Raw genomic sequence first — 72089 nt, forward strand, 5'->3', positions numbered from 1 at the left:
GATGGTAAAAGTCATAAGGAAAATCTCAGAGGCTCAAATTCAATCTTTAAAGTTTCACAGCTGGAGAAATCATCTTGGATGCTTCATCCTTATAGACTTGAACTTCAAAGTCAATTGAGCCCTACCAAGATAGAATTCACATGTAAACATCCACTTCAGACCAAACAATAGAGGAGATAAACATACATTATCTCATTTTATCCTCATGACTGTTAATGAGGAAAGACATCACTAATGCCAAAAAAAAAAAATGTTCATACAAAGTTTACTTGTTTCTCATTGTTTCAATTGTTCTTCTCATACCAAAGCCTTAAGGATATATAAAAAGTTTCAAGAAGTTTGAATTTATATTTTTCCCGTTTATCTTTCTAGTCTGAAATAAACTGACATAATGAATGTTAATGAAGGAAATTTTATAAAATTATTAATGTGACTGAGTTTGGTTGGTAGCTATATGGAACTTATGAATCTCAACAGAGGCAAGAGGGTTATAAAAATCTATAGAGGTAAACAAAGCAAATGATGTCCTGGAGTTCTGGGGGCTAGGAAGGTTGCACGTGGTTTGGAAGGCTGGAGGTTGGGCCCTCAGTGAACAGGGGTTATCTTGCTATGCAGGTAGCAGCCACCTATGGGTACTCTCTGGGCAGATGTCATACTCCTAGCATCTTGTTCCTGTGAGACCACCTTTCCCGTGTCCAAAGGGTAACATCCAATAAGAAACCTCTACCTGTGTCCTCACTTTTCTAACAGAGAAATAAATTACTCAGTCTCTGCAAAGCCTGCAAGTTCTTCCAACAACCAAGTTAAAATTTAACAAATAAATAGGTTTGGATGAGGTATTTTCATCTCTTCTCTGTAACTTGGGGATCTTGGACTCAAACCTACTCTGACTGGCTGGCACTAAAACATTGCTCCCTAGAACATAAACACAGCCAAAAAATAAGCTTGTATTAGTAAGACGCTATTTCAGACCCTTTATGCCCTCTGTTGCTCATGCTATTTTACTGAAAAAGTTGTTTAATAACACAACATTAACTTGAATAAGACAGCTCAGATATGTACATACTAATTTTTTATTCAATCATCACACATTAATTCAATATCCATATATTTAATGTGTTATGTTTGGAACTGAAGATATAAACAGGAGCATTAAAGAACCACCCCCAAAGGGGAGGAGAATTAGAAGGCTGTCCTTTGGGAGGTGCTCTGCTCTGAGGATAAAATCCAGCTCTTTCTCCAAGTCAGCAGCTAAATCTGAGCTGCAGCTGGCAGTCAGCAGCCCACCAGCTGTGGGGAAGACACCTGATCATCATACATTTCTCTCTGGAGCAGGCAAGCTGAAGATGAGCAATCGGCCATCAGGAGACAAGTAGGTGAAGTAGAAGGTGGGAAATGGGGTAGACAAATAACTACAGCCACAACCAAGAAACAAAATAGAAACAGAAACCACCGGTTGCTGGGAACAGTTGAAACACATAAAGATTATAAAATGCTAAAATTGCAAACATGAATTAAGCTATTCCAAAAAAGTAGTTAAACTGTGGGAGAAGGAGGACATAATCTAAACAGAAAATAAACAAATTAGATAATTTATTTTATTGACTCAAAATAAACCAAGATATTGGGAGATTTTATTTAAAAGAAGTGTGTCAGATATTAGCAGAGTAGTGTTGCAACAGGGACCCAAACATCAAATCAACAAGTATCTTAAGTGAAACAGAAGGGAAATTCTTTGAATTCTGTTCACAGGATGATAAGGCTGGGAAGTCAGCAATATGAAAGAGTTTAATGTTTGGTGCAGTTGATGAATACTTTGTAATTGAGTAGAAAGGAAGAATATTTCAGCTAACACTTTATGAGGCAAGAATGGGAAATGTTTAGTGTCTCAGACCATCTAGCTAGTCAGATAAGTTAAAAGAGACTTAGATTTCACCCAAGTCTTATGAAAAAGATTGCTTCTTTGTTCTGTGTTTTATACTGGGGCATGTGGTGAGTGTGTGTGTGTGTGTGTGCATGCGTGGGCATGTGTGTGAAAGAAAGAAAGGCAGAGAGACAGAGAAAGAGAAAGAAAAAGAGAGAGTCCTAGGGCTTAAACTCAGGGCCTAGGCACCGCCCCTGGGCTTACCTACTGTCCAAAGTCTAGAGCTCTGCCATTGAACCACAGCTACATTTTCAGCCCTGCTTCTGCTGCCTTGGAGGTGGGGGAAAGAGGGTGGGGGAAAGTGAGGCAGTGGGGGAAGGGAGGAAATGGCTCCACACCCCTCTTCTTGCTAATTTGCACACATTGGGGGCTCCAGACACATGCACTGCTGGGCCAGCCCTTTCTTATCCCTGCTCCCTGGCCCCGCCCTGCAAGGGGGTTGGCATGGACCCAGACTGTGGGAACAGAAGGTTCTGGGCCTTCTCCTCCCTCCTTCTGGACCCTTGCTTCCTCAGGCTGGACCTGGGGTTGCCCTTCCTGTAATGCATTCCTGCCTTGGCGCCCCTCCCCCACCACCCACCCTCTCACCAGCCTTGTTCTGAGCCCACTAAGGGGCCTCATCTCTCTTTACAGAAGTAGTTTTGTTCTGGAAATAAAGATTCTAGGACTTAAATTTAAAAAAATAAAAAATTTATGTGATGTAATATTCTAAGTCCAAAAATCAGCACCTCAAGAGGTAAGGTTGATGGCACTATCTGGTATCTAAATGTAGGAAATGAGATACATGCTTAGGAAAAGGTAAAAATGTAGTTACAAAAAATGAGTTTTTAAATAATTGCACTTGGAAATGATTAAACATCACTGTAAACATTTACACAGTGAGGACAAAGGTTATTCTTAGGAAAGGATCACAAGGGCTCAATAGCTATATATATATATATATATATATATATATATATATACATATATATATATATGTATATGTATATATATATATATATGCATATAAAATGATGCTTATCGAAATGAACTCCAAGAAATGGAAACAAGAGGGTCTGGGAAGGTGGCTCAGTGGTAGAGCGCTTGCCTTGCATGCATGAGACCCTGGGTTCGATTCCTCAGCACCACATAAGCAGAAAAAGCCAGAAGTGGAGCTGTGGCTTAAATGGTAGAGCATTAGCCTTGAGCTGAAGAGCTGAGTAACAGCACTCAGGCCCAGAATAAAGGCCCCACGACTGACACACACACACAAAAAAATATATATATAAAATTATTTATTTATATATATGTGTATATATATATAAAAAGAAATGGAAATAAGAGATTTTCTTTTTTTCTTTGGTTTATTCTCATTTGTTGCTGCTTTGTATTTCTTACCTTTGTCTTGTATTTAATTTTATCTGATTTGAGGCAGGGAAAGATAAGCAAAGGTGAGACAAAGAGGAAGCAATCTAGCAGTGATACTCACCAGACGCTATGTTGAAAGTGAACTATATAACTTGTAGGGTAGGAGATTCAGATGGGGAAAGACCAGAAAAAAATGAGGGACATATACCACTGTTCAAAAGGAAATGTACTTACCTATCTTATGTAATCCATGTGAACACCACTTTTACCCCCCCCCCCCAAAAAAATCGCATTTTTTAAATGATTGTTTTGAGAGGTCTTGAATGCCATATCAAAATTAATCATAAAAAAATCTATTAAATGGGAAATCAAGTTATTTAAATTTTATTTTCAGGATGTAAAGTGATAAATGAGCCACAAAAGGGAGAGGGAATGGATTTAAGAGCTACTTTTGCAATTCATATCTACTAATACAAAGTATTTGTCAGAAAAAGGAAAAGAGCTACAAGTCAATAGGGTAAAATAGAGTAGATATCCAACAGGAAGCAGTTATACTGAAAGAATGTGGAAAACTGATTCTTAGCAATCATTTCACCATTTCTCCAATTTAAAAATTAGATGGAATCTCCCATCAAAACTTTTCCTAGCCAGGTGCCCTAGGCCCACGCCTGTAATCCTAGCTGTTCAGGAGGCTGAGATATGAGGATCATGGTTCAAAGCCAGCCCAGGCAGGAAAAGTCCGGGAGATTCTTAGCTCCAATTAACCACTCAGAGAACCAGAAGTGGTGCTGTGGCTCAAGTGGTAGAGTGCTAGCGTTGAGCTGAAGAGCTGAGGGACAGCACCCCGGCCCAGAGTTCAAGCCCCATGACCAACAGCAACAACAAGAAAAGAATAAAAAGATACAATCTCAGAGGATTATTGTATCCAAGATCCCACAACTGGTAAAAAGTGAACATCAAATTTAGTCTAGCTTTCCTCCTATGACACTGTGTGTTCTCAGAGAAAAGAGATGACAAATAATTGTTGCATTTGTCTATTCAAACCAAAACTCTCACTTTCCTTGTCCCTGACAGGCAAAGAAATCTGGAAAATTATCTTCTTCTCTGTCCTTCATTTGAAATTAACAGTCATTCATAATTCTTTAAATTTCATTATTTCTAAATTTTATTTAAAAAAAACAAGCAACAGACAGCATCAGAAACAGAGGTAATCAGCATCTTATAGGCAATAGATGAGACAATCATTAACACCCCACTTATTCCTATCCCGCTAGAAAGGAAGATCCGACCTAAGATAACATGCAATCTGTGGGTGTACTTTTGAAAAATATATATAAAATAATTATGTCTTTTTAAAATTTATATCATATTCCTTTCCACAGCTATAAAAACTCTAGTTCCATGTAGTTCAATCCTTCCCTTTTTATTTTTTATACTTTTTTTTACTGTAAAGATACTGTACAAAAGGTTACAGTTACATGAGCAAGGTAATGAGGACATATCCTATCAAGCATTGTTACCTCCTCCTTTGTTTTTCCCCTACCATCCCTTCCCATTTTTATGTGTATTTTCAAAAGTATAACTTTACATATATTATGCCAGTTAGCATAGATTTAAAACTAATATATATACATATAAGTTATGTATAGTTATGTATAAGTTATGTATATATAAATATATATTATTATTCTGTTACATTAATATATGACATATATTACATTCATATATTGGAATATATTATATTTACTTATTTAAATATATTTTATATAATGTATAATATACAATAAATATATTTATATAAGTATATACTTATATTAATTATTTTAATTATTTATTATTTTAATTATTAATTATATTATTATATATTATTATAATATATTATATATACTATATATTATATACTATATATTATTATAATATTATATGTTATATATTATCATATATTAAATACATTATATATTTTGTATTTTATTTACATATTTATATATTATATAATTTATATATTAAATATATATTCATATATGTTTATATATTATATATTTTATTTTATATTTATTATGCATTTATATATTGAATGTTATATCATATATTATGTTATATTTATATTATATATTTTATATTTATGTTGTATAATATGTTATATATAAATATAAAATATTTTTACATATTATACAATATATTATATATTTATATATTATATAATATATCTTATTTAATTTTCAGTCTGTCATGGGGCTTGAACTCAGGGCCTGGGCCCTGTCCCTGAGCTTTTTTGCTCAAGGCTAGTGCTCTACCACTTTGAGCCACAGCTCCACTTTTAGTTTTTTTCTTTTTTATTGAAAAGATGATGAGCAAGGGAGTTATGGTGACATCAGTATGGTAATGAATACATTTGTTTTTAACCATTGTTTACCCCATCCCTCATTTTCTCCTGCTTATCTCTACCTATTCCCCCTCTCCCCAAGTTGTAAGGTTCATATCCAATGTAGTGTCAAGTATCAATTTTGCATTGGTTCACCCTTTGTCCTGCTGTTTCTGTGATTCCCTTTCCTTTCCACATATTAATTAATCTTATATACAAGACCAAATGTACAGAAAACTAAAAGAAATGAAAATTAAAAACTACATACAGGACAAAATAAGAACCTCTTGTTTCCATATCTTGGAGTTCATGTTGATACACTTTATTGTATATAGTCCTATGCACTAAGCAATTGAGTTATTGAGATCTCCTGTTAAGAATATCATAGACATATTTTAGTTCTTACAAATGAATGAAATCATGCAACCTACTTTTCTCTGGTCTTACTTCACTTAATATAATTTTTCCACGTTTTTTCATTTCTTTACGAATGGGGCAATGTCATTTTTTCTGGTAGAAGCATAGAACTCCATTGTGTATACATACCACAGCTTTATCCATTCATCTACTAAGGGGCATCTGGATTGTTCCATATCTTAACTATGGTAAATAATGCTGCAATGAACATGGTTGTAGTTGTAGCTTTAGTATAGCCTTGTTTGTGGTCATTTGGGTAAATGCCCTGGAATGATATTGCTGGATCATAGGAAACTCTATGTGTAGTCTTTTGAGGAACCTCCCACCAACAGTGTAGTAGCGTTCCCCTTTGGCCACATCACCACCACAATTTGTTGTAATTAGTTTTCTTGAGAGTGGCCATTCTAACTGGTATAAGATGGAATCTCAGTGTTGTTTTGATTTGCATTTCTTTTATAGCCAAAGATGTTGAGCACTTGTTCATGTGTCTCTTTGTCATTCATATTTCCCTCTTCGGAGAAGTCTCTCTTAAAGTCTTTAGCTCACTTTTTTAATGGGGTGGTTATTTCTTTGGGGATTTGTTTTGGGGAAATTTAATTTCTTGAGGTGTAGGTATATTTTAAAGATGAGGCCCTTGTCTGTTGTATGGCTAGTGAAGGTCTTCTTCCAGTCTATGGACTTGCTAGCTATGTCCTTTGCCATGAAAAAGTTCTGCAGTTCAATGCAATCCCACTTATCCAACCTTTCTTTGATTTGTGGTGTTTCTGAATCTTTATTAAGAAAGTTTCAAACTGTGCCAAGTAGGCCTAGTGTTTCTCTTTTTTTCTTTTTCTTTTTGCTGTCTTTCTTTCTTTCTTTCTTTCTTTCTCTTTTTTTTTTCTGTCGGTCATGGGCTTGAACTTTGGGCCTGGGCACTGTCCCTCAGCTCTTCAGTTCAGCTCAAGGCTAGTACTCTACACTTGAGCCACAGTGCCACTTCTGGTTTTCTGAGTGGTTTATTGGAGGGAGATAAATATATCGGGGACTTTACTAACCAGCCTGGTTTTGAACAATGATCCTCAGATCTCAGCCTCCTGAGTAGCTAGGATTATAGGCACTGGTGCCCAGGTCCTAGTGTTTCTCTTATTCCTTCCTGTTTTATTTTCAGGATATCTGCTTTTACCTTGAGGGCTTGGATCCATTTGGAATTGATTCTGGTGCAAGGCGATATATAAAGATCTAACTGTAGTTTTCTAAACAGGTTTAGCCAATTCTACCAGCACCATTTGTTGAAGAGGCTGTCTTTCTTCAGTCCTATTTTTTGACTCTATTGTCAAATATTAGGTGACCATATGTCTGCAGGTTCATTTCTGGGTCCTGAGTCCTATTCCATTGGTCCTCAGGCCTGTTCCTGTGCCAGTACCAACCTGTTTTTATTACTACAGCCTTGTAATAGAGTTTGAAGTTTGGTATTGATATTCCTCCAGCACTGTTCTTCCTGCTAAGGATTGTTTTTGCTATTTGGGGTCTTTTAATATTCCATTTGGATTTTTGGATTGTTTCTTCTATTTCATTAAAGAAGGAATACAATAACTGTATTGTCAAAGCTCATAGAACTCATTAACTTTATAGACCATGATAAAAACAATTTACCCCATGAAGTTTAGAATGTGTTTGTGACTTTAACTAAGTATCACTATCCCACAATACTGTGAAATCTATGTAATCACTTAATCACGATACAAAATTGCTGCAAAAAAGAAGGAAGTTGGGATATTGACAGGTATTGCATTGACTTTGGATATAGCCTTTGATAATGTTGCCATTTTCACAATGGTAATCCTCCCAATTCAGGAGCATGGAAAGTTTTTCTACTTCCTTAAATCGGCTTTAGTTTCCTTTTTCAGATTTTTGAAGTTTTCAATATAGATGCCCTTCACTTCTTTGGTTAAGTTGATTCCTAGGTATTTTATTTTTTAAGGCTATTGCAAAAGAAGTTGCTTTCCTAATTTCAGCCTCTCCCTTCTCGTTGTTGGCATAGAGAAAAGCTACTGATTTTTGTGTATTACTTCTACACTCTGCTACTTTGCCAAAGTTTCAGATCAGCTCAAGTACCTTGGGAGTGGACTCTATGGGATTCACTAAATACAGGAACATGTCATCTGCAAAAAGGGAGTTTTGCTTCTTCTTTCCCTATTTGGATCCCATTTATGTTTGCCTTTTGCCTTACTGCTCTACCAAGGAATTCTAATACTCTATTGAAGAGGTCCACTTCTATTTTTTGAATGGGCAATTGGAGATAAGAGTCTCTCTCATAGTGACAATTCTGCCAGGGCTGGCCTTGAACTGTGATCCTCAGCTCTCAGCATTCTGAGTAGCTAGGATTACAGGTATGAATCAATGGCACCCACCTAAAAACTTTTATCTTTTGCATTTGTCTTTCCAGAATATTTGTAAGTGAAAGGTCTATAATCCAGAAGTCTAACACCATGTTTTAGGATTTCTTAAATATTCACTTTTACACATACTGTTCTTTCTTCAAAAGACTTTGCTTTGATAAACTGCTTATATTCTCCTGATAGACTCACCTTAGTGTTTCTTGGTGGGTAGGTAGACTAATTACATACTAATGACAGTGATGGATTATTCATGAAGGTGTTCAATTCCCTTTTGTTTATCAAAGTTTGTCTTCCCAGATATTATTGTTGATGATCATTTTTCATTGTTTTAAATATGACCCCACTACCTTCAAGCCTGCATGGTTTTCTGCTGAGCTGAGAAATTACCTGTTATTGAGATTTCTCTGCACAAGTCACATCTCTCTACCGTTTTCCAGAATTCTCTCAATACTTGTCCTTTGAGAGTATGATTAAAATGTACATCAGATGGTTCTTAAGGATGCAGAGTATCCTGGTGGTCTTTCCTTGGATGATCTCTGAGATTTATACTTCTGGACCTCTGGCTTCCTTTACCTCAAAGATGACTGAAATGAAGGCTTGGAAGGTGGCTCAGTGGTAGAGCGCTTGCCTTGTATGCCTGAGGCCCTGGGTTAGATTCCTCAGCACCACATAAGCAAAAAGAAAAAACCCGGAAGTGGCACTGTGGCTCAAGTGGTAGAGCGCTAGCCTTGAGCTGAAGAGCTGAGGGACAGCGCCCAGGCCCAGAGTTCAGGCCCCACAACCAGACCCCCCCAAAAAAATATGTCTGAAGTGTCTTCATCATATACTGTCTAATGTCTTCATGCGAAATCAGCTTCTTTTTCTAACCATAGCAATCTCCACACCACTAAACTCTGGTCACAATCACCACACACCATTTCCCTAGCTAGGCAGTGGATTTTCCAAATATTTTACTTTGCTTTTTATAGACCCCAAATATCACTCTAAAGAAGGCTAAAAGCTGATAGACATATCCATGAAACAGTTTGAATGTATCTTTGTTTTGAAATCCCCTCTAGTGAATAAACAATGGCCATTATTTTTAACTTCTGCCTTCCACAAATCCTCAGGGTACAGACATGAGACAAACAGGTTGTTTGTCATGGTATAATAATGGAGATTTTGTGTACAATTTACACTAAAATCTTCAATTCCACAAAATTCATTTATTAGCTTCCTTGATTCTAAGTCTTTCCAAGAACTGCCAGGGGTTTTTCACTTATAGCTTTCTTTAGCTTGCTCCCCAAATTCAATTTCTGCTTATAAATGATCCTTACAGTTTCTGCATATCTTTAAGTAGATTTTAAGTTATAACCTCACTGTTCAATATCAATTTTCTCTTTTTGTCTGCTTTACATTACCCTGATAAAATGCTTCACTCAGCAACCTTCATAAAGAAGAGAGGTTGGTTTAGTTCACAGTATTTTGTAAGTTGAAATCTAAGCCATATATCATAGATGAAAGACCCCAGACTCCTGGGATACTTTCGTCACCGGGAGGGCGCCCCAGAAACCAAGACTCCAAACCAGTAGATGCAACAAGAAAGAGGAGTTTATTCAGCGTTTGTGCAAACGGTCTGTCTGCCTCGGCAAGGGAGAGAGCCTGGAACAGCGGTTAGCAATCATTTTGCTACGCAGGAAACTTTGTAACATTCTTCATAAAATGGTTGGCTCGGGGCAAGTCTAGGGGGAGCGGGAGTTCACATAGTTACAGGCTTGTGATTGGTTGACATTTGGCCTAGTTACCTGGACTCACCAGATGGTCCTTATCTTGGGTCCCATTTGGGGAATTTTCAAACAGGAACTTAGAAGAACATACTCGTTTGTTCTTTATCTATGACCACAGACCTTGTCCCGGGCCGCCGGCATCTGGACTCTGAAACTTTTTACCCAATTTCTTATTTTCAGGGAGGGGAGGGGGTGCTAGCACAAGCAAGTTTACAGAAGTAAAATCAGCAGTTAGCAATTGTAAAATGTAACTCTAATTTTTAATCTTTCAATAGATACTCTGAAGGCAGAAAATGAGAGGCTTGCAAGATTAAGCAGTCTTATCTCCATCCAAGAGAAAGGGAAGGGTCAGCTTGCTCCTTTTCCAACAGGTTCAAGAGACTTATTCAGGATCCCATGAGACAATACTTTGATCTGTTTTGAGGGTATGCTTCTAAAAATATAAGGGCATCCTTCTGTATAACACCATTTAAAGATCTCATACCACTTCCTAATACCACCACCCTAATAATCAAACTGTCAATCATACAGACCCATAGGGTCATACTCAAAATGCTATGAGAGCCCTAGCTATGTGTCTGAATGAAAACCCATATTAAGGGGAAATCACTACCCATGTGTGTGTGCTTCTGTGTGTGTATGTGTGAGTGTGTGTGAATTTATTTGTCCTAAAATAGAAAAAGAGAAATTCTGCATCTGTATCTTTCCCATAAAATTGTTTGTTATAGAAAAGCCAAAAGATATACACATGTAAGCTTCGTTATAGGCTCACTTACAAGAACTGGGAGATAATTTTTTCTCCTAGTACAAAGGTTTGAGGATGGCCCATTCTTGGAAATTTAAAAAAACAGATCTGTCTTTGTTGTTATTGTTTTCAATGTACTATGCTATTTTTGTTTGTTTGTTTCCTTTGTATGTTCTTCTCCCTATGGTATATTCCCTGTTGTCACTGTACTTGATTTTGGTACCCTACATCTTGTATATACATTTGTCTAAGCTAGGGAGGGAAAGGGAAATAACAAAACACTGAAACAAGGACACAGGATGGCCCATTACAACAAGAATACCCACAGGACAGTATATTGGAAACAAACTTTACAATTTTGGGTGGGGGGAGGGAGGATGAGGTGGGGGGGGTAGACGAGTGTGTGAGGCGGGGGAGGGAAGGTATAGTGGGAGAACACAAGGGAAGGAGTACAATGATTGACAAGTAATGTACTCACTGCTTTATTCATGTAACTGTAACCCTTCTGTACAACATCTTTATAATAAAATAAAAAAAATTAATAAAACATCCGAATTCCTAGGGCTTCATTACAATTGCTAACTTTTCATGTTTATTCTTCAATCTTGAGGGACTTAAAACACTGTATCAACTCCTTAGCTGACTATTACTGGATTGTTATGTGGATTCCAATCAGGAGCATCTGAAGCAATTTGTTGTTTTGGGTTGTTGTTTTGTTTTGTACATATATTTGTTTTTATGTTCTTAAAAAGTCACGTGGACTGGAGGTAGAAAGTGAAGGAAGGGGTGACATTGTCCAAAAAGAATTCTACTCATTAGCCAGTTTATAAAATGTATAATAACAATTAAGTTATATATATTTTGGATTATAAACATTCATTTCACAACTAGATTGTACGGCTGTGATGAGATTCACTGCACTATTTTTTTCACTGGTGAACTTACTTGTCACATCCAATGGGCACATGTGAAAAGAGCATTGTTGTTGGTGTTAATGGGGGAATGTGCTCCTTCATTGTACTTGAGCTTTTTGTAATACATTCTTGATATTAAACTAAATGTGCCTGCATGTAAAAATAAATAAATAAATAAATAATGATTGTTAAAGGCCACATGCCTGTGCCTGAAATACCATAAGCAGAATACAAATAGGCACCAAAAGGAAATAACTTATAGCTATACCTAGTATAAGGATAGATAACATGCATAAGATCATATACATGTGTGTATGTATATACATATATATGTATGTATATGTATATTTTTATGTAGATATACATGTGTATATGTGTATATACATATATTTGTATATACACACATGTATCTGTATATATATGATTGTATGCATGTTTGTTATCTATATATAAATGTGCATATATACATAAGTATATATGTATGTATATATATATATAACCTTTAAATAATTGTAAAAAATAATTGCTATTCAACAAAACAATTTATGAATACAATACATCATGATCAGTGTCACCCCTTTCAATATTCTTTGTGGTATAGTTGTTACTGTTTGTTGGCACTTTGATCTTGACCATTTTCCCCCTTGACCCTAAAAGAATTTGTAATATGAAGACACTTCTGATTAACCATTCAGTATTTAGATCACTTTGGGGAAGAATGGGGGTTTATATCTTTTTTTCCTTGCAATTTATGGATTATGTTTACAACCCATCATAAATATAATGTCTTATCATCTCTCAGGGATAGTGACTAACCTTTTAGGAAGTATATAGGACCCAGAATAGGCTTCAGAAAAACTTTGTGACTAGATGAACTATGCCCCTTTTGTCAGGAACTATCACAAGGAAGCTGGGCTCTGGTGGCTCACACCTGTAATGCTAGTGATTCAAGAGGCTGTGATCTGAGGATCATAGTTTGAAAACAGCCATGGCAGAAAAGTCCATGAGATTCTTATCTCCAGTTAACAGCCAGAAAGTTGGAAGTGGCACTGTAGTTCAAAAGGTAGAGAAAAAGAAGCTCAGGGACAGTACCCAGGCCCTGAGTTCAAGCCCTGTGACTGGAAAAGAAGAGAGAAGAGGGAAAAGAAGGAGAAGGAGAAGAAAGAGGAAGAGGATGAGGAGGAGGAGGAGGAGGAGATGGAGAAAGAAGAGGAAGAGGAGGAAGAGAGCGAGGATGAGGAGGAGAAGGAGGAGGAGAATTATGATCACAAGGAGACTCTTAATTAAGGAGTTAATGAATGAGAGTACTGAAGATTTATGAAGAGAAAAAGAATTGTTGGTAATACCTTTAGTGCAATCACTAAGACTAAGAAGCCTGAAGCCAGACTGTAAAGTTAGTCACTTGAATAATTGGTGGCACAATTTTCTCAACTACAAAACTGGAATAGTAATATAACTCACTACATAGGTGTGGTCTAAAAACAAAACGAGTTAAGTATGTAAGGAACTTAGGACAGTGTGATCTGGTGTAACAAGCACATACTGCTCTCTCAGGAGAGGATGTCCCAAATGCACACTGGTTTACAAACAGAAAAAGTACTTAGTGGCAAAAGTATACAAATCATTCCCAAGGAAAAACCACTCACCCAAAAGGTCCTGAGAGGAATTAGACATGAGTTTTTCCCAGTCATTAGGCTCTTAGCTGGAAGTGCCCTGGTCAGTTTGCTCCACAAGGAAAAATGTTATTAAAAGAATGCAAAGCTTTAGCCAAGTTTTGGCAACGAGAGGTTTAGAGTGGATGCTGGTGGCTAACACCTATAATCCTAGCTACTCAGGAATGGTTCAGAGCCATAGTGGACAAGCAAATCTGTGAGAATCTTATCTCCAATTAACCATCAAAAAGCAGAGCTGTGGCTCAAATGTTAGAGCATCAACTGTGAGTAAAACTGCCAAGCTCTAAGTGTAAAAGGTCCTGAGATCAAGTGCCAGTATTAGTGCAAAAAGAAAAGAGGTTTGGAAAGAATGATCATTGAGCTACATGTGCCTGGCATCTTCTGTTAAAATGGTAGCTAACATACTAGAACAGAAGTTGCAGTCATGCATAATTTTTAATTGGCAATCTTTACAAAGTAATAATTTATATGTAAAACAAACTTAATTCTATTAGAAGATTACATAAACATTTGAGAATGAAACAAACATTCTACATTTATCAAACTGCAAAAACAAGTACAAAATAAAGTTAATGATGCCAGACACCAGTGGCTCAGTATGAGCCTAATAATCCAAGCTTCTCTAGAAGCTGGGATTTGAAGATGGTAAATTGAACCTAGATTGGGCAGGAAAAATCCATGAGGCACTAATCTCCAGTGAACCGCCAAAGCGCTGGAAGTAGGGCTGTGGATTAACCGATACAGTGATAGTGTTGGGAAAAAGAGGTAAGGGACAACATATACACCCTGTGTTCAAGGCTCAGGGAAAAAAGAACGTATGTTAAAGAAATCATCCATAAAATGCCAAGTTAATTCTTCTAATTTAATTTCTCTAAGATTTCATTAGATAGAATATCAAAGATTATATTTTAATAATTTAAATGCATTTGTCTCTTTCATTTAGAGTGACAACATACTTAGAACTGTAAAAACTGCATACAGACTAGAAGAAATATTTATTTTCCAAATAAACATGCATATTTACAGTATCACATCTTAAATAACTACACTTATTCACATTCCCATCAATTGTTATTAAGATAATTTTTTTAATTTAATTTTATTTTATTTGTGAACATACTGTACAGAGGGGTTACAATTACATGGGCAGGATAATGCGTACATTTCTTACCAAGCATTGCAGCCTCCTCCTTTGTTTACCCTTCACCTCCCTTCCCAGCCTCCCCCCTCCCCCCCAAATCCCAATCTTTCTCCTTTCCCCCCTTCCCCCCCACCCCCCGCCTCACCGACTTTGTAAAGCTCGTTTTGGACATGACAACTTGTACTTCTCATTGTTGCAACAGGTCCACCTGTATCCTTAAACAACTGGTTTTTCCCCATCTCCTCCACAAGTTATACTGACATCAAATATAGTGAAAGCAGGGGTTATACTGTGGGGGAGGGACATACAAAGCAACAAAGAGATAATCTTATAAATGCGTTAGAAACACATGCATGAAAAAAAACCTTAAAATACATATCTAAGGGTTCATTTTCCTGACATCAAATTATCAGACCTTTTCCGCTTGACTCATACATATACTAGATATTGCAAATAAGGGAAACCATGGGACCTATGCTTCTTTGCTTCTGGCTTACTTCACTTAATAGAATTTTTTCCAAGTTTTTCCATTTCCTAACAAATGGGGCACTGTCATTCTTTCTGATGGAGGCATAGAATTCCATTGTGTATATATACCACATTTTCTTGATCCATTCATCTACTGAGGGGCATCTGGGTTGGTTCCATATCTTAGCTATGGTAAATAATGCTGCAATAAACATAGTTGTGCTGGTAGCTTTAGTGTGGTCTTGTTTGTATACATTTGGGTAAATGCCCAAAAGTGGGATTGCTGGGTCATAGGGGAGTTCTATGTGAAGTCTTTTGAGGAACCTCCATACTGCTTTCCAAAGTGGTTGAACAAGTTTACATTCCCACCAACAATGTCCACATCCCCTCCAGCATCTGTTGTTGTTAGAGTTCTTGATTTTTGCTGTTCTAACTGGAGTGAGGTGATATCTCAATGTTGTTTTGATTTGCATTTCTTTTATGGCTAGAGATGTTGAACATTTCTTCATGTGTCTATTGGCCATCCTTCTTTCTTCTTCAGAGAAGCTTCTCTTTAAGTCTTTCGCCCACTTACTTATTGGGCAGTTGTTTCTTTGAGGATTTGTTGTTGGGTGATTTAATTTTTTGAGTTCCAAGTATATTTTAGATATGAGACCCTTGTCCGTTTTATGGCTAGTAAAGATCTTCTCCCAATCCGTGGGCTTTCTATTGATCTTGCTAGCTATGTCATTTGTCCTGCAGAAGCTCTGCAACCTTATGCAATCCCATTTGTCCAACCTTTCTTTGATTTGTTGTGTTTCCGGGTCTCTATTCAAAAGATTCCGGCCTGAGCCAAGGAGACCTAGGGTTTCTCCTATTCCATCCTGTAATGTTTTCAGAGTGTCTGCTTTGACTTCAAGGTCTTTGAACCTTGAACCTTATATTTCACCCTGGTGCAGGGTGAAATATAAGGATCTAGCTTTAGTTTTCTACATGTAGTTAACCAATTTTGCCAGCACCATTTACTGAAGAGGCTGTCTTTGTTCCATTCTATTGTTTTAGCTCCCTTATCAAAGATTAGATGGCTATAGGTCTGTAGGTTCATTTCTGGGTTTTCAATTCTATTCCATTAGTCCTGAGGTCTGTTCTTATGCCAATACCAAGCTGTTTTGATTACTATGGCTTTATAGTAGAGTTTGAAATTTGGTATTGATATTCCTCCAGCAGTGTTCTTTCCGTTGAGGAGCGTTTTTGCTATTCGGTGTCTTTTATTGTTCCATATGAATTTTTGGATTGCCTCTTCTATTTCCTTGAAGAATGAGCTTGGAATTTTGATAGGTATTCCGTTGAATTTGTAGATAGCCTTGGGAAGTATTGCCATTTTCACGATGTTAATCTTTCCAATCCAGGACCATGGGAGGTTTTGTCATTTTTTAAGTTCTGTGTTGATTTTCTTTTTCAAGATTTTAAAGTTTTCATCATAGAGGTCCTTCACTTCTTTGGTTACATTAATTCCTAGGCATTTTATTTTTTGTGGGGCTATTACAAATGGAGTTGCTTTCCTAATTTCAGCCACACTTTTCTCATTGTTGGCATACAGAAAAGCCATTGATTTTTGGGGGTTAATTTTATAACCTGCTACTTTGTCAAAGTTTTGAATCAGCTTGAGTAGTTTGGGAGTGGAGTCTATGGGATTCTTTAAATACAAGATCATGTCATCTGCAAAGAGGGAGAGTTTTATTTCTCCTTTCCCTATTTGGATCCTCTTTATGTCTGCATCTTGTCTTATTGCTGTAGCTAGGCATTCTAATACTAGATTGAATAGAAGTGGAGAGAGTGGACATCCTTGTCTTGTTCCTGAGTTAAGAGGAAATGGCTTTAGTTTTTCACCATTGAGTATAATGCTGGCTGTAGGGTTGTCATATACTGCCTTTATTGTATTGAGGAATGCTCCATGGATTCCTAATTTTTCCAAAACCTTCATCATAAAGGGGTGTTGGATCTTGTCGAATGCATTTTCTGCATCTATTGAGATAACCATGTGATTCTTATTCTTGCTCCTGTTGATGTGATGAATAATACTAATTGATTTGCGTATATTGAACCAGCTTTGCATCCCTGAAATGAATCCTGTTTGATCATGGTGTATGATTTTTTGGATGAATTGTTGAAGTCGATTGGCCAAAATTTTGTTGAGAAGTTTTGCATCAATGTTCATCAAAGAAATGGGTCTATAGTTCTCTTTCTTTGATGAGTCCCTGCCTGGTTTTGGGATGAGGGTTATGATGGCTTCATAGAATGTGTTCAGTAGTGAGCTTTCTCTTTCAATTTCATTGAGAGTTGGAGGAGTATTGGTGTGAGCTCTGCTTTGAAGGCCTTGTAAAATTCTGCTGTAAAACCATCTGGTCCTGGACTTTTCTTAGCTGGGAGGTCTCTTATTGCTGTTTCTATTTCAATGCTTGATATGTGCCTGTTAAGCTGGTTTAACTCATCTTGGTTTAGTTTTGGCATGTCAATATTTGCTAGGAAAAGGTCCATTTCTGTCAGGTTCTCAAACTTAATAGCATAAAGTTTTGAGAAGTATTCCCTTATAATGTTCTGAATCTTGGTTGTTTCCGTGGTGATGTTTCCATTCTCATCTCTGAGTTTATTAATTTGGGCGTGTTCTCTTCTTTTTCTGATAAGATTTGCTAAGGGTCTGTCAATTTTGTTAAGTTTTTCGAAGAACCAACTCTTTGTTTTGTTGATTCTTTCTATAGTTTTTTTGGATTCTAATTCATTTAATTCTGATTTAATTTTGATTATTTCTTTCCGTCTACTGGATTGGGGTTTATCTTGCTGGTCTTTTTCAAGGAGGTTTAGATGTGTCATTAAATTGTTAGTCTCAGATCTCTCCAATTTCTTGATGTAGGAGCTCAGAGCTATAAACTTGCCTCTGAGTACTGCCTTTGCTGTGTCCCAGAGGAGCTGGTAATTTGTGTGTTCATTTTTGTTGAATAGCATGAACATTTGAATTTCCTTTCTAATCTCTTCCATGACCCACTCATGATTCAGCAGTGTGTTGTTCAGCCTCTATGTGATACCGGACTTTCTTTGGTGGCTTTTGGTGTTGAGTTCTAATTTTATTCCCTTGTGGTCAGAGAGAATGCAAGGTATAACTTCAATGTTTCTGAATTTAGACAAGTTTGCTTTGTGGCCTAGAATGTGGTCTATTTTAGAAAACATTCCATGTGCTGCTGAGAAAAACGTGTATTCTGATGCTGCTGGGTGAAATGTTCGGTAGATGTCTGTTAAGTCTAGTTTATCTATGCAGCTGTTTAGATCTGTGGTTTCTCTGTCGAGTTTTTGCCGAGTTGATCTATCTAGTGGGGAGAGTGGTGTGTTAAAATCCCCAACAATTAATGTCTTTGGATCTATATGGGATTTGAGGGAAAGTAGTGTTTCTTTGATAAATTTGGGTGCTCCATTGTTTGGCGAATAGATATTTAGAATTGTAATATCCTCCTGAAGGAGAGATCCTTTAATTAGTATGTAGCGACCTTCTTTATCTCTTCTCACGAATTTTAATTTGAAGTCTATTTTATCTGATATTAGGATTGCCTGTTTATGGGAGGCGTTTGCTTGGTAGATTTTGTTCCAGCCTTTAACATTGAAAATGTGTTTGTTTTTACAGGCAAGATGTGACGCCTGCAGGCAGCAGAAAGAAGGGTCTTGTTTTTTAATCCAACTAGACAGTCTATGGTTGCTTAATTGGAGAGGTCAGTCCGTTAACGTTAAGAGATAGGACTGAGAGGTATTTGGGAGTTCCTGCCATGTTATCCACCTTCTTGGGGGCTGTGAAAACTGGGTTCTTCCTATGGTTCTTGGATTCTCAGTTTGGGTGCAGTTTCTTGGCCTTTATTGTGGTCTTGTTGGTTTTCTATGTGTAGGACATCTTTAAGAATCTTTTGTAGGGCTGGTTTGGTGGAGATGTATTGTTTCAATTTTTCTTTGCTATGGAAGGTTTTTATTTGGCCTTCAGTTATGAAGGAGAGTTTAGCTGGGTACAGTATTCTTGGTTGATAGTTGTTTGTTTTTAGGGCATGGCATACATCATTTCAGGCTCTTCTTGCTTTGATTGTCTCTCCTGAGAAATCTGAGATGATTCTAATTGGTTTCCCTTTATAGGTGATTAACCTTTTCTCCTTGACAGCTTTAAGGATCTTTTCCTTTGTCTGAGTTGATCCGGTGTGGATTATAATGTGAAGGTGGGATGTGCTATTCTGGTCTGGTCAATTTGGGGTTCTAAAAGCTTCTTGTATCTGAATAGGCCTATCTTTTTGTATGTTTGGGAAGTTCTCTGCTAGGATCCTGTTAAACAAATTTCCTAGACCATTAACTTCTGTTTCTAGGTGCTCCTCTACACCCATTATCCTTAGATTAGGCCTTCTGATGGTGTCTTCCAGGTGTTGGATAGATCTATCATATTTCTTGGACTTGTCTTGGATGGTTGTATGTTCTTTCTCTATAATATCTAGGCTGTCTTCAATCCCTGAGATTCGATCTTCTGCATGGTCTAACCTGCTGTCAAGACTCTCTACTTTGTTTTATATCTCTTTTCCTTCCATTTGGTCGGCTTTGATGGCTTCAAATTCTTTGTTGAAGCTCTGTTTTAGGTCTTCTATGAATTTCTTTACTTCCTTAATTTGGTGTTCAGTGTTTGTTCTCAAATCACTTAGTTGATTGGTTATGGTTTCTTTGGACTCCCATTCCTTCTGTTGGGTTCCATTCAGCATTCCCTTTGTGGTCTCCCTGACTTCCTTCAGCTCTTTGTTAATGGATTCCATGAATGCCTTTAGTGATCTTTGTGTATTCTCTATCTGCTCTCTCAATTCCTGTATTACTCTTTGATCAGCTTCTTCCCGTTAGTGGGATTCCTGCAGTTCTCTTTGAGTGTTCTCAGCCTGCTCACGCCATTCCTCCCTTTCTCTTTGAGTATTCTCAAGTTGCTCCCACAAATCCTGTATCAGTTTTTCAGTAGCTTCCTCACGCTTATGATATTCCTGTATAAACTTTTGGGATGCCTCCTCTCTCTCCCTATCACGCTCATACAGACTCCTTTGTAAGTTGTCAAACTTTTCATTTATCATGTTTGCCAGCAGTGTTTGTAGAGCTATTTGGGAACTCTCCTCTGGATTATTCATTATCTGTTCTGTCCCCTGGTTATCAAGATTGGGAATTGAGATACCTGGATTTGCCATTTTTCTTGTGTTTTTCCGGCTTACTCTGCCCATTTGAGATGAAAATAGCACCAGTTTTGTGCTAGAACACTATCTTAAGGCAACTATCAACCAACGTTTGCATTTGTACAGTCAATAGTCTACAGATACAATCTAGTTCAACAGATACATCTATTCAGCATCAAATAACTATATGTTAAAGGGCTTCAAACCGCAGAGAAGAATTTGGAAAACCAGAAATTATTAGGGTTAGGGAGAGTTGTGGGTAAAAAATAGGAATAGATTGGTGTGGGGAGGCACAGGGAGAGTTAACTATGTCCTAATCTCAATGCAGGAAATAGGTTGGGTAGGATGCAAGTAGAGAGAGAGAGAAAAAGAAGAAAGGGAAAAGGAAAGGGAAAGAGACCAGAAAAAAATAGAAACGTAAAAATTAATATTATTATGGAGATTAAAAGACAATCTATTTAGAGAGGAATGTGAATATATTGGGAGAAGGGGAGGGACATAGAGGAGATGTGAAAAACTTAAAAAAAATGCTTAAAATATTATATAGGTATAAAGAGGTAGTACTGCTATTAAGGAATTTAAGTCTCAGAGGTTTTGAATTGAGTAATAAATTTGTGGATTAAGTGTGTACACAATGGGGGATAGGGTCTACTAGTTAACTACGGGTTTATCTGAGGATGTGCAGGACAAGAGTTAGGTCACATACAGAAGAACAAAAGAGAGGAAAAGGTGAAAAGGATAAGAAAGGGAGAAAAAAAAGATCAGAAGTTCAGTAGAGCTAAACAAAAAACAAAAAGATAATTAAAAAAGAAAGAAAAAGAGAAAGAAGACAAGAAAAGAAAGGAAAACGCACATTCACGTATTCCTAAAATAAACATCATAAGAGGGGAAAAAAAAGTTACTGGAAAATAATTTTTTTTCAAAAAAGGCAAAAATTAAAGATTAATAAAAGTTTTAGAAAAGAAAAAAAATTTATATATATAAGGTACCAAAAAAAAAAAAGAAGAAGAAGAAGAAAAAAAAGTTCTTTGATTTTTTTTTTTTTTTTTTTTGGGAGGGGTGGGAAGAATCCTGTATCTCCCTTGTGTCTGTAACCAGCCTCTTGTTGGAGTCTCTGGTGTGCTTGAGGTCCTGTGGCTTGATTGGTTTCTTAAGTCAGTTTGTTCAAACAGGCAGAAAAATGCTCTGCTTTACCCAAGATTTTGAGATCCCCCTCCCAGGTTAGTTTAATGGGAAGCAGATCTGCTTTGAGAATCACAAAGGAGGGGGATGCAGTGATGAGGCTTGGTCTGGGTAGAGTTGAGGCCTTTCAACAAACAGTAGCTTTTCCCTGGGGCTATTTTGTGAAAAACTCACAGAGCCCAGCCTGGAGCCATTCTCAGGGTTTCTGTTTTTCAATTGATTGTGGAGGCTGCTAGAGGGAGGGGCAGCCTCTGGCTCTGGTTACCCAGTGGGGAAAGCCACTCCTATGGCTGGCGCCTGAGCTGGGTGACTTTTCCCTGGATGGAGCTGAGTCTGGCAGGTCACTTCGCAGTTAAGTTCTTGTGACATGCTAAATGACTCGTTTTATTCCAAGGCCTGAGTTGGAGCTAGCAGCTCCTCCGAGCTTTGAAGGTATCCAAGATGGAGATCTCCGGTACTGGGGAGGGAGGGGTGGCCTTCCCTCCTCTGCTCCCTGAGAAGGAGTGAGGACATCAGGCTTCTACTCACGCCGAGTCTTGGTTCCTGGGTCTTCTCTGGTCTGAGAACTGCAGGATGAAGATGTCTGCTTCTTGTCGGTTCTTGCTGGTGTTGAGTAGAATCCGCTCGCCCGCTGGGTCTGGCTCCTTCGTCCCGGACTCTCTGTGGCTCAGGTATGGCCGTGGCCGCCACCGCCGCAGCCACCGCTGCCGTCGCTGTGGCGGCTGCTGGCAAGAGCTCAGATGTGTCTCCTTGCCTTGGCTTCTCCTCTCTTGCCTAACTCTCTGTCCTGTGATAGCACACTTGGTGTGATTCTCTGGCTTAGGACTGTTCACTGGAACTCTAAAACTGCTTTCTATGCGAGAGCTTGTTCAGATTCCAGCTTCTCCTCCGCCATCTTCCCGGAATTCAAGATTATTTTTGTCCTATTAACCACCACCGGTAATTTTTTGTTTTCATGGTGGTAGTTATTCTGACAGAGATTAGATCAAATCTCAGTTTTTTGTTTTCATGGTGGTAGTTATTCTGACAGAGATTAGATCAAATCTCAGTATATGTTACTTTTCTGTGTGTATGTGTGTGTGTGTGTGTATGTGTGTGTGTGTGTGTTTGCGCGTGCACGCACCAGTCCTGAGGCTTGAACTCAGGACCTGGGTACTGTCCTGGAGCTAATTTGCTCAAGGTTAGTGCCCTACCAGTTGAGCAACAGCTCACTTTCAGCTTTCTGGCATTTGAGTAGAGATAAAAGCTTCACAGACTTTCTTGTCCAGGCTGGCTTTGAACTACAATCCTCAGTTCTCAACCTCCTGAGTAGCTAGAATTACAGGCATGAGCTTCCAGCGCCCAGCTGGATATATCCTTCTAAATGTGTCATCCCACACAGAAAACAAAAGGACAAATGTACTAAGGTCCACTGAAATAGTCTCTGTTGAAGTTTTCTCCTGATAATGATTTCATGAGCCAGAATGCTTCATTAGTCAAGTTTGTTGTTGTGTTGTTGTTGTTTTTGTCAGTCATAGGGCTTGAACTCTGGGTCTGAGCACTGTCCCTAGCTCAAGGTTAGCACTCTACCACTTGAGCCATAGTGCCACTTCTGGCTTTTTCTGCTTATGTGGTGCTGAGGAATCAAACCCAGGGCCTCATGCATGCAAGGCAAGCACTCTACCACTGAGCCACATTCCCAGCCCCCATTATTCAAGTTTAAAACTGAAACTTTTTCTTTTTCTTTGTGTCTCCTTTCTTCACATAGGGGTGGGTTTCAAAACTAATATTCTTTTTAAAAAAAATTTATTGTAAAAGTGATGTACAGATGGGTTATAGTTACATAAGTAAGTTATTGAGTACCATTCTTGTCTAATTTGTTACCCCCTCCCTCATTTTTCTATTTCTTTCCCCCGCAAGCCCCATATGTTGTAATGATCATTTCCAACATATTGTCTTGTGAGTATCACTACTGCATAGGTTCCCCCTTTGTCCTTTGTCTCACCATTTTGTTATTCCCCTTCCCTTCCCTAATTCAGATAAATGTAAATACAATACCCATGGTGCCAAAATCAAATACAGTGACAACAGGGGTTAAACCATAGTGGGGAAAACACAAAAGAAAACAGAAATCACCTAGTATATTAAGAACAACAATAAAGAAGAACCCCTTGTGTCCATGTCATGGAATCATTTCATATATGGTCATATGTACATAGCTAGCAGACCTGAGAAATTACTCTTCTGCTGTCCTTATTTGCTTAGCAAATCAATAAGGCTTATTTACCTTTTCTTTAAAACTATGTTCTCATTACTTAGGAATGGGCCCTGACTTCAGGGATAGAAATTTCAGTAGCACAAAAAGATAGAAGATATTTGAATTCATTTTTAATAGAATTAATTCCATCTATCCAGATTAGGAATGATCAGAAGGAAGATGGGGCTACCAAGAAGAATTTAAGGAAAAACAAAACTAACAAAACAAAATCCATAAGTTTCTACTTACAAATTATACAATATTGAGGCATGGAATAGTAACCATCAAGGTGTGTGTTGGATGATAAGATAAACAACTCAATTTGTAGATATCATAATCTACTAACCCATATCCTGACATAACAAAGAAATGAATATTCCTTGTCAAATAGCCCCAGTTAAAAATAACATAAAGTGAGAAACCTATACTCCTCTCGTGGCAGCTACTCTTACTTTGTATCATTTTTATCTGATAGTGACAAAAACATACACTGGGTAGAGATCTCTCTTTCCTTGACCTTTCCAGCCCTCACCATAGCCATTACATGATATTGTCATTCCAATGGTGTAATCACCTCCCCCAAGGTCCTCCCCCTTAATATCTTTAAGTGACAATGAATATCAACATGAATACTAGAAGGGACAAATATTCAAACCAGATCAAATAAAGCATGCCAAATTACAATGACTATCCAATAAAAAAATGTGAAGCCATAATTTAAGAAACAATGGAGTGAGAATTTAGACATTAAGATGAAAAGTATGCTGTACTAAGTATATATTGAGAGGAAGATGAGTAAATGAACTACCCATTAGATAAGCATAGTAGTGTCATTGAATGGAGCAGGAATTTTGAAAGGGTAAACTGGATACTATATGACACTGAAATATGTGAAATCTCATCTCATCTGCCACCCAGGTATATACCTTGAAGACAACAGAAGCAGAGGAGATTCGGGAACAATAGCAACATCTGGATCAGGTACTCTTGTCTCTATGGTCTGGAAAAGTAAGGGAAGGGACACAGCAGGAGAAGTAAAACACCAAAAGTTTATTAAAAAAAAAAAAAAAAAAGCAGAACTCTTGCCAAACAGGAGCAGTCTCAAGGGAGGGTACAGCCTGGAGTGAGTAATGTGGAGACTAATAAATTATCTCTAGGAGAGAGCTACATGACTCTCAAGGTCACTGGACAGCTTCTGGAACATATTAATTCCTAGACCTATACAGAAACAGTGTGCACAAGCTCTCCATATATCCTTTAGCTTCTGTGACTGAATATCCATTTTGATATAAACGTCTAGGGTCTAATAAGTCACAGTATATGTGGAAGTCTTCCAGGAATAATGGACTTCTTGAAGAGTAAAAAGTGCCGAGCATAAGCCTGAACAGAAGTATGTTTAAAATGACAAATGGACAGAAAAACAAAAAAAAATGAGTTAAGATATAGCACAAAAATAAGTATGAACTAATCTTCAATGTATAATGCCCTGGGTTCAATTCCTCAGTACCACATAAACAGAAAAAGGCAGAAGTGGTGCTGTGGCTCAAATGGTAGAGTGCTAGCATTAAGCAAAAGCTCAGGGACAATGCCCAGGACTGAGAAAAGAAGGAGGGGGGAGAAAGGAGGGAGAAAGGGGGGAAGGAGGGAGGGAGAGAGGAAAAGGGAGAGAGAGGGAGAGGGAGAGGAGAAAGGGAGAAAGGGAGAAGGGGAGAAAAGGAGAAAGGGAGAAAGAAAAGAACTATAAGTTTAACATAAGCTAATTAAGGAAAGACATAGAAATGACTTGCTTTTAAATACACACAAACTTGTCAGGCATAAATATTTTAAAACTCTATCCCTAAGAGATTTTCCAAACTGTGGGAAAAATAAAACTAATTACAAATGCCAAAATCAAGTAATTATATTGCATCTGAAAATACCTACTTTAAAAATCAGTATTTTGAGAAGTAGGAGATGGGATCTAACCCACATGAAAATGTTTTGAATGAAAACAGAAAGTATGTTGAAGACATACTTAGTGGATACAATGAGGTCACAGAGACACCTATAAATTGCAAGTTCATATATTTGACTGTGTTCCAACACTATAAAAGGTCAGCACACAATCAGAATAACTGAGTGTCTGTTTTTCACACAGCCATGGACTCAGAAGAGTCCAACACAGACTCTCTGCTCAAAGGAAAAAGGAGGCAAGACCTCCAAGAGATGCTGACAGAAGTAGGACTGTCTGCTGAATATTGGTTGCCTAAGCTACAGCAACATCTCGGTGTGAGCTGTGCCCAAGCCTTACAATACTTAGAAGAAAAGGACCTCCAGAAACTGAAGTCCCAGGTACAGCATTCATGGGAGAAAAAGGCCCTGGAGAAGTTGATTGACTTGGCACAATCAAATAGTATGTCAGCCTTGGACAAGTCACCAGTGCAGATGATAAGGAAAAGGCAAAAGCAGGCAGAGCAGACACTGGAGGAGCTGAAGGATTTGCTGTTAGAAGGAAGGTGCAGACAAGAAGAGGCAGTGAGGAGAAAAGAATCAGAGCTGAGGGAAGTAATGGAGATCCCTGAACAATACTGGCCACTACCTGAACAGCCACTAAGCAAGGTTGTGGAAAGCATCCAGACACAACTCAGTCTCACTGTGCAGACACTGTCCCACAGACAAAACCTCCCAGATAGAGATGTGGTAAGAAGGGCATCTGGAGGACTGGCCCTGCAGGGAATATATAAAACCAGTCACCAAATAGATCTGATCCAGAAGAGAGAAGAACTACTCAGTGTCCCCAAGGAATTCTTGCTTCATGGCCCAGAGCAAGGCACACGGATGGAAACTAGAGAATTTACATCTTCTCATACAGAATCCATGTTTACCAGGATTATAGAGACCCTGGGTTTCCGTGTAGCTGCCTCAAGCAAAGGTGAAGGTTGGGGTTTTAATTTAGAAGCTGGTGTGGATGGAAGCACACATTCAGAATCCAAGGAGACTCAACAATCATCGTCTAAGAAAACTTACTTCTGCTCAAGCAAGTTCAGCTACATCCCCTTGGCCTCCTGCCACTTTCCCATGGATCAACTCCAGCTCTCCAAGGCTGCTTTCCAGGAACTGAAAACCATTGAAAAACTTCTGAGTGAGACTTCAGACTCAGACAAACTGCAATTACTGAAGCAGAGAACTGAAAACTTCTTCCTCAGATTTGGTTCCCATGCTAACCAAGGACCCCTGCACCTGGGAGGAATCTACTGGTGGAAGGCCACTGCAGAGGGTTTCCAGAGTCACCAGATGGCTGAGGTGAAGCACCAGGCAGCAGAGGCCCTGGATATTTATATACGAGGCAGCTACAATGGCTTTGGAGTGAAAGTTGCTGCAGAAATAGATAGGTCACATTCACATTCAGAATGTTTCACTGAGAGGAAAAGTCTACAAAACCTCCAAACCACACTCCAGTTATCAGTGACCCAGACTGGAGGCCCAACAGAAGCAGATGGACTTGTCCAGTGGAAAGCTGGCCTTGTTGCCAGCAACCAGACCTGGCATGTTATTGACAGAGGGCTACACTTGGTGCCCATTTGGGACATCATCCTTTCCCACCACAGAGGTGATTTTAAGGATCCCCTTCAAGTGGCTACCTGGCTGAAAGACAGTTATGTCTCTCTGACTGGCCTTGATGCACAAATCCAGGATGGAGAGGAATTACTGAGTGCTGAGAAGGAGGTTAGAGAATTCCTAGAGGATGTGAAATCCTGGGAAGTATCTGATCCTGAAAAACAGCTTAAACAACTGATGGATTTCATGCAACTGTTGAGTCATAAAATGAAAAGTTATGACATTTGGATTAAGTTTTGCCTCACAGATTGGGACCTGCAAAATTTTCTACTAAATACATTCAACTTTTGCAAAAAGTCATCCATGTATAATACTAAATTTATTAAGTCTCAGTTGTGCAGTCTTTTGGATCCTCACGTCTACAAAGTGACAAACTTTCCTCAGGCTCATTCCATCATGCAGTGGATCTACCAGTCAGAGGCAGACCCAGAGCATGTCAACATCACCCAATTCTCTCAATTCATCAAAATCTTAAGAGAAATCCAAAACAACCTCGTGGAAATGAATGTTAAATCTGAGTCCACTGAAATAGTGAAAGAAGCTCAAAGAAAGGCCACCTATGAGGTCAGCATGGCTCTCAGCTGCTTCTTAAATTTCCTCAAAAGAACAGAGCAGACAGACGAATACATCCTGCTTCTCTCCATTGCAGCTGGTGCAGGTTACCAATTGACAAATGGCATTTTTCTTCATCTACTCACATGTGATGAGTTAAAGTTCCTATTGGAGGAAATGCAAACTGCCCTAAGTAAGTACCAGGAGCTTAAAAATGTTAGCAACCACAAGGCTCAGGCATTCCTGCTGCTCACAGGTCTGACCACCACAGCTGGATGCATAGCCATTTCCCCAGAAGAAAAGATACAACGATTGGCATCAATGAAACAACATATGGGACAATCATTGTCTAGTGAAGTTGTACATATCCTAGATAGACATGGAGTAGATCACGACTGGGTAAACTTAGAGAATGATTTGAGATTGCTCACTGATGGCAATTATGAAATCATGAACCCTTCATGGAAAATGAATGAGGTAAAGAGACCTTTGGAAAGACGTTCTGATGAACAGAAACATCCAGATCCACTACAGAGAAAAGAAAATAACAACAAGGATGTGATGAAAAATGTAGCTTTTCTAGACTTACTTCAGCGTCTAGGCCTAGAACATTACTACCCAAAAAAGATGAACAGAGATAATTTCCATCTCATCTACAAGACTTCTGTATATAACAACCAGCCCAAATCACAACAGGAACTACCCTTCTATTTCCTGCAGAAACTACTGGTACTAGATTGTGGGCTGAGACACCTGGACTTCAAAAATGAGGCAATCATAGAAAATCTTGTCAGTACAAGCACATCCATTCAGGAAAATGAGGATTTTAATCCCTATGAAGATTTCCCTGAAGATCCTGACACTCTTCTTAAACGAATGACCACTATACACAGGTCGAGCATTCACCCAATGGATATCCAGATGGCCATTTTTCACTGTGTAGATGATCTTGCCAGACAATATATTTTGGCCAAATTGTCCATTTGTCAATATGCTCTTCCACTTCTGGTTCCTAATCCTTGCACTTCTGAAATTGAATTCTCTCTTTGGTCTCTCAGAAAAATTAGGAGAAGTTGGCAACATGCAAATAAATCACCACAAGGGAAGAAGAGCAGCTACAAGAATCAGCAGATGTGTCAGGTCCCTACCTCCATCGTGTCCTTCATTAGAGTTGGAAATGGCCTCTCTGCATCCAAATCACTGATAATGAACTGCCTTCTCAGTAAACGTAAACATGATGTGTTTTTTCACAGACACAGCAGAGGAAGTAGCAAAGACTGTCTCTTGATGGGGGGTGTGGTGGAAATCTGCTGGTTCTGTCCCGCGGGGGAAGAAGAAGACAGATTTGACAACTGTGTGGCCTTCACTAATCTTCATGGAGATGCAAAGGAACATAGGAGGCAACTTGCTTTCCTACAGAAGGTCTCTTCTCTCATTGTGATCCTCATGTCAGCTTCTGATAAGAATGAAGAGAACCAAAAAATAGTGCTTGATCTGTGCAAGTCATCAAGACCTTTAATCTGTTTATTGGATGACAGAGAGAAAACCATGGCCAACAATTCTGGGAGAAGAGTAAAAATTGGCATTAGGAATAGAAATGAAGCTGAATTAACAGAGGAGCTCACACTGATAATCAGACATTTGCTAGAGATCTCTGACACTGCTCTCAGCTTAGAGGACTGTTCCTTGACTGCTCACAAGGAAGGATTTCTCGTGGATGAAGATCAGAGAGATTGCATGGAGGCCAAGGAAAAGGCACAGGTTATAATGGCCCTCCTGGGAGAAACAAACTTATCTCACATAAAGGAAAATTTCCTACCACTTCAGGGACAGCTGTGGCACAATTGGTGTAAGAAAGACAAAGAACTCTATCATCTGAGAGAAAAGGGAAACAAGAGCATTGAGCACCACAAAAGCCAGATTGAGACTGAAAAACAAACTATACGCCGAAAGCAATCGGAGAAAGCCATTATTCTTAATGATGTAATGAAGTCTGCCCTCCAAATTCTCCAACAACATTCAGAAATTCACACAAAACTCTACTTCTTACAGTGGTTGAGTTTGTTTTTAGAAAACCTCACCGCAGGAACTTTGGAAAAACTGCATGAGTGCCAAAGAACTTTATGGTCACAGATCAAAACAGAAAAACACAAAGCACAAATGAACAAGTCTCTGAAACCCTGTGTAAGTCAGATGGAAGCCATCTCCAAAGAAATTCAAGACTGTACCTTGGGAATTGAGCAATTTCTCAGAGAAGTTGGCCAGATCTATGAAGCCTTGGAAGAAACTTCTTACACAAGAGATAGCCTTTTTCTCTCCCTTCCCCAAATTGCAGCAGACCTGATGCTATCTGGAGTTCCCATTGAGCTGATGGATGGGGATGCCTCATATGTACCTCTAAAGTGGGTGTCAGCTGTGTTTGACAAGATCTCTGAGAAACTTGGAGACAAACGGATCTTCATTCTCTCTGTCCTTGGTCTTCAGAGCTCAGGGAAGTCCACCTTGCTCAATGCCCTTTTTGGGCTACAGTTCACTGTCAGTGCAGGCAGGTGTACCAGGGGAGTCTACATGCAACTCCTGAAGGTGGAGGAGACCTTCACAAAAGAACTTGGCTTTGACTTTGTGCTGATTGTAGACACAGAAGGACTTCGGGCTCCAGAACTCAACAACAAATCTCAGAACTGGGACAATGAACTGGCCACTTTTGTCATTGGACTTGGAAACTTGACCATCATCAATATTTTTGGAGAGAATCCATCAGAGATGCAGGATATACTTCAAATTGTTGTCCAGGCCTTTCTAAGGATGAAACAAGTCAAAATCACCCCAAGTTGTTTCTTCGTCCATCAGAATGTGGGAGAAGTGGCAGCTGAAGATCAAACCATGGAAGGTCGGCGGCGGCTAGAGCAGAAACTAGATGAAATGACAGCACTAGCTGCTGAACAAGAAGAATGTTCACATATAACCCGCTTCTGTGATGTCATTAAGTTTGATGCTAGCTCTCATATCTACTACTTTGCTCACCTCTGGGATGGCAATCCCCCAATGGCCCCTCCCAATCCTCGTTACAGCCACAATGTCCAAGAACTGAAAAGTAGAATTCTTTCCACTGCAAAACAGGAAAACAGGGGAAACATCCTGAAGATATCACATATGAAATCCCGAGTTCAAGATCTGTGGAGAGCCCTGGTGAGTGAAAACTTCATTTTCAATTTCAAGAACACTCGAGAGATCATGGCCATGGCAAAACTGGAAACAATGTACAACCAGTGGACCTGGCTTCTAAGGAGCCACCAGATGAACCTACAGACTCAGCTAACCAATCAGGTTAAAAATGGAAAACTTGTCATACTCAATACAAGCATAATTGTGGATCCCCTTACAGAAGTATATCAGAGTATCAAGCAATCATTTCAAAAATATTTTACAGAAGATCCAGATAGTGAAATAATCATTCAATGGAAAGCAAGTTTTGAAAATAAACTAGTAATCCTCAAAGAGACACTTATTTCAGACACTAAAAGAGAAATTAATGAACTTATTGCTCTAAAGAAAAGTCAAGAAAGACTAGATCAGAAAAAAATAGGTTATGAAACTGAATTATTAAAGAGGAGCCAAAAACTAGCTTTATCTCTAAAAGGTAAAGAATTGAGTGAGGAAGAATTGCATGAGAGATTCAACCAACTTTGGAAAAATTGGGTCTGTGATATATTATCAAACCTCCCTCAAGTCACAGAGCCTAACATTGATGTGGATCGTGAAAACATCCTTTTAGACTACTTCAAAAAAGAAAAACACATTAGGGAAGAGCTAAACCAAAAATCTAGAAAGACATTTGAGATCAATTATCACAAATATGTCCAGTTGAAAGGAACATTTAGATTCCTCAAAACTTTAGAAGTCTCTGATAAAGAATCCATTAAAGTGACTACTAAGCGTATTATTTCAAGATTTGAGGAAACTGTTAATAACATTGAGAGGCAAAAACGTGATTACAATCCCAGTGATTTCCATGAAATCCTTAGACTAATCGACGAGGAAGTGAAGTCTGAACCTAATGAAAAATATACATTTACAAGCAACTACAACCTTGACTTATCTTTGCATTTATCCCAGAGAGCATCAGAGATTTTTAAGGAAAGGCACAGGGCATTCAAGGAAGCAAATGATCCTGTGAAATACCTGGAAAGCAAGAAAGATGAATTGTTCCTGAGTTTTAAGATCTCCTGCCAAGGAGCCACCTCCATCACAACATTTGCTGATTTTCTGTGGCAGAAGCTCACTCCTGCTATATCCGACACCATCTGGGGGAAAATGCCCCTTAAAATAGCTGAGTACCTGCGATCTACCTGTCCTGCATTCAATGGAAACAGGGCAAAACTGGAGAAGCACATCCTCATCTCTCTGGCAGAAGAAGAAAACTTTGATAAGTATTGGCAATATATTCATGATCCCAAATTTTTTTGTAGCAGCTACATTCAAAACCATATTAAACAATACTGTTTCAATGAAGGAGTTGAAAAAATAAAGACATTTATTCAAATAAGTTTAGGTGACATAAAGAATGCCATTCTCTCTGCCATTCATGAGTCCACAGAAGTAGCTAAAGATAAAAGCAGCACTGCATCTGAGTGGTTGGATTTGTTTTGTGATCACCTGGGGAGCAATTTGATCTTTCCACGAAGAGATTTGGTAAATATTGAACACCAGGAGATAAAAGATACTGAGTTCCTCAAAGAAGCCATGAGTAAACCTTTGGATCTCACAATGAAGGACATAGGAGAGAAATTGTCAGGTCTGCCTATACATGAGATGGTTCCTAAAATTGAGGAAATTCTCTCTGAACATCTCTGTGGCTGCTGGAAACAATGTCCCATATGTAATGCAATTTGTACTAACACAATTCCTAATCATGACGGTGACCACAGTGTTCCTTTCCATCGTCCTCAGGCTGTCAATGGATGGAGTTGGTATAAAACAGACAACTTTGTCATAAATTCCTGTTCTACTTCAGTAGCCAGTGATGATTACATGATTTTAGGTGATGGCCGGGAATTCCTATATAAGAACTATCGACAGGCAGGAGGAGATTTTGCCACTTGGAGCATCACCGCAGATTTATCCACACAGCCATACTGGAAGTGGTTTATATCACACTTCAGATCAAATCTAGAAGAAAAGTACAAGTATAAATTTAAAGGCAAAGGTGAAATCCCTAATACATGGTTACAAATCACAAAGCAGGATGTGCTTAATGACTTGAAAAAATAGCACTGTTTTCTTACCACAAAGAAGCATATCTTTAAAAACTAAAAGTTACAGGGCCTAAATTGTCCTAAATCACAACCTCTTCACAGTAACAACCTTCAATGTTTTCCTTATTAAAATGCAACATTAAAATTTGAATATTTTCTCTAAAAGAATTTCATTTCTCTCTGTTTACATTCCTTTTGGTGTGCATGTTTCATATATGGAAGTTACATGTAAATAATAAACATATACAAAAACATATACAGGGTTATATGCATATACATACAAATAGACTAAAGGATTTTATACTCAGGGAAGGATTACAAACTTGTAACTCCTCTGAACAACTCACCAACAATTCCACAAAATGAAGACTAGGAAGCTGAAACATGTTTTCTTGACAGAGGAGGGAAGGCAGAGAAAGGGAGGTAGAGAGGGGAAGCAGACCAATTGAGAAGAAAGGTGCATGAATAGAGTCAATGTACATTTGAAAAAATGAGCCCTTTGAGCCAGGTGTGGTGGCTTATGCCTATAATCCTAGCTACTCAGGAGGCTGAGATCTGAGGATTGCAGTTCAAAGCCAGCTGGGGCAGAAAAGGCCATGAGACTCTTATCTCCAATAAACTACTCAGAAAATTAGAAGTGGCGCTGTGGTAGAGTTGAAGAGCTGAGGAACAGTGCCCAGGCCCAGAGTTCAAGCCCCATGACCAACTTAAAAAAAAATGAGCCCTGTAACTTGAGGGTATACATGGAATTGAGAACGATGGGAGAAACAATGGAAGCAATGGCGTTGATCAAGATGCATTATACTCATAATCAGACTTGTTGAATTTTATCCCCTTTGTACAACTACTTAAATTAGTAAAAGAAAAAATATAAAACATAAATGTATGATTAAACAAATGTATGATTACAATAAAATAAAATCCATTTACAAAACTCTTCCTACTTCAAACAAGTTGTGCATATTTCAAATATAATGTCTCAGAGAAAGATTTTGTTTGCTTTTATATTGGTATGAGGCCTTGAATTCAGGATCTTGTATGCTGGCTTAGCTTTATCACTCATGGCTAGGGTTCTTCAAGTTAAGCCATACTTCCAGTCCATCATTTTCTCTGGTTAATTGGAAAGGAGCCTCAAAGACTTTACTGTCTAAGCTAGGTTCAAACTACCATCCTTAGATTTAAGCTTCCTGAGTAGTCAGGATTATAGGTCTAAACCATCAGTGCCTAGCAAAGAAGTTCATTTTTAAGAAGAAAACTTAAATCATTGCTTGATACCACAAATTTCTGTAGACAGTGCAAACGGGCAACCCAGGGAACAGTAGTCAAAAACTTGAATCTTCAAAGATGCGTGGTAGGATTACTGGCCTCATCCCATTTTGGCCCATAAGGTGGCTTCAAATATATTCTCTCAATTTCCAGTCAAATAAATCTTGCATCCAGAAATCTTAGAGCAGTAAAACTACAGCAGGCATAATTGTCTCAAACATCATTTGCCCTCTTATTTTGTGGATTGAAAAAAAAAATTAACGGTGCTGGTGAGAATTAAAAAGACCAGTCCACATCATGGTCCTGTTGATAGAGTTGCTGAATTCTTGAAAAGGGTTAACAAATATTTGCTGAATGTTAGTTATGGTTGGTTAAGGAATACATGTTGTCTGAGAACTATCATTAGTTACTATGGATTTTAAAGCCAAATTATTTTGTAAATTATTATTTTAAATTTTTTGATAAATTCCTCTGCTATTAAGCAGTGTGATTACTAACGTTGCTATTCAGATGACACAAAACATACCCTGGGAAGAGGTAAATTGGAAGAGAGAGGTTATTATATAAAAATGGGGGTTTCTGTAGTAGTAGTGGAAAAAATAATGCTGCCAACAAGGTGCAATCAGAATTGCAAAAATGACAACTGTTATTAAGAGTGATGACAACAGTGGGTTGGAATCATTGGAGAAGACTTCAGGCGAGATTGGCAAGATGGAGATACATGGGTTGAGAAGTAAGTCATAAAATGAGAGGTGGCCAGAGCTATAAGGTCAAAATGGATCTCATGATCAGTCAACTGAATGTGGGGAATAGAAAAGCAGAAACTCAAGATCATTGCATACAGATTTATGGAAGTTCAACACAGTTAAAGTAGATCTCCAAAGTACAAGCAGTAATATGTATATGAATGGGGTTTGGGCAGTAACTCTAAAATTATGAAATTATATGAAGTAAAAAGTATGTAGATTTTAAAATTAAAACTCATAGAAGACCATATAATAGAGGTCATGAAAGACTGATTGCAAGAGAAAGGAGAAAAAAAAAGGATGGTCAAGGGTAAACTTTCAGATACACAAGAGGAATAAGTTCTGGCTGCATAGCAATAATTTCAGTTCAGTGACTACAGAACATTCAAAATTGCTGGAAGTGAATTTACATGCTCTTGCTACAGAAAAATTATAAATATGTGAGGTGATGAATATGTTTTTAGCTTCATTTGCACATTCCTTAATGTGGACATGTATAAAAGCATCATATTGTACCTACCGTTATATGAAATTACTATCTGTCAATAAAAGTACAATTAATACAACAAAATCAAAAGGTAAGTATTGCCTGTGGCTCATGCCTGTAATCCTAGCTACTCAAAAGGCTGAGATCTGAAGACCAGAGTTCAACACCAGCCTACATAGATGTCTATGACTTATCTCTAATAAATTCTTCCCCCAAAAAAAGCTGAAAGTGGAGCTGTGGATTAAATGGTACAGTGCTAAGAGCCCAGGAACAGTGCTCAGGCCAAGAGTTTAAGCCCCAGGATGGCACAAAAGAAAAATGTTACTCACTAAAATAAATGTGCAAAGTTGTACTCAGAAGTTTTGAAGTGGGTCACTTTTTCTTAGAGGCAGATAATAGGAACACATAATAGGAACACAACAACGTCTAGGGAATAGGGTATGTCCAAAAATTGACCCTTTATTTCCCCTATGCTTTTCCTTTGGACTGTGGAGAAAGTTATAGGAATCATACAATTTGCATTTTACCTTCCTGTCAAAACTGTGATGCTTCTTATTCTGATCCTTCAGTATGGTACCAACATAAAACTAAGATATTATCACTGACTCTCAGATGATGAACACTAAACTTCAATCTCTGTAGTAAGAATGCCTGTGAGATCTTGGCCATGTAATTTAGTTTCTGTGTACTGAGGCACCGTAAGAGTGAAATAATACATTTCTTATATTCTTTTTAAGAAGAATAATTGCTATACACAAAACACTGAAGACAGTACCACAGCAAGAGTGTGTGTATGAGTGTGTAAAATGCATATATGTGTGTGCACATATATATGCATATATATATGTGCATATATATATATATATATATATATATATATATATATATAGCCTCTCACAGCTTCCAGAAGCCTTACTAACATTCCATTAGGACCACCATATATATTCTTATTGCAAAAATACTGTACAGAGGGGCTACAGTTACATGAGTAGGGTAATGAGTATATTTCCTATCGAACTTTGTTACCTCCTCCTTTGTCTTTCCCCTACCATCCCTTCCCTTCCCACCTCCTCAACTCCTTCCCCCTCCCCCCAGAAATTGTAAAGTTCGTTTTCAACATAGTGTCTTATACATCTCATTTTTACAATGGGTCAACCTGTATCCTTATTTAAGCATTTTGTTATATTCCTTCCCCTCCCCAAATTATAAAAATGTATATACAAAATGCAGGACACCAGAATCAGCTACAGTGGAAACAGTGGTTATATTGTGTGGGGGAGAACATACAAAAGAAACCAAAGAATCACATAGTGCATTATAAGTATGTATCTGCAACTCGAATTTTTCAGCATGGAGTTCTTGGAAAATCACATTGGAAAATAAAGCTAGAATGTCAATAAATATGATTGTAACTTAAAAGCTCTTTTAAATGCATTACAGAATATTTTAGTCCTTTGGCAACTTATTTTCCCCTTGTTGCTGTTCCAAGCACTAATCAATCTAAGACATATTAGTCACTGGCAAAAACTTTATTGGTGTGAATGATCTTATGTGTTAAGTTCCTCAGAGCCTGAGACATAGATTTGCATGCAAGTGATTTATTACCGAAGTCATTCCAGTGAAGTTAAATGATGGGGAGAGGGAGCTAAGAAGAGAACGGGAATTGTGATATGAAGTGAAGTAATAAGGATAAGTCAAGTGTTCAGAGAATGCTATGTAAAAATTATAATAATGGAAACCTATGAACAGATGACACAATAAAATACGATTAGTGTTAGGGAAATACAAGGTGGAAATGTTTCCAAACATGAGGAAACAAGTGATTGTAGGTCAGGGATGTTTTCACAGATAGTTTTAAAAAGGGTAGTAGGCTCAGCAACTTTTCAACAAAAGAGTATATAGTGATCATTTGTTTAAATGCCCCTTTCCTATTTCCCCTGCTCCCTGTGTGAATCACATGGACAATTTCTTCTTTGTATTTTCTATTTGTTATAGTGCCCAATATTCAATGAACTGTCAGCAACCATTGCACTTAGATAGGGATTACATTTGAAATTTACTACTTAGAAATTACTGAGCATTCTGTAAAGGAGAAAAAGGGACAATCATGTAGGGTAAAGAAGGCTACTGACACAAGTTGAAATTTCCTCCAGCTTTCCAAACTCAAATAAAGATGAGGAAACATGATTAGGAAAGAGAAAAGAGTGGAAGAAAGGTGTTTCCATATGAAGATTTGAATTCTCCTTTTCATCTTCTGAAAACCTATTTAAAGGGAGATCACAATGACTTTGAAGTATGGTAATCTGGAATAAATGCTACTAAGGCTTACAATTAAAATTCAAATGATATAGTGATACATTTTACTTTCTTTATATTACTCTGTAATCTAAGATTCCCCTGTTAACACCATCCATTGATTGGCAGGAGAAAAATAAGTAACTACATGCAATCTAGTTTTAACTTGATCCAATGTGGCCATTTAAATATAATTTCAGGAATGGATTCTCTATTGGATAAAACAATACTTGACCAACCCAAGGGATTCTCCTTCCTCCTCTTCTCCTAATGTTTGGTGTAAAGGGTATAATTTATATCATTGGCAGACAGCATAGAGGTGCTAGCCTTCAGCTTGATTTTTATGTTATCCTTCTGCCATCTGCTGGTGTTTATAACACATTTCTTTGTATACTTAATTAAACATCCTTACAGGACATCATTGTTGAATTTGCTTAACAGTTGACTTGAGGTCTGTACTTTTGGCACAAACTGTGCTCCTGGGTTACTGCCATTGTGTTAAAGACTCTGCTTGGTGCAGAATCCTGAGTTTATTGCCATCACCCTCCTTCCCAAAATTTGTTTCCTGCAGCCATTCCTCTGATGGTTGTGTCAACTCACTCTCCTATGCTAGACCCATGGAAAATAGCCCACTGACTCTAATTCATCATCCATAAAAATGAAGGGCAACCTGGACATGGAAGTATACACTTGTAATCTCAGTACTGGAAGGCTGAAAAAGGAAGATCAAGAGCTGGAGGCTAGCCCAGGATACATGGTGCCAGTCCAGTCTGGACTACCTAACAATACCTTGCTAATAACCAGTAAGTACACATTTTTTCCAATTATGCACAAAGGATTCATAAGGTAGCAGACTATATTTCCCAGGATATTTATAAATCTTTTGGATTCTCATCATGAGGTATATGAATAGTAGACATATGACTTAGTAGATATATGAATAAATGGTGATGCTATGAAATTATATAGCCTTACTTTCAGTATATCTTACCACTACCTCTGTGATTTATTATTTTTGAGCTACGGTCTTCCGATGTAGTCTGGGCTGATCTTGACTTCCCTATCCCTGTCTTATCCTCCAAAATAATGGAATTAAAGATGTAGCTCACCATACCTGGGTAATCTGTATGATTTTATTAGCAACTATCTCCTTTAAAGAGAATGTGTATATTTGTTTGTTTTAATAAATTGTCAGAAAATAAAATAGATTAAGTTGTTAATTTCTGCAATATATTTGATTTCAACTATTTTTCCATAAACTCAATACAGCATTTCTAACATCACATTCCGCCCTTAAGAGCAATTATATATAAGCAGTGTCATGAGACTCAAAAGACACGGATACTTTGAATGTCTGTTTATTGTGACCCTTGACCTTTATATTCAGAACAATGTATCACATTCAGATTCAAGATGGGCATGATCCTTTTGTTTTTGAAATGAGACAAAGGCTAATGTGGAGGAGGAGACAGAAAAAGACAAAAATGATTCTTTCAGGACGCATATGCTCCCAAAAGAGCAATTATAAGAGAGAAATATAAAGAATTTAAGGACCTTCAAATATATTGTCATAAAATTATACATGATGTAAGTCTCCTAGAAAATATTTGTTTTCTTTCCAATTCTTTGTAATTAATTTTACTTGAGGTACCTAAAAATATTATTTTCTGAAGACCAGTATTTGTCAGTATTGGTCCAAATATACACAAAAAAGTAAAATTGATATAAATGAATCAGAATATCATTTCTGTTCACTGCTCAGAAAAGTAGTGAGAGCTCACAGAGAGAAGACCATAGAACACCATTAGTGGCATCTGTGGTGGTGAGAGCTAATGAAGGTTAGCTCACAAGTTTACTGGGTAAGTACTTCATTCATAGTAAATATCTCCCAAATTAATGAGGAGAAGACAATTAATTTTCCTAAGTAAAAGTGAAATTTCAAGGGTACACAGACAAAAAAAATCAAACTTGGTTAGTTTTAATTTGTTTTCTATAAACTAGTATTGAAAGACATAAACAGAAAAATAGAATTCTAGTTTGATGTGAGACACTGGGAAGAAGATGAAGGATCTTATAATTTCAGCAACAGGCAATTTATCTCACTAATAATACAAGGAAATAGAACAGGGAGGGGAGAGAATACCACATGAAGAGAATGAGCCAAGTTGGAAACAGCTAGTCACCATTTCTAGAGTGTACATTAATTACTATGAAGGGTTATACTGACTCTACTCAAACTCTGTGTTCCTCTGTAGCCTGGATTACCTCAACCCCATGATACATATAATCAGGGGCTGATATTTCTCAGTTTCTTATGATATTTCTATTTCCATTTTGATTTGTTGCCATCCTTAATATTCTAATGACTCTAATTATTACAAACGAATTCTGACTGGGTCCAAATACATTCTACCAAATACTACAGAAAGACATTATCTTTGTCAAATCCAATCACTTCTACAACACTAGATTCAGAAAAAGACGAAGATCCTATCTGAAAAATTGCTGAAGCAAAAAAGGGTTGATGAGCTCTGTGCTCTCTCTGCTCTTTTTTAGCTCTCAGCTTTTTCCTTCTCTTCTTTTTCCCAGCTCCCTTCTCTTTTCTAGCTCTCTCTCTCTCTCTCTGCTCTTTTCTAGCTCTTCTCGTTTCTAGCTTTTTTCTCTCTTTTCTAGCTTTCTCTTAGCTCTTTTCCCCGGCTCTCTCTCTTTCCCAGGCCTTTCCCCACCGCGTGGAGGACCAAGATGGCCTGGTGACAGCCGGAAGGATGAACGCCCCTTGTCAGCAGGAAGTAGCCAGAGATAATCAGCGCCCTAATTTGATGTGGCCACACCTTTCTCTACCCATACCCTAGATAAGGCCTAGCCCTGGCCCAGATGCTCTCTCTGCTCTCTCTGCTCTTTTCTAGCTCTCAGCTTCTCCCTTCTCTTCTCTTTCCCAGCTCCCTTCTCTTTTCTAGCTCTCTCTCTGCTCTCTCTCTGCTCTTTTCTAGCTCTTCTCTTTTCTAGCTTTTTTCTCTCTTTTATAGCTCTCTCTTAGCTCTTTTCCCCAGCTCTCTCTCTCTCTTTCCCAGCTCTCTCTTTCCCAGGCCTTTCCCCACCTCGCGGAGGACCAAGATGGCCTGGTGCCAGCCCGAACGATGAATAATCTCAAGTGGTAGAGAGCCTGACAAGCAAGTACAACAAAAACCTTGACTTCACACTTTCGTACCAACCAAAGAAAAAGAAAGAAATGAAAAAAATTGAAAGGCTAGGGAAAAGAAAGAAAAGAAGAAACCCCCAGTAGAGCCTACTCATCCATGCTGGTAAGCCTAAATGAGAGAAAGTGTTGTCATAATATCCTAAAAATGGCCAGACATCACCGGAAACGGCCCTCTGTCTAGTGCCCTCCGGAGAGAGAGACCTAGGAGGAAAAGAAGAAACCCAGGACAGTACAGGTACAAATTTAAAAATCATAATTTATTGTTGGTTCTTCCCTTGTTTCTGTTGTCATTCCAGTAATGGACAGGGACACAAAAAGTAAAAACCTAGAACACATGGGTGTTCTCAAACATCAGAGTTTTCGCTTTGTTCTCTGAAAAAAATAGTCTTGGTGAAAGTTGAAAACCTCTGACATGATAAAATTGAAGTAGTGATAGAACAGAACCTGAGCACAGCATGGAGCCTGCGACTTACACCACTGCAACCTCGAAAACGAATGAGGGGTCAATGAATACTTGCTGAGAACTTTTAAATTCTTTTATCAAATAATAAATGTCTTTCACTTGTACCATATGTCACATGTTAATATTGATTTCAAGCCAGAATTAATTTGTTTGAATAAAAGCCCTTGATTAGTTCCTTATTTACTAAGCATTGATTCATTTTTTTCTTTTTTTCTTTTTTTTACTGTGGAGGTAATATACAGAGGTGTTACATTTATATAAGTCATGCAATAACTTTTAAACAGTGTTCTTTTTGAACTGTGTCATCTCTTCCTTCATTTTCTCCCAGTTTTTCCCTCCTGACCCTCACCCCACAAGTTGTATAGTTCACTTGCAACATACTGTCTAGGGAGTAACATTGCTGCATTAGTTCACCCTTTGTCCCACCATTTCTGTGCTCTAAAGGGAACACATACCCTCCCCATAACAGATAAACTTACATATAAGACAAAAAGCAAGGGCTGGGAAGGTGGCTCAGTGGTAGAGCGCTTGCCTTGCATGCCTGAGGCCCTGGGTTCGATTCCTCAGCACCACATAAGCAAAAAGAAAAAAAAAGCCAGAAGTAGCGCTGTGGCTCAAGTGGTAGAGCGCTAGCCTTGAGCTGAAGAGCTGAGGGACAGCGCCCAGGCCCAGAGTTCAAGCCCCATGACCGGACCCAAAAAAAAGACAAAAAGCATAGAAACCAAAAACAGCAAAAAATAAATAAATAAAGGGGGGGCTAGCGAAGTAAAATAACAAAAAAAACTCTGTTTCCATTTCCTGGAGTTCATTTAGGTAAACATCATATGAGTGTAGGGTGTGTGTGTGTGTGTGTGTGTGTGTGTGTGTGTGTGTGTGTGGAGTATGCCTCTTCAGGGGCTTGAACTCAGGGCCTGGGTGCTGTTCCTGAGCATTTTTGCTAAAGGTTAGCATTCTTCCACTTGAGCCACATCTCACCTGTGTTTTTGGTTGTTAAAGGGAAATAAGAGTCTGATACATGTTCCTGCCCCAATATGGCTTCAAATTGCAATCCTCAAATCTCAGCCTCCTGAGTAGATAAGATTACAGCATATACCACAGGTGCGAGGAAGCAATGTGATTCTTTTTTTTTTTTTTTTTTTTAATTTAATTTTATTTTATTTGAAAACATACTGTACAGAGGGGTTACAATTACATGGGCAGGATAATGCATACATTTCTTACCAAGCATTGCAGCCTCCTCCTTTGTTTACCCTTCACCTCCCTTCCCAGCCTCCCCCCTCCCTCCCACCCAATCATACCCCCCCCTCCCCCCCCCCCCCGACATTGTAAAGCTGGTTTTGACATGACATTTTGTACTTCTCATTGTTGCAACAGGTCCACCTGAATCCTTAAACGACTTGTTTGTCCCCATCTCCTCCACATGTTATACTGACATCAAATATAGTGAAAGCGGGGGTTACACTGTGGGGGAGGGACATACAAAGCAACAAAGAGATAATATTATAAATGCGTTAGAAACACATGCATGAAAGAAACAAAAACATTAAAATACATATTTGAGGGTTCGTTTTCCTAACATCACATTATTTGACTTTTTCCGCTTGACTCATACCTATACTAGATATTGCAAATAAGGGAAACCATGGGACCTATGTTTCTTTGGGCCTGGCTTACTTCACTTAATACAATTTTTTCCAAGCCTTTCCATTTCCTAACAAATGGGGAAATGTCATTCTTTCTGATGGAGGCATAGAATTCCATTGTGTATAGATACCACATCTTCTTGATCCATTCATCTACTGAGGGGCATCTGGGTTGGTTCCATGTCTTAGCTATGGTAAATAATGCTGCAATAAACATAGTTGTGCTGGTAGCTTTAGTGTGGCCTTGTTTGTGATCATTTGGGTAAATGCCCAAAAGTGGGATTGCTGGGTCATTGGGGAGCTCTATATGGAGTCTTTTGAGGAACCTCCATACTGCTTTGCAAAGTGGTTGAACAAGTTTACATTCCCACCAACAATGAAGTAAGGTTCCTTTCTGTCCACATCCCCTCCAGCATCTGTTGTTGTTAGAGTTCTTGATTTTTGCTGTTCTAACTGGAGTGAGGTGATATCTCAATGTTGTTTTGATTTGCATTTCTTTTATGGCTAGGGATGTTGAACATTTCTTCATGTGTCTATTGGCCATCCTTCTTTCTTCTTCAGAGAAGCTTCTCTTTAAGTCTTTTGCCCACTTACTTATTGGGCAGTTGTTTCTTTGAGGATTTGTTGTTGGGTGGTTTAATTTTTTGAGTTCCAAGTATATTTTAGATATGAGACCCTTGTCCGTTGTATGGCTAGTAAAGATCTTCTCCCAGTCCGTGGGCTTTCTATTGATCTTGCTAGCTATGTCATTTGCCCTGCAGAAGCTCTGCAACCTTATACAATCCCATTTGTCCAGCCTTTCTTTGATTTGTTGTGTTTCCGGGTCTTTATTCAGAAAATTTCGGCCTGTGCCAAGGAGACCCAGGGTTTCTCCTATTCCATCCTGTAATGTTTTCAGAGTGTCTGCTTTGAGTTCAAGGTCTTTGATCCATTTGGAGTTGATTCTGGTGCAGGGTGATATATAAGGATCTAGCTTTAGTTTTCTACATGTAGTTAACCAGTTTTGCCAGCACCATTTACTGAAGAGGCTGTCTGTCTTCCATTCTATTGTTTTAGCTCCCTTATCGAAGATTAGATGGCTATAGGTCTGTAGGTTCATTTCTGGGTTTTCAATTCTATTCCATTGGTCCTGAGGTCTGTTCTTATGCCAATACCAAGCTGTTTTGATTACTATGGCTTTATAGTAGAGTTTGAAATTTGGTACTGATATTCCTCCAGCAGTGTTCTTTCCGTTGAGGAGCGTTTTTGCTATTCGGGGTCTTTTATTGTTCCATATGAATTTTTGGATTGCCTCTTCTATTTCCTTGAAGAATGAGGGTGGAATTTTGATAGGTATTGCGTTGAATTTGTAGATAGCCTTGGGGAGTATTGCCATTTTCACGATGTTAATCTTTCCAATCCAGGAGCATGGGAGGTTTTGCCATTTTTTAAGTTCTGTGTTGATTTCCTTTTTCAAGATTTTAAAGTTTTCATCATAGAGGTCCTTCACTTCTTTAGTTAAGTTAATTCCTAGGTATTTTATTTTTTGTGGGGTTATTACAAATGGAGTTGCTTTCCTAATTTCAGCCACACTTTTCTCATTGTTGGCATACAGAAAAGCCATTGATTTTTGGGGGTTAATTTTATAACCTGCTACTTTGCCAAAGTTTTGAATCAGCTTGAGTAATTTGGGAGTGGAGTCTATGGGATTCTTTAAATACAAGATCATGTCATCTGCAAAGAGGGAGAGTTTTATTTCTTCTTTCCCTATTTGGATCCCCTTTATGTCTGCATCTTGTCTTATTGCTGTAGCTAGGCATTCTAATACTAGATTGAAGAGAAGTGGAGAGAGTGGGCATCCTTGTCTTGTTCCTGAGTTAAGAGGAAATGGCTTTAGTTTTTCACCATTGAGTATAATGCTGGCTGTAGGTTTGTCATATACAGCCTTTATTGTATTGAGGAATGTTCCATGGATTCCTAATTTTTTCAAAACCTTCATCATAAAGGGGTGTTGGATCTTGTCGAATGCTTTTTCTGCGTCTATTGAGATAACCATGTGGTTCTTATTCTTGCTCCTGTTGATGTGATGAATAATATTAATTGATTTGCGTATATTGAACCAGCTTTGCATCCCTGAAATGAATCCTGTTTGATCGTGGTGTATGATTTTTTGGATGAATTGTTGAAGTCGGTTGGCCAAAATTTTGTTGAGAAGTTTTGCATCAATGTTCATCAAAGAAATGGGTCTATAGTTCTCTTTCTTTGATGAGTCCCTGCCTGGTTTTGGGATGAGGGTTATGATGGCTTCATAGAATGTGTTCGGTAGTGAGCTTTCTCTTTCAATTTTCATTGAAGAGTTGGAGGAGAATTGGTGTGAGCTCTGCTTTGAAGGCCTTGTAAAATTCCGCTGTAAAACCATCTGGTCCTGGACTTTTCTTAGCTGGGAGGTCTCTTATTGCTGTTTCTATTTCAATGCTTGATATGGGCCTGTTAAGATAGTTTACCTCATCTTGGTTTAGTTTTGGCATGTCAATATTTGCTAGGAAGAGGTCCATTTCTGTCAAGTTCTCAAACTTATTAGCATAAAGTTTTGAGAAGTATTCCCTTATAATGTTCTGAATCTTGCTTGTTTCCGTGGTGATGTTTCCATTCTCATCTCTGAGTTTATTAATTTGGGTGTGTTCTCTTCTTTTTCTGATAAGATTTGCTAAGGGTCTGTCAATTTTGTTGAGTTTTTCGAAGAACCAACTCTTTGTTTTGTTGATTCTTTCTATAGTTTTTTTGGATTCTAATTCATTTAATTCTGATTTAATTTTGATTATTTCTTTCCGTCTACTGGATTGGGGTTTATCTTGCTGCTCTTTTTCAAGGAGGTTTAGATGTGTCATTAAATTGTTAGTTTCAGATCTTTCCAATTTGTTGATGTAGGAGCTCAGAGCTATAAACTTGCCTCTGAGTACTGCCTTTGCTGTGTCCCAGAGGAGCTGGTATTTTGTGTGTTCATTTTTGTTGAATAGCATGAACATTTGAATTTCCTTTCTAATCTCTTCCATGACCCACTCATGATTCAGCAGTGTGTTGTTCAGCCTCCATGTGATACCGGACTTTCTTTGGTGGCTTTTGGTGTTGAGTTCTAACTTTATTCCCTTGTGGTCAGAGAGAATGCAAGGTATAACTTCAATGTTTCTGAATTTAGACAAGTTTGCTTTGTGGCCTAAAATGTGGTCTATTTTAGAAAACGTTCCATGTGCTGCTGAGAAAAACGTGTATTCTGATGCTGCTGGGTGAAATGTTCGGTAAATGTCTGTTAAGTCTAGTTGATCTATGCAGCTGTTTAGATCTGCGGTTTCTCTGTTGAGTTTTTGCCAAGTTGATCTATCTAGTGGGGAGAGTGGTGTGTTAAAATCCCCAACGATTAATGTCTTTGGATCTATATGGGATTTGAGGGAAAGTAGTGTTTCTTTGATAAATTTGGGTGCTCCATTGTTTGGCGAATAGATATTTAGAATTGTAATATCCTCCTGAAGGAGAGATCCTTTAATTAGTATGTAGCGACCTTCTTTATCTCTTTTCACGAATTTTAATTTGAAGTCTATTTTATCTGATATTAGGATTGCAACTCCCGCCTGTTTATGCGGTCCGTTTGCTTGGTAGATTTTGTTCCAGCCTTTAACATTGAAAATGTGTTTGTTTTTACGGGCAAGATGTGACTCCTGCAGGCAGCAGATAGAAGGGTCTTGTTTTTTAATCCAACTAGACAGTCTATGTCGCTTAATTGGAGAGTTCAGTCCGTTAACATTAAGAGATAGGACTGAGAGGTATTTGGGAGTTCCTGCCATGTTATCTACCTTCTTGGGGGCTCCGAAAACTGGGTTCTTCCTATGGTTCTTGGATTCTCAGTTTGGGTGCAGTTTCTTGGCCTTTATTGCGGTCTTGTTGGTTTTCTATGTGTAGGACATCTTTAAGAATCTTTTGTAGGGCTGGTTTGGTGGAGATGTATTGTTTCAATTTTTCTTTGCTATGGAAGGTTTTTATTTGGCCTTCAGTTATGAAGGAGAGTTTAGCTGGGTACAGTATTCTTGGTTGATAGTTGTTTGTTTTTAGGGCATGGCATACATCATTCCAGGCTCTTCTTGCTTTGATTGTCTCTGCTGAGAAATCTGAGGTGATTCTAATTGGTTTCCCTTTATAAGTGATTACCCTTTTCTCTCTGACAGCTTTAAGGATCTTTTCCTTGTTCTGAGTTGATCCTGTGTGGATTATAATGTGGCGGTGGGATGTCCTATTCTGGTCTGGTCTATTTGGGGTTCTAAAGGCTTCTTGTATCTGGACAGGTCTATCTTTTTGCATGTTTGGGAAGTTCTCTGCTAGGATCCTGTTAAACAGATTTCCTAGACCATTAACTTCTGTTTCTAGGTGCTCCTCTACACCCATTATCCTTAGATTAGGCCTTCTGATGGTGTCTTCCAGGTGTTGGATAGATCTATCATATTTCTTGGACTTGTCTTGGATGGTTGTATGTTCTTTCTCTATAATATCTAGGCTGTCTTCAATCCCTGAGATTCGATCTTCTGCATGTTCTAACCTGCTGTCAAGACTCTCTACTTTGTTTTTTATCTCTTTTCCTTCTAGTTGGTCAGCTTTGATGGCTTCAAGTTCTTTGTTGAAGCTCTGTTTTAGGTCTTGTATGAATTTCTTTACTTCCTTAATTTGGTGTTCAGTGTTTGTCCTCAAATCACTTAGTTGATTGGTTATGGTTTCTTTGGGCTCCCATTCCTTCTGTTGGGTTCCATTCAGCATTCCCTTTGTGGTCTCCCTGACTTCCTTCATCTCTTTGTTAATGGATTCCATGAATGCCTTTAGTGATCTTTGTGTGTTCTCTACCTGGTCTCTCAATTCCTGTATTACTCTTTGATTAGCTTCCTCCCGTTCGCGGGATTCCTGCAGATCTCTTTGAGTGTTCTCAGCCTGCTCACGCCATTCCTCCCTTTCTCTTTGAGTATTCTCAAGTTGTTCACGCAAATCCTGTATCAGTTTTTGAGTAGCTTCCTCACGCTTATGATATTCCTGTATAAACTTCTGGGATGCCTCCTCTCTCTCCCTATCACGCTCATACAGAGTCCTTTGTACGTTGTGAAACTTTTCATTTATCATGTTTGCCAGCAGTGTTTGTAGAGCTGTTTGGGAACTCTCCTCTGGATTATTCATTATCTGTTCTAACCCCTGATTATCAGGATTGGGAATTGAGATACCCGAATTTGCCATTTTTCTTGTGTTTTTCCGGCTTACTCTGCCCATTTGAGATGAAGATAGCACCAGTTTTGTGCTAGAACACTATCTTAAGGCAACCATTAACCAAAGTTTGCATTTGTACAGTCAATAGTCTACAGATACAATCTAGTTCAACAGATACATCTATTCGACATCAAACAACTATATGTTAAAGGACTTTGAACCGCAGAGAAGAATTTGGAAAACCAGAAATTATTAGGGTTAGGGAGAGATGTGGGTAAAAAATAGGAATAGATTGGTGTGGGAAGGCACAGGGAGAGTTAACTATGTCCTAATCACAATGCAGGAAATAGGTTGGGTAGGATGTAAGTAGAGAGAGAGAGAAAAGGGAAGAAAGGGAAAGGGGAATGAAAAGAGACCAGAAAAAAAATAGAGACGTAAAAATTAATGTTATTTTAGAGATTAAAAGACCATCTATTTATAGAGGGATATGAATATGTTGAGAGAAAGGGAGGGACATAGAGGAGATGAGAAAAACTTTTAAAAAATGCTTAAAATATTATATAGGTATAAAGAGGTAGTACTGTTATTAATGAATTTAAGTCTCAGAGGTTTTGAATTGAGTAATAAGTTTGTGGATTAAGTGTGTACACAATGGGGGATAGGGTCTACTGGTTAACTACGGGTTTATCTGAGGATGTGCAGGACAAGAGTTAAGTCACATAAAGGTGAACAAAGAGGAAAAGTTGGAAAGGATAGGAAAGTGAGAAGAAAAGATCAGAAGTTCAGTAGAGCTAGAAAAAAAACAAAAACAAAAAGATAATTAAGAATGAATGAAAAAGAGAAAGAAGACAAGAAAAGAAAAGAAAACACACATTCACGTATTCCTAAAATAAAAATTATAAGAGGAGAAAAAAAATTAATGGAAAACAATTATTTTTTCAGAAGAGGCAAAAATTAAAGATTAATAAAAGTTTTAGAAAAGCAAAAAAAAATTTTTTTATATATATATAAGGTAACAAAAAACGAAAAAAAACAAAACAAGAAAAAGAAAAAAAGAAAAGAAGAAGAAGAAAAAAAAAAAAGTTCTTTGATTTTTTTTTTTTTTTTTTTTTTTGGGAGGGGTGGGAAGAGTCCTGTATCTCCCTTTTGTCTGTAACCAGAGTCTGGTTGGAGTCTCTGGTCAGCTTGAGGTCCTGTGGCTTGAATGGTTTCTTAAGTCAGTTTGTTGGAACAGGCAGAAAAATGCTCTGCTTTACCCAAGATTTTGAGATCCCCCTCCCAGGTTAGTTTACTGGGAGGGTGATCTGCTTTGAGAATCACAAAAGAGGGGGATGCAGTGATGAGGCTAGGTTCTGGGTAGAGTTGAGGTCTTTCAAGGAACAGTAGCTTTTCCCTGGGGCTATTTTGTGAAAAAAAAACTCACAGCACCCAGCCTGGAGCCATTCTCAGGGTTTCTGTTTTTCAATTGATTGTGGTGGCTGCTAGAGGGAGGGGCAGCCTCTGGCTCTGGCCACCCAGCGAGGAGAGCCACTCCAATGGCTGGTGCCTGAGCTGGGCGACCCCTCCCTGGATGGAACTGAGTCTGTGAGGTCACCTCGCCGCCAAGTTCCCGTGAACTGCCAAATGACTAGTTCTATTCCAAGCCCTGAGCTGGAGCTAGCCGCTCCTCCGAGCTTTGTCGGTATCCAAGATGGAGATCACCGGTGCTGGGGGGGGAGGGGTGGCCTTCCCTCCTCTGCTCCCAGAGAAGGAGTGAGGAAGCGGGGCTTCTACTCACGGGGGAGTCTTGGATCCCGGGTCGTCTCTGGTCTGCAAAGTGCAGGATGAAGTTGTCCGCTCCTTGTCGGTTCTTGCTGGTGTTGAGTAGAATCCGCTCGTCCGCTGCGTCTGGCTCCTTCGTCCCGGACTGCGTCTCAGGTATGCCTCCGCGGCGGTGGTCGCCGCTGCGACCCTGCCGCCGCAGCGGCAGCTGCTCAGATGTGTCTGCTTGGCTTCCCCTCTCTTGACTAACTCTCTGTCCTGTGATGGCACACTTGGTGTGATTCTCTGGCTTGGGACTGTTCACTGGAACTCTGAAACTGTTTTCTATGCAAGAGCTTGTTCAGATTCCAGCTTCTCCTCCGCCATCTTCCCGGAACTCCTAGCAATGTGATTCTTAAATGTGATTTAGAGGCTACTTTTCAAGAACACAAGACACTGGGAAGAGGTAGCCTGCAACTGAGAGTGGATGCCTGGGAAGGAATGGGGTTTTCTGTGGTGATAGTGAAGAAAATAATTCTGCCATCAAAGATGAGTCAGAAGGAGAGAAGATAATAACAGTGTCGGTGCATGGACATCACTAAGGAAGGGGAACTCAGGAAGAGTGGACTAGGGGAAACTGTCAGTTAAGTTGAGATCATGTTGTTTCCAACATATTTATAAGATGATTTCTTTGTTGCTTTGTATGTCCCTCCCCCACGGTATAACCCCTGCTTTCACTGTATTTGATGTTGGTATAATTTGTGGAGGGGAAGGGAAAAAACAAATGGTTTAAATAGGGATACAGGTGGACCCATTGCAACAATGAGATGTACAAGTCTTTATGTCGAAAAATGAACTTGACAACTTTGGCGGGGGCGGGGGTAGGGGTACTGGGAGGATGGGGGGGGGGTGCGGAGATGAGAGATGGGAAGGGGAAACAATGGAGGAGGCAACAATGCTTGATAAGAAATGTACTCAATATCTTGCCCATGTAATTGTAACCGCTCTGTATGGTATTTTCATTTAAAAAAAAAAAAAGATTGAGATCATGAAGATGATCCAAGTATTGATCACAAAATTGGAGGAGGATGAAGGTATGAAGTTAGGGAAAGGGTTGCTATGGTCAGTAAAATGCTCCTCTCAGTCACTGAACAGAGAAGAAGGAGCTGGGGATCACAACCTCAGGAGAATTAGGGAAGTTATACTCAGCCAATAAAGAGAGCCCAGAGTACAATGAGAAAAGGAGGCGGAAGGCCTAGACATGTCGCTAAGATAGTGACTCAAATTACAAAATCATGCAAACTAAAAAATGTGTGCACCCATTCAGAAGGTGAAGACAATGGATTCTGGTTCAAGGGCAGCCCACACAAAAATGTCAGTGAGAGTCTGTCAATGAAACAAGCCAGGCATGGTGGTGCATATCTGTAATCCCAGCTATTTGGGAAATGAAAGAAAGAAGATAATTTTTAAAAAAACCCTATGTGAAAGATACTAAAACACAAAAGGACATGAGAACATGGCTCAAGTGGTAGAGTATCTACCAAGCACAAAGCCCTGAGTTCAGTCACCAGTACTGAAATAAAATTACGTGGACTCTAAAAACTCCTCAACTTAGGGAACAGAAGGGTTACCAGAGGCTGAAGAGAAGACATGGAGAAGGAAAAATTATGGTCAAAGAGTAGAAATTCTGAGAAAGAAGTTCTGGTAATCTATTGTACAGTAAGGTGACTAAAGTTAATAATGTATTTGATATTTTAAAATTGCTAGGAGTGCATTTTAAGGTGTTATTACCACAAAATGTTATACAAGTATGTGAGGAGATAGATATCTATTTATCAGCCAGATATGTTCATTTCTAATGAACATATGCATCAAAGTGTTATATTTTGACCTCATAATTATATATACAAAGTTATCATTCAAAAAATGATGTCAAGGGGCTTGGAAGGTGGCTTAGTGGTAGCGCGCTTGCCTTGCATGCCTGAGGCCCTGGGTTCGATTCCTGAACACCACATACGCAAAAAGAAAAAAGCCGGAAGTGGTGCTGTGACTCAAGTGGTAGAGCGCTAGCCTTGAGCTGAACAGCTAAGGGACAGCGCCCAGGCCCAGAGTTCAGGCCCCACGACCTGACCACCCCCCAAAAAAAATGATGTCAAAAAGTTAAAATATGAATTATTTAAAAATAAAAACAGAAATTCACCTGATAAAGTTAACGTGCATCTCTATTATTTAAGGACAGACAATATGAATACAAGAAAGTCTAGCGAATGGGGTGTGTCTAAACCTTGATTCCTTTAAGTTTTGGATGCTTTTTTCTTCCACTATAGGGAAAGGCATATGAAATGCACAAGTTGCAGTCTCCCTTCCCATTGAAAACTGCTATCTCCTTCAGTATAGTCAGAAAACAGTCTACTCTTGTTTTGTTTATGTTTGGGGTAGGGGCTTGTAGTCTTGGGGTTTGAACTCAGAGCCTGAGTGTTGTCCTGGAGCTCTTTTGCTCATGGCTAGTATTCCACCACTTTGAGCCACATCTCCACTTCTACATTTGTTTGTTGTTGGTTGGTTGTTGTTGTTGTTGTTTGAGTGGTTAATTAGAGATAAGAATCTCACAAGGCCTTTTCTTCCCAGGCTGGCTGTAAACTGAGATCCTCAGATCTCAGCTTCCTGAATAGCTAGGATTACAGGTGTGACTTACTAGTTCTGGCTGCTCTTTTCTTTCCTTAAGAGTGTGGTATAAAAGTGGACAGGAAGTAAAGAAAAGTGGGATATCACCACTGACATGCTCCTGATAATTACTGACACACATGTCTACCTTGTAGTAAGAATACCTGGGAGCCTTCTACATGTGATTTAATCTCCATGTACTCAGGCAGATTCAGCAAGAAATAATAGATGTCTCATGCTCTTTTTTTAGAATAACTAAACTCTTACAAGCAAGGCATGTAGAACAGTACTATACATAGAGGAAATTCTCTGTCATTATGTTATTAAGCTGTATACCCACATTCCTTGCTCCTTTGATTGTGAATGGCATTTCACCAGAGCTACATTGATAGGCTGAAATAATCCCATATGAGCTTCATTGGTAGAAATTGTCAACACAGAATCTCTGGAAAACCATACTTGAGAATACAGTTATTGTTCAGTAGGTATGACTTTAACTTTTTACTTCCAAATGCATTTCAAAACATTGAACTCCTTGGCAATGTGTTAGCAGTTACAAGTATTCCCAACACTAATCAAAGACTTACAAAAATCACTGCCATCATTCTTTCTTGGCATGAGACATAAATTTGCACACAACAATGTAATAGAGAAGTCATCTCAGTGAAAATAAATGGAGAGAGTAAGGAAGGGGAAGGAAAAGGAGGAGGAGGACAAATAGAAGATATTTCCTATGTATCTAGAAATCTTCTAGGGCTCAGAGCTTTGTAGAATGAGTTACATACAGATTTCTTCCAAAAATGTTTGTGAACAATTCAAACATAAACAAAGAACAAAATAAAATGTGATTAGTGGCATAAAATTCCACACCACATAGAAATGTTTCAAAGAGAACATACTTGGTTGAAGGTCAGGATGTCTTCACAAACAGGAGTATATAAAAGTCAGAATGAAGGTACATGAAAATTAGGAGGCAGCAACTTCCTTTTTCATTGATAGCACATATAAGAACCATTTGTTTCAATTCCTGGTTCCCTAATACTCTTCCTCTTAGTGCATAGCACAGGGCCAGGATTTTCTGCACTTTTTAAATAACCATACCCTTAATGAATCTTCAGTAACCTTCACACTTGATTGGGGGTAACCTTCTACATTAAAAAGTTTCCTATCTGAAGTATATTCTCTTCAAAGTAGAGACATGAAATCATACAGGCGCAACAGAGCTATGGATACAAATCCCCTCCAACTTCCAAAACTCAAATGCAGATTGAGAAACATGAATAGGAAGAGAGAAGTGAGGGAGAGAGAAAAGTAATTTGATATGGAGTTTTCTGATCTTTTATCTTATAAAACTGATGAAAGGAGAAATGTCAATGACTTTGAATGAGGAAAACCTGGAATGAATGAACACTAAGGTGCAGCATAATTCCGATGATGTCAGAAATATTTTAATCTATAATCTGATATTTCTACTAAATCTCCATCCTTTGATTAGCAGGAAAAAAACCTCATTTCAACCTCCTTCAGGTTTAATACAGTAACAATGTAAATATACTTGTAGAAGGAATTAAGTATCTAAGGAATAAAATAAATCTTGGCCAAGATGAGCGATACTCCTGCAGTCAATTCTGGCTTTGACTAGAGACTCCAGTTTTCTGCTGTCTCTCCATGTGGAAACTTTGCCACCTGCTGGTCACATTGAAGCATTCTGTTTGTGCCTCATTAAATAAATATTCTGGAAAACACAACTGAAGAACTGGCTACTTACCACCGGGTCTACACCAATGGCAGAAACAGTGCACCTCAGGTACTAACGGTTTTAACTATTGGCTACAGAAGCTTGATTTTAAAATAATATAAACACATATTTAATGAACTCTGCTTTAATGAGGGCTCAGTTTCCTGAATAGTTAGATGCTTGATAAAATTAGCAGAAAACAAGTTTTATATTGATAAAACAAACTCTTTTCTTAAGCCAACTTCTTGTAAATATTAAATAGGAGCAAAATATATTGAGACCAGCATTAGGTGCTGTGATAACAGGATAAATTCTAAGGTAATTTTAAATTAAAACTAACTTAAAAACATACTTTTAGAAGCTCCATCTTTATTTTTTATACACTACATGTTTTTATTACAAGACTACTGAGCATACAAGGGAAATTCATCATTCAGTAACTACATCAAAAGCACAGTTATTTGAGAAGGAAAAAAAAGATACCTTAAATTATGATATGATTAAACTATGACCAAATACAAAATTCATATAAGAAACCCAGAAAAAAGTTGTAAAATATAGTTTACAATCATTATTCACATGGAAGCTGCACATCAATACATATAACAACAGTGGCCAGGAACAGGAATCCAATCCAAGTAATTCATATATTAGAACAGATTGAACTACAAGCCAGCAACATTACCCAGCAAATAACCTTAAAAAACAATGAAAAGACAAAAGTGTATATTCTAGTATCATTGCATTATTTGTTTACATACTTTTTTATTATTGTTGATTTGCTTATCCATCTCAATTACAGCAACAGACCACGTAAGTAGTTACACACATTTTAACTGACTACCACCAACCTAAATGACAGCAATGTATTATTAAGTCATTCTATTTCAGTTATGAAAAAGCTGCGGCAGCTTGAAATACTGTTAAGTTTAATTTGTCCACATCCAAACAAACTATGGTCATAGTATAGTTTATCACTGACACAATAACCTACTTGTAGTCATTATGCCAGATAGCTAGACAAGGAAGGGCTACACGGGTTTAAAAAAAAATAGAAAAACAAAAAACAAAAAACTTTCCCTTTGTAACAAGTTTTACTTTTTACAGATGTTGGGTTTCTTCATATTAAAGAAATGAGTTAAGGGGTAATTTCAAGTACCCATACCAGCAAATTCATTTGCCCACCATCATCTCAGTGACAGATAAAACTGCTTGTTGCTTTTTAAAAAAAGTTTCTTCCCTAGACCCTTATCCACAAGCAGCCTGATTTCGAGTCCTGCAGGTTAGGGCCAGAAGCTAGTGTCCCTCAGAGGCTTTGAAGGGGCTCCAACCCCGATTCAAGGGCACTTGCCACATATTCTGTCTAAAAAGAGACACAGCTGCCACCTGGGTCACCACCAGTACATCTTGCACATGCAAAGAAACAACACACACATAAAAAGGTGCATGGCAACATCTCCCAGAACTGGCTACCTCTTGTGCTGCTCTCCTGGCAGCTTCTCATCTCAGCAGGGAGTGCTCTTGGTCTGTGGGCCAGTCAGGGAGTCTCCAGGCATCAGAAGGCAGGAAGCCATATGCTCTGGTAGAGTCAAGTGGCATTCAGTCAAGTGGCATTCAGTCTGGTGCCTGGAAGAATCTGTTTCCTATCCGAATCAATTGACCACCACCCAACCTGAAGAAACAAGAATCAAACTTGGGTGGTCTCAAGACCAGTCAATCTACAACACTATGGGCAGAGAGGAAGAAGATGGCCTGACATCCATACCAGTCTGGTCTTATATTACTACTGTACAAGGAAAATGCCAGACCTCCTGAAGGGCACAAATGAGCTTTTGTAACAGCCCAATCATTTACACTGTTTCTTTTTCATGCAGAGCCTTTATTCTGCTATTGATTCCAAAAAGCCCAATATACTTTCTGAGTCTATAAAGGTAATTAGGAATCACCCACTAACCATGTGGCAAGTACAACACTTTTTATCTCTGCTAAGTGCAGAATCAGATTCAGTACCATTGTGGTCATAAAAAACAGAGCACAGAGAAGAAGCAAAGCAACTCTGAATTCCTGTTTACTATTGGTTTTGTTCTTTGTGTGTGGGAAGTGGAGGTATTTTTCCTTCTTTTCTTTTATAAAAATAAGGGAGAGGCAGTATGGCTGATCAGGATGGTGTGTTTGTCACTGTAGCTATGTAGGAAGTATAAACAGCACGATCACAATCCAGGCCAGCCAAGACATTAACTCAAGGTATTATCTGAAAATAACATCATCCAAAAGGGCTGGAGGCATAGGTCTGTTGTAGTACTAGAAGAAGAAAAAATCCTTTGGAACTATTTCGTTAGCATTTAGCAGAGCTTATTCAGTATAAAATACAGCATAAACTGAGCCTGAAAGTGAAAGCATACTGTAATGAGAAGATGGGGAATTTCCAAATCACAGAAAACACTTGTCCAAATATAAACCAGGTTATCCAACAGGGAGAAGGCTCACTGAGATTCTGCTGTCCTCTTGGCATACCCTGATCTAGGACATAAATTAAGAGCTGGGAGAATTCTAGCTCAATAGAACCCTTAGGAGGAAAACAAATCTGCTACAACTTCTGTACTTCTCTCTTGGTCATTCCTAATCACAGGAGAAAACGTAGCAAGGTAAAGGGGTAATAAGTAAAAGGCATGGAAGTTTCCTACTAAATATTGTGTGGATACGGTGAATTTTCAGGAAGGGGAACATATGAAGACAGTTTTTAGGAAAATGACTCATAGGAATAGCTCTGTGAAGAGGTTTTCAAAAACAATCAAGATTAAAAATAGCCACCCAAATGGGAGCAGTCCTACAGTGAAGGAGGACAGCAAGGAAGTTAGTGTGACTGTAGCACAAGCAGCAAAGGAGAAAGAGATTTAAAGGTAAAGTTGCAGGATGAGGTGACGAAGGGCTTCCTGGGACTGTAAGGATTACAAGGATTGTAAGAGTTACTCTTCTGTAATTGTAAGGATTACTACTTTAGCTAAGAGTGTTTGCAAAGTGTCTTCCAAAAGAAATGACATCCTACTTTCAATTTTAAAAAGGGTAACTATGGGTCGTATATGAAAAATAGACAGAAAGGAGTGAGGTTGAGCAAAATGAAACAATTCAAAAACGACTAAGGAAGTGTTGCTACAAGGCAGGAAAAAACGATTACCAGATCTTGGATATGAGTGGCAGATAGTACTAGCGATGGTGCCAGTAGTCTTCATGCAGGATGTATTTTGAAGTAAAATATACACTAATTTGGTGTTATCACCAACAGAATCTGCTTGAATTAAACGTGCAAGAAATATGTCCCATTTCACCAACTTGAGGGTTCCAAAATATCCTTCCAAAATGGTATTCCAAATTACCTCATATTCAAGTCTTGTGTCACCAAACTCACAAAAGCCCTGAATGAGCTACCTTGTCAAATTTGACTTCAAATTGCAAGGATATTTTTGGTGATTAGTAATCTGTACTATTTTTCTCCATAATGACCAGTCCTGTCAGAATACACTGGATCCCCTGGAAGACAAGAAAATTAATAATTGCAAATTACATTGGTGTGTATCCTGTATTTTACAATGATTATTACTGCAATCTATAGGAATCATCACTCCTTGCCTCAATGGTGAAAATTTGTTTCAGTTCCATCTTCTGTTTTGCCTAATCTACTTCAATATCTCCATACATGGCTGAAATGTAGTTATGGTAGAAAGCACTATATTTGGAATTGAAAAAGAAAAGAAACAAAAGGAATTAATGTTTTGAGCTTCTACTTCTACTTCTAGAATAATCTTACTGAGCAATAAAGCTAAAACTCTGAATAAAAATCTTCTAGCTTGGCTTGCTTTGGGTTACTTGTTTGTTTTTATCAACAACAGTAAAGGTCACTAGTGAAGCAATATTTATCATTAGCTTTGCTTTTAATAACACCTCCGGCATATGAGTCACAATGATAGTGCCAATATTGTTTGACAGAAATGTGGAGATAAGTTGGGTGCTGGTGGCTCACACCTGTAATAATAGCTACTCAGGACACTGAGATCTGAGGATAACGGTTCAAAGCCAGCCTGGCAAGAAAGTCTGTGAGACTCTTATCTCCAAGAAACCACTAGAAAACTTGAAGTAGTGCTGTGGCTCAAGCGGTAGAGCTCTTGCCTTGAGCTGAAGAGCTGAGTAATAGTGCCCAAGCCCAGAGTTCAAGCCCCACGATCAACAAAAAACAAAAAGAAAAAGAAAGAACGAAATGTGAAACCACCAATCTTTCTGTTGATTCTGAACAAGTACATCAGAAAGACAAAACTGTACCTTCAAATCATAGTAACCACTGCACTTTTTTTTAGCAAGAATCATATAGAGATGATGTCTGATCACACATACACAGACCCGCCTTAAGTTTACATTCCCATACCTCCAATCACATTGCCTACACATCAGACCACCTTGCTTCTTTTCACATAAGCACTTTGAAACTAAGGGTGGACATAAAATAAAGAAAATAAATCTAAAATTAATTCCCCATCCACATACAAATGGTGCTCAGAAATAAAACATCACTGTTTTTAAAAACTCATCATTTCAGTGTTTGGCAAACTGTGCAGCATGCTAAGTGGGTCTGATTCAGTAACATCAGTAGCATGTCAAGAGAGAAGACAGCAAGCAGAAGTTAGAGTGACTCAAGAACAGACAATTGAAAAAGAAAATGGTTTCTGAATCAACCTGTGCATAAATTCATCACGGACCTAAAAGAAAGTGATGGTAGTAGCTTCTCACTGAAAAAAATACCAAAACACTGGGCCACAAATCTCATAGCTCTATCCTGTCAGGATAAGGCCACCTGATATTTTGTTCACAAATTCAGGTTTTCCAAAGTGATCAGATAGAATGTGACTTAGTGGTAGGGTGATTGCCTAGCATTCATAAGCCCTGGGTGCAATTCCTCAGTACCACATAGAAAAGGCCAGAAGTGGTGCTGTGGCGGAAGGAAGGAAGGAGGGAAGGAGGGAGGGAGGGATCACATAAACAATGGGACAAAAGACGAACCAATTCAGCAGTGAAACCCACTAGACAATATGACAGAAATGAACTATCCAACTTGGAGAGGAGGGAAGTCAGTTGGTGAAAAAATAGGAGAGAATGAGGGAGGGAGTGACACTGTTCAAAAGAAAATGTACTCCACTTAATATAATTTTTTCAAAGTCTTTCCATTTCCTAACAAATGGGGCAATGTCATTCTTTCTGATGGAGGCATAGAATTACATTTTGTGTGTGTGTGTGTGTGTGTGTGTGTGTGTGTGTGTGTGTTCCATTGTGTGTGTGTGTATATATATATATATATATATATATATATATATATATATATATATATATATATACATATATAGCACATTTTCTTGATCCATTTATCTACTGAGGGGCATCTGGGTTGGTTCCATATCTTAGCTATGGTAAATAATGTTATGATAAACATAGTTGTGCTGGTAGCCTTAGTATGGCTTTGTTTGTGGTCGTTTGGGTAAATGACCGAAAGTGGGATTGCTGGGTCATAGGGGAGCTCTATATTAAGTGAAGTAAGCCAGGCCTAAAGAAACATAGGTCCCATTGTTTTCCTTATATGCAATAACTAGTACATGTGTCAGACAAGCAGAAAAGGTCAAAAGCTATATACATATGACTATATAAGATGATGTTAAAGCTATGTACATATGACCATATAAGATGATGTTAAACTAAGTGAACCCCAAGATAGGGACACAGATATCTTTTTTCTTTCTTGCTATTGTTTCTCAAGTATTTATAAGGTACAATGTGATTTTTTTGTTTCTTTGTATGTTCCTCCCCCACGGTATAACCCCTGTTTTCACTGTATTTGGTTCCGGTGCCCTGCATCTTGTATATACACTTCCTCTAATTTGGGGAGGGGAAGGAAAAAACAAAATGCTTAAATAAAGATACAGGTTGACCTATTGTAACAATGAGATGTACAAAACACTATGTTGAAAACAAACTTTACAACTTCAAAGGGCAGGGGGGAGGTGGGAGGGAAGGGATGGTAGGGGGAAAACAAAGGAGGAGGCAACAATGCTCAATAGGAAATGTACTCATTACCTTGCTCATGTAACTGAAACCCCTCTGTACAGCATTTTTACAATAAGAAAATACAAAAAGAAAAGAGAATGTACTCCTTACATGACTTATATAACTGTAACTTCTGTACAACAACTTTACAATAACATTTAAAATGCAAAAAGAAAGAAAGACATTATGCCATTTTACATTAAAAAAAGAAATCTTTCTGGGAACTAAAATTGAATTGAGTCTGAGAAATGAAACTGTGTGGCTCCTCCCTCACATAAGGAGCCAAATCTGAGCTGCAGCTGACAGAAGCCTACCAACCTTGGGGAAGGAGCCCACTCTCCACATACTTCTCCCTAAGAGCCAACAACTTGACAGATGAAGATAGGAACGTGACCTCAAGGAAACAAGTGGGTAAAAAAGAAGGTGGGAAATGGAATAAACAGATACGTACAGTCACACACAGAGAATCAAAATAGAACCAGAAACTAATTCACAGGGAATAGTCAAAGATGCACAGGAAAATGCTAAAAAAAAAATTCACAAACATGAATTATAAACCACCACTTTTCCAAAAACTAGCTACAACTGTAGAAAAAGAGGGAAGACATAGTTTAAAGGAAAAAGAAGACAACTGATGATTTAGATTATCAAATATAAACAAACACAATGCTGTAATGAACAAGGCTGTGCTAGTGGCTTTCGTGCAGACCAGCTTGTGGTCACTTGGGGAAATGCCCAGGCTTGGGTTTCTTGGATCCTAGGGAAGCTCTATGTTTCTTTTAAGGAATCTTTATCCTGCTTTCCAGAGTGGCTAAACAAGTTTACACTTCCACCAACAGTGTAATAGTGTTCCCTTTTAGCCACGTCCCCATCAGGATCTGCTATTATGAGTTTTCTTGATAATGGCCATTCTAACTGGGGTGAGGTAGAATCTCACTGTTGTTTTCACTTGCATTTTTTTAATTTTATTTTATGTAAGGATGACGTACAGAGAGGTTACAGTTACATGAGTAAGGTAATGAGTACATTTCTTGTGGAACGTTCCTCCTTTGTTGCTCTCCCACTATCCCTTTCCTCCCCCAACTCTCTCACTCCTCCCCCACTTCCCTTACTCCTCCACCACCCTGAAGTTATATATTTCCAACATAGTATCTTGTGAGTATCATTGTTGTGAAGGGTCATCCTGTGTCCTTGTTTCAGCATTTTGTTATTCCCCTTCCCCTCCTCAACTTAGATAAACGTATATACAAGAAGCAGGTTAACAAAATCCAGGACAATGACAACAGGGGATATATCATAGTGGGAAAAACATACAAGGGAAACAAAACAATCACATAGTACATTATAAACAACAACAAAGAAAGACCTCTTGTGTCCATGTCTTGGGGTTCATTTCACTTAGCGTCATCTCATATGGCCATATGTACATAGCTTTTGAGCTTTTCTGCTCATCTGATAAAATGATCCTAGTCTATACTAATTATTTCAAATGAGGAGATGTTGAACATTTCTTCATATGTCTATTGGCCATTCTTGTTTCTTCAGAGAAGTCTATCTTTTAAGTCTTTAGGCCACTTATTAATTGGGTTATTATTTCTTTGAGGATTTTTCAGGAGGAGTTCAGTTTTTGACTTCTAACTATATTGGAGATATGAGACACAGCTGGAACATAGCTAGTAAAGATCTCCCATTCTGTGGGCTTTCTATGTCTTTTGTTAGCTTTGTCTTTTCCATGCAGAAACGCTTCAGTTTGATGCAATCCCACTTATCCAGCCTTTTTTTGATTTGTTGTATTCTGGGTCTTAGAAAATTTCAACATGAAAAAAAAAAAATTTCAACATGTGCCAAGGAGCCCTACTGTGTCTCCTTAACCCTTTTCATAATATTTTCAGGATACCTGGTCTTACATTGAGATATTTCATCCATTTGGAATGGAATATGGAATTATTATCACCATATATTATTTCATATGGAATAATTCCAATAATGTATGCAAACTTAGTTTTCTGTACATGTATAGCCAGTTCTGCCAGCAGCATTTGTGGAAGAGGCTATCTTTCTTCCATCCTGTGTTTCTGGCTCCTTTATCAAATACTAGGTGGCTATAGGTCTGTGGGTTCATTTCTGAGTCTTCTATTCTATTCCATTGGTCCTTGGGCCTGTTCATGTGCCAGTACCAAGCTGTTTTGATTACTACAGGTTTGTAATAGAGCTTGAAGTTTGGTATTTATAATCCTCCAGCACTGTTCTTCCTGCTAAAAATTATGCTTGCCATTCTGGGTCTTCTATTATTCCATATGAATTTTTTGGATTGCTTCTTCTATATCATTGAAGAATGTTGTTGGAATTTTGACGGGTATTGCACTGTTCATTGCAAACATTGTTTACCATAGCTAAGACATGAAATCAACCCTAATGCCCCTCAGTGGATAAATGAATCAAGGAAATGTAGTTATATACACAATGAAATTCTAATGCATCCATCAGCAAGAATGGCATTGCCTCACTCATAAGGAAATGAGAAGACTTGGAAAAAATTATATTAAGCAAAGTAAGCCAGGCCCAAAGAAACATAGGCTGCATAGCTTCCCTCATTTTTAATAATTAGAATGTGCTTATATCCAATAGATAGTAAAAGACAAATAATTCTACTTGGACATGATTAATTAAACAGTACTTTATAGACATTCACACAGTAAGAACAAAGGAGAATATTCTTAGAAGAGGATCACAAGGGCTTAATAGTTGTGTGCATATGATCATATGAAATGATGCTCATCGAAATGAACTCTAAGAAATGGAAACAAGAGATTTATTTGTTGTACTGTTTGCAGTTACTTTTTTGCCTTTGGTTTATTTCCTTTTTTAATTTCTGTTCCCTTTGTCTTGTATACAAGTTTATGTGAGGGGAAGAGGAGGCACAGAAATGGTGGGATAGGGCTGGGAAGGTGGCTCAGTGGTAGAGCGCTTGCCTTGCATGCATGAGGCCCTGGGTTCGATTCCTCAGCAGCACATAAGCAAAAAAAGAAAAACCCGGAAGTGGCGCTGTGGCTCAAGTGGTAGAGTGCTAGCCTTGAGCTGAAGAGCTGAGGGACAGTGCCCAGGCCAAGTTCAGGCCCCACGACCGGACCCAAAAAAAAAAAAGAAATGGTGGGATAAAGAGTGAACCAATTCAGCAGTGATACTCACTAGACACTATGTCAGAATGAACTATACAACTTCAAGAGGAGAGAATTCAGGTGGGGAAAAACTGAGAGAGAACAAGGGAGGGAGTGACACTGTTCAAAAGAAAATGTACTCCTTACCTGATTTACATAACTGGCCTCTGTATGTCAACTTTACAATAAAATTTAGAAATCAAAAAGAAAGAAAGAAATTATGTCATTTTACATACATACAAAAAAAAAAAGAAACCTTTCTGCAACTGAAACTGAATTGGGTCTGAGAAATGAAACTGAATACAGTCAGCCCCGGTGGTGGGCTTAAGTGAAAAAGTTAATATTATCACCACGTAGAGTAAAACAGTTCAGACAGATAGACTAATTTCCTTATTCAACTATCACACATTTATTAAACATCCATGTATTTCATGCATTTTGTCTAAAACTAAGGATATAAAAATGAACAACACAAACTGTCCCCCAACAGGAAGGAGAACTGGGAGGTGCTCTGCTCTGAAGATAGTGTGGCTCCTCCCATGTGTGCTAAAGCTGACAGAAGCGTACCAGCATTGGGGAAGGAGCCTACTCTCCACACACTTCTCCCTACAAGCCTACAACCCGAAAGACAAACACAGGAACTTGACCTCAAGGAAACAAGTAGGTGAAAAAGAAGGTGGGAAATGGGATAAACATGTAAGTACAGTCACACACAGAGAAACAAAACAGAACCAGAAACTAATTCACACTGCTCAAGAAATATGTACTCGTTACCTGAATTATGTAATTAAAACTCCTCTGAACATCACTTTTATGAAAATATATAAATAAAAAATAAATAAAGCCAAACATAAACTTAGATACAATTTATTTGAAATGATTCTTGCAGACACTGGAAAGGGATTATTCAATAAGGGGAATAATCCAGGTATCCAGCTACAAAGAGCTCAAGAGCCAGGCAGAAAGGGGTCTCCTCTTTTATGGGAAGCAAAAACCAGGCACGAAAGAGCTCAGCATAGGAGAGTGGGATTATTAAAGAAGGTTCTCACTGAGGACAGTAGATTCTGAGAAGAGATCAAGAAAGGATTGCATAGTGGTTCAGGTGCAGGGTTGGATACAGTTGAGGATTATTGAGGATTGTGAAACCAAACTGATGCTTACAAAAGTTAATATGCATTTTGTTTCAATAAATAAGTGTTTCTAATATATAATTCAGCTAATCTTTTATGAGGCAAAAAAATGGGGATTTTTCAGGCGGTATATCTGACCTGTTAAGTAAATGCAGAGACCTAGGTGTCATCTAAATCGTATGGGGAAGTCTGATTCTTAGTTCAGTGTTTTATTTGAAATTGTTTCTTTGTTAATTATTTTTATTTGAAAATGCTAAAAACAGAATGACTACAGCTATGGAAGTCAAGCAAGGTTGCATTTCCTTTTGGAGAATGTCACCCTTTCCCAAGCTGGGAGAGAACGAGGGAAGGGGTAATGTGTATTACATTGTATTATTATATTACATTGTATTATTTTATTATCAAAAAGTCATTATACAAAGGTGGTCCCATCCAACAAATCTTGATCAATGTCACCCCTTTCATCAGTATTTCCATTTTAATTTTTCTGATCCACAAACAGTGGTCCTTCAAACATAAATGATTGATTGCATAAACTTTTTTTTTGTCAGTTGTGGGGCTTCAGCTCTGGGCCTGGGTGCTGTCCCACAGCTCTTCACCTCAAGGCTAGCACTCTACCACTTGAGCTACACCGCCATTTAATTTTTCCTAGCCTTGTCAAAAATCAGTTGACCATAAAATACTTTATTTTTGATCTCCTAATTCTAAGGATCTCCATGCCAGTTCCCTTGCTACTACCACAGTATTGATTGCTTTGAAATTTGCTTTGAAATTGGTGTATCTTCTAATTTTATTTTTGTTTTCCAAGATTATGTTGACAAGTTTCTTATTTCCATATGAATTATGGATTGGTTTGGTTAATTTCTGCAAAAATAAGCAGCTCTGATTTTGATAGGAATGCATGCTGAATCTGGAAATCAATTTGATGAAGAATGCCTCTTAGTAGCATTAAGTGGCTTCTTAATAGTGTTAAGTTTTCAGAACCATGGGTATGTGATCACTGCCATTTGTTTTCAACAAGTAATGCAAGAAAAACTAGATATTAACATGCAAAAGAATAAAGTTGGATCTTGTATTAGTTTGCTTCATATTATTACAATGGAATTCTTGTTGCAATTAAATTTATAAATTAAAAAACCTTTATTTAGCCCAGGAAGCAATACAAAGGGCATAACACAGGTAAAGGCCACTCCAAACTGTATCAACTTATGTCATGGAGAGCAAAGGTAAAGAACACAAGTTGAAGCAAAATGTTTCTATATTTAACCATAACACAAAGATAGGAGAAATGGATGAAGTACCGCATTCTCTTATGATACCAGATACTTAATGACTTGAGGACATCTAAAGGTCCACATCCCACAATCACTGCCCTGGGCAACAAGCTTTCTCTACATATGGATCTTCAGTAAACACTCATTCCCACTCTAATAGACCCTTAGCTAAACCACATATAAACAAAAATTAACTCAAATGGATCATTTACCTAAATAAGGGAGCTGAAGTGTTAAAATACATGGAAAAATAGAATTATATTTTCCTTTTATTATTTTGTTTCATTTCTTTTTTCATTGCTTGGGATCAAATCCAGGGCCTCAAGTATGCTAACAAGTGCTCTACTATCGAGATACACCCACAGTCCTTGCAGTAGATAACAATAAGACACTCAAAGCACACATTTTTAAAGTGCTGGAACAGTAAATTCTGACAATGTACAATAGTTAAAGCACTGGCTTAATTCTATCCAGAATGAACTCAAACTGAGGAATAGCAAGACCCTTTACTTCTACTTCTGGTCTAGTGAGAGATTAAAAGATAAGAAGAGGAGGATGCTGTTAAGGAATGAGAAATGCCAAGCCCTCCCTGGATTCTTTTTTTTTTTTTAATTTTAATTTTATTGTCAAGGTGATGTATAGAGGAGTTACAGTAACATAAGTAAGACAGTGATTATATTTCTTGTCTAACTTGTTATCCCTCCCTCATTTTTCTCCCTCTTTCCCTCCCTTCATCCCCCCACAAATTGTACAGATCATTTCCAGCATAGTGTCTTGTGAGTGTCGCCGTTGCATTGGTTCTCCCTTTGTCCTTTGCCTCACCATTTTATTGTTCCCCTTCCCTTCCCTAATTCAGATAAACATATATACAATACCCACGGTATCAAATACAGTGACAACAGGGGACAAACCATAGGGGGAAAAACACACACACAAAAAAAAGAAATCACACTCCTGTTTTCACTGTATTTGATGTCGGTATAATTTGTGGAAGGGAAGGGGAAAAACAAATTGTTTAAATAGGGATACAGGTGGACCCATCGCAACAATGAGATATACAAGTCGTTATGTCAAAAAACAACTTTACAAATTTGGTGGGGGGGGGAGGAAAATTGGGTGGGGGCGGGGGAGGATGGGAAGGGAAAACAAAGGCGGAGGTTACAATCCTTGATAAGAAATTCAAAACAAACTTTACAACTTTGGTGGGGAGGATTGGGTGGGAGGGGGGAAGATGGGAAGGGATGGGAAGGGGAAACAAAGGAGGAAGCTACAATGCTTGATAAGAAATGTACTCATTATCTTGCCCATGTAATTGTAACCCCTCTGTACAGTATTTTCACAATATAAAAAAATGTTATTCATTAGATAATATTAAAAAATGTACTCATTATCTTGTCCATGTAATTGTAACCCCCTGTACAGTATTTTCACAATATAAAAAAATGTTATTCATTAGATAATATTAAAAAATGTACTCATTATCTTGCCCATGTAATTGTAACCCCCTGTACAGTATTTTCACAATAAAAAAAAGAGAAAAGAAATCACGTAGTACATTAAAAACAACAACAAAGAAAAACCTCTTGTGTCCATGTCTCTGAGTTCCTTTCACTTAGCATCATCTTATATGGTTATATGTACATAGCTATTAATAACTGGGCTAAAGATTTAAAGAGAGACTTCTCTGAAGAGGAGATAAAAATGGCCAATAGACACATGAAGAAGTGCTCAACATCTCTGGCCATAAAAGAAATGCAAATCAAGACAACATTGAGATTCTACCTCACCCCAGTTAAAATGGCTATAATCAAGAACTCTAATAACAACAGATGCTGGAGGGGATCTGGACAGAAGGGAACCTTACTGCATGTTGGTGGGAGTGTAAACTTGTTCAACCACTTTGGAAAGCAGTATGGAGGTTCCTCAAAAGACTCCACATAGAGCTCCCCTATGACCCCAGCAATCCCACTTTTGGGCATTTACCCAAATGTATACAAACAAGACCACACTAAAGCTACCAGCACAATTATGTTTATTGCAGCATTATTTACCATAGCTAAGATATAGAACCAACCCAGATGCCCCTCAGTAGATGAATGGATCAAGAAAATGTGGTATATATACACAATGGAATTCTATGCCTCCATCAGAAAGAATGACATTACCCCATTTGTTAGGAAGTGGAAAGGTTTGGAAAAAATTATATTAAGTGAAGTAAGCCAGGCCCAAAGAAACATAAGGTCCCATGGTTTCCCTTATTTGCAATAACTAGTATATGTCTGAGACAAGCAGAAAAGGTCAGAGAAGTTGATGTTAGGGGAATGAGTCCCAAGATAAGTATTCAAATGTTTTTTTTCTTTCATGCAATTGTTTCTAACATATTTATAAGATGATTTCTATGTTGCTTTGTATGTCCCTCCCCCACAGTATAACCCCTGCTTTCACTGTATTTGATGTCGGTATAATTTGTGGAGGGGAAGAGGAAAAACAAATCGTTTAAATAGGGATACATGTGGATCCATTGCAACAATGAGATGTACAAGTTGTTATGTCGAAAACGAACTTTACAACTTTGGTGGGGGGGAGAGCGGGGAGGATTGGGTGGGGGGGGGCGGGGGAGGATGGGAAGGGATGGGAAGGGGAAAACAAAGGAGGAGGCTATGATGCTTGATAAGAAATGTACTCATTATCTTGCCCATGTCATTGTAACCCCTCTGTACAGTATTTTCACAATAATAAATAAATAATAAATAAATTTTTAAAAAATTGCCAATAGACACATGAAGAAGTGCTCAACATCTCTGACCATAAAAGAAATGCAAATCAAGACAACATTGAGATTCTACCTCACCCCAGTTAGAATGGTTATAATCAAGAACTCTAATAACAACAGATGCTGGAGGGATGTGGACAGAAGGGAACCCTACTGCATTGTTGGTGGGAGTGTAAACTTGTTCAACCACTTTGGAAAGTAATATGGAGGTTCCTCAAAAAACTCCACATAGAGCTCCCCTGTGACCCAGCAATCCCACTTTTGGGTATTTACCCAAACAATCACAAACAAGGACATACTAAATCTATAAGCACAACTATGTTTACTGCAGCCTTATTTACCATGGCAAAGATATGGAACCAACCCAGATGCCCCTCAGTAGATGAATGTATCAAGAAAATGTGATATAGATAGATAGATAGATAGATAGATAGATAGATAGATAGATAGATAGATAGATAGATAGATAGATAGATAGATAGATAGATATGCACAATGGAATTCTATGCTTTCCTCAGAAAGAACGACTCTGCCTCATTTGTAAGGAAATGGAAGGACTACATCTAGGACAACCTCCCTGGATTCTTAAAATGTCTAATGATCAGAATGAACATGTTTGTCAGACTCAATACCAGAGCAAGTTTTGGCAAGCTTAAAGTGGTTATCTTTGGAAAGCCCCAATGCTGAGAACAGCTGCAATTCACATGTACATGGGCCAAATTGACACAGCTCCAATACACACACACACACACACACACACCAATATACCCACCAGCACATATACAAAACACACACAGACACACACAGCTACTAGGAAAGAGGTGGTAGAAGAGGAACTGAGTTTCAGGACATGAATTTATAAAATCTTTTTGTTTGATACATATACAAAAGAGTTTGATACAGGGGAGAGAAATCATATAAACAAATACTCATTCTGAACATGACAGTGAATGCTTCCCTGGTCAGTCTCTTTAGAGAGGTTTGTACTAAATCAAATCTCAAAATCGTGACTATTCTAATTTATCATATGTTCAGATCAGAGAAACAATATTCATAGAGGCATAGTAAAAGGTAACACACTCCATTTGCTCTTCCTGGTGTTTAAAATGTATCAGCTTACATTCAAGAGAGTATCTCAAAAGACACCCTTGTACTGGCCATGAGATCGTTGTTTTTAACAATTAACTTGACTGTTCCTGAAGTACTACAATTGTTGTGATTCCACTTAGCAGTTTTTAAAATTTCAGTAACACTATATTATAGAATGATAAACTTTCCATTTGATTGATTAAAAAACTGGTGATTAAGATCTCAGAGTCAGAAGATAAACTGTCTTCAGTGTAAATCCCAATTTTACAATGTCCTGGTATTTTGAATTTTGGCAAGTTACCTTTCCATCCCTTATTTTCTTTATTCCAAATGATGATAATAATAGTAGCTGACTCATGGGCTACTTTGAGAAAAGTGAATTGCATATGTATAATCCTTATTAATAGACTCTAACGTAAAAATTGTTATTAAATGGCAACTAGTAATATATTATTAAAATTATCATAATTTGAATGGAATTTGGATTTAACTCAATACAAGTAGATGTATCTTTAGCCCAGTCTCTTAAACTGTCTGAAGTGCCTAGCCCCTAGAATGTCACTTTCCATAATACTCCCAGTATTCATAGACTGTGTAGGCTATTAAGATTGATCCTGTATGAACAACAACACATGGTAGAAAGAGACAGTGTATGACTTCTGAGGCTAGATCACAAAAATCCTATTGCTCTCATCCTGTTTTTAAGAACATTCTATCTTGGATCTGAGATGCCATATTAAAACTACTACTATTTGAGGTTATACTGCGAAGCCTGATCTAGATTGTTTTGAAAAGCTTCAATGAAAGGAAAGATGAATTCCTACGGCAATATATAGCCCAAAACATCATGGCATTGTCCTTATGCAAATTACAGATTTTTATGAACCAAAGAAATGATTGTTGTTTAAGATTCTTCTGTTATGCAGCAGTAAATACCTTTGCCTTGCACTAGAATTATGATTTTGTCTTCACTTTTGTCTTTTTTCTTTTAACTTTCCTTATAGATAATGTACTTCTCATTTAAGTACTTAAAATTCTCTTGGGAGAAAGGATAGCATTTATAAAAAGCAGACAGCTAAATAAATGGATATTAAGTGTTTAATGCATTTGATCCCCCTCTTAATTATACTGACATTGTCTCATTCAAGAATGAAGTGATTAACCCTGAAATTTTATCTTTTTTGTTTTTTGGCAGTTGTGGGGCCTGAACTCTGGGCCTGGGTGCTGTCCTTAAGCTCTTCAGCTCAAAGACTAGCACTCTAACACTTGAGCCACAGCACCACTTCTGGCTTTTTCTGCTTATGTGGTAGTGAGGAATCAAACCCAGGGCCTCATGTATGCAAGGCAAGCACTCTACCACTGAGCCACATTCCCTGCCCCAAAATTTTATCTTAGTAAGTTCTTGATAGCTCTTCTTTGAATGAAATTAGAAAGTAATGGTCAATAGGTTCTAAGATCAAATAAGGATTAAAATTTGTTTGTGTCTCTTCTTGTCAGTGTAAAAATTGATTATCTCAAAAATGTCACTGAAGCTACTTGAAAATTCCAGATCTTGAAGAGAACATATCATTGTCCCTTCAGTCTGCTTGGAAGACTCTGGTGTCCTTTTCAGGCTTTTAGCCCTGAAATAAAGTCTGTTAATCTGTTGGGGGGAAAAATCCAGATCTTGGAAACAGAAAAAAGGTAACATCTAACCTTCTTATGTTACATGTGTGTGTTCTCCTGAAATAATTTAATATTCTCCTTCCATTTCTCTCCCTTTTCCCCCCTCTCTTTCTCCTTCTCCCTCTCCCTACATTATTTGAGTCCCCTTATTTGAGGCTTGGGAAAATTGAAAATCTTACCATCAAGTTTTATAATTGAATACTCCATAGGAGGGAACAGCACTGGTGTCATTCACTAAAGAACAGGAAGCACGAATTACAATGAACAAATAGTACTGAATACAGCAATACGAAATGATGT

General features: G+C 38.2%; 1 protein-coding gene across 2 annotated transcripts; it reads left to right on the forward strand.

Annotated features, from left to right (window-relative positions):
• The first annotated feature begins 1201 nt into the window (after positions 1 to 1201).
• Positions 1202 to 33329, forward strand: LOC122117919 (interferon-induced very large GTPase 1-like). Of its 2 annotated transcripts, none has more exons than XM_042691787.1 (3): positions 1202 to 1388; positions 24676 to 24738; positions 25895 to 33329. In XM_042691787.1, the coding sequence occupies exon 3, from the start codon at positions 25897 to 25899 to the stop codon at positions 33175 to 33177; it is 7281 nt and encodes a 2426-aa protein (XP_042547721.1). In that variant the 5' UTR covers positions 1202 to 1388; positions 24676 to 24738; positions 25895 to 25896; the 3' UTR covers positions 33178 to 33329. The 2 variants fall into 2 exon arrangements, with proteins under 2 accessions (XP_042547721.1, XP_042547719.1); XM_042691785.1 differs by having other exon boundaries at positions 1202 to 1372.
• The last annotated feature ends 38760 nt before the right edge of the window (positions 33330 to 72089 follow it).

The sequence above is a fragment of the Dipodomys spectabilis genome, unplaced genomic scaffold, assembly GCF_019054845.1.
Source record: "Dipodomys spectabilis isolate Male_0828 unplaced genomic scaffold, ASM1905484v1 ptg000145l, whole genome shotgun sequence".
NCBI lineage: Eukaryota > Metazoa > Chordata > Mammalia > Rodentia > Heteromyidae > Dipodomys > Dipodomys spectabilis.

Bases quoted from the DNA above. Each gene is read 5' to 3' on its own strand.
- LOC122117919 (XM_042691787.1), top strand. From the start codon at position 25,897: ATGGACTCAGAAGAGTCCAACACAGACTCTCTGCTCAAAGGAAAAAGG.